General features: G+C 40.8%; 2 protein-coding genes across 4 annotated transcripts in view; both read right to left on the reverse strand.

The window, feature by feature from the left end:
* Window positions 1-15,281: 15,281 nt before the first annotated feature.
* LOC124868684 (neuronal acetylcholine receptor subunit beta-2-like) lies at window positions 15,282-37,089 on the reverse strand. Its single transcript, XM_047366187.1, has 8 exons — window positions 36,638-37,089; window positions 29,386-29,531; window positions 25,525-25,569; window positions 25,328-25,437; window positions 21,508-22,034; window positions 19,187-19,656; window positions 17,177-17,322; window positions 15,282-15,858 (listed from the first exon to the last, which is right to left on the reverse strand). The coding sequence occupies exons 1-8, from the start codon at window positions 36,681-36,683 to the stop codon at window positions 15,843-15,845; spliced, it is 1,506 nt and encodes a 501-aa protein (XP_047222143.1). The 5' UTR covers window positions 36,684-37,089; the 3' UTR covers window positions 15,282-15,842.
* Window positions 37,090-49,320: 12,231 nt separating this feature from the next.
* Window positions 49,321-72,089, reverse strand: part of LOC124868498 (E3 ubiquitin-protein ligase RNF38-like) — a 28,026-nt gene continuing 5,257 nt past the window's right edge. For all 3 annotated transcript variants that reach the window (XM_047365863.1, XM_047365862.1, XM_047365864.1), the window contains exons 3-13: window positions 61,073-61,134; window positions 55,616-55,818; window positions 53,791-54,190; window positions 53,544-53,708; window positions 53,120-53,281; window positions 52,444-52,620; window positions 52,253-52,356; window positions 52,076-52,160; window positions 51,875-51,996; window positions 51,658-51,757; window positions 49,321-51,499 (exon numbers count right to left, since the gene is read on the reverse strand). In XM_047365863.1, coding sequence (XP_047221819.1) covers window positions 51,437-51,499; window positions 51,658-51,757; window positions 51,875-51,996; window positions 52,076-52,160; window positions 52,253-52,356; window positions 52,444-52,620; window positions 53,120-53,281; window positions 53,544-53,708; window positions 53,791-54,190; window positions 55,616-55,818; window positions 61,073-61,134 — 1,643 coding nt within the window. In that variant the 3' untranslated portion in view covers window positions 49,321-51,436. The remainder of the gene's footprint in view (window positions 51,500-51,657; window positions 51,758-51,874; window positions 51,997-52,075; window positions 52,161-52,252; window positions 52,357-52,443; window positions 52,621-53,119; window positions 53,282-53,543; window positions 53,709-53,790; window positions 54,191-55,615; window positions 55,819-61,072; window positions 61,135-72,089) is intronic.

A 72,089-nucleotide genomic window follows, 5' to 3' on the forward strand; every position in this document is an offset into this window, starting at 1 on the left:
AACTTGAATACATGAAAAAATTCTTTGAGTATAAAAGTCAAAATTTATCGTGTATTTCCTATTGACACAAAGTCAATATTTTACATACAGGCTCATATTTGTACACACTTTCTTATAATATTTGGCTCCTTGAAATCAAATATCTTGCCTTTCCCAAAGCCCCAAGATTAACTTAATTCAAAATTTATTGACTATATTTATGGGCAGCTCTCTGTCAACCAGCACTCAGGATGTGCTAAGAATCTCAGGGTGGCTGAACTAGACGAAAACTAGGTGAGGCAATGGTAAGCAAGGATCCATGTTTCTGCAGATCTACAGGATATGTTTGTGGGTGGATAAGCAGCGGCATGAAGGTAGGTTGACCAGGCAAGTTCAGTTGGATTAGTGGTGAGCTATCAAGAAACATTTTTCAGGTGAGTATTGTTGGTGTGATGTAAACCGGGAATTGGCGTGAGGATTTGTAAGATATAAGTAAGATAGTTCAGCTTAACACTCAAGATGAGTACCAAGTGTAAACAACTTCTTGTCATTGGAACACTACAGGGGTTGGATTACTGCAGTATTCTGGCAATGTAGAAGAGTCCTGGTAGTCCTGGGAGATGATACTTTTACAACGATTCAAGGCAGCCCTCGCAGGGAAGGGAAGAGAAGACATCGACAACGCGCAACATCTCTCCGCAAGATCATCACAAAAAATCTTTAAAATGACAACAGGATTTCATATCCAAAAAATAATAATACAGAGAAAACATACAAGAAAACCAAGTAAAGACCATTAGAACAAAGAACTGGCAAAGACAAAGGGAGACTCAGGGACTATATACATACTGAGGGTCTAAATGATTGATACAATGCAAGTGTGATGATTAATAAATGAGGGTCAGATGTGAGAAGGAGCCAGGAAGCAGGACCAATTGAATCCAACCAGAAAGGATTCTTACTGAGTGAAAGAAAGCACAGTAGATGGTGAATGTTGAATGGTAAATGGACAGAACTTATATAATGTCTTTCCAGTAATACTGACTATTCAAATCTAGAGCCACATTTACCTAATCACACTCACAAATGTGTACGCATTCCTACACCAATACGCAGATCTGTAGGTAATAAACTAATAATATCTCATCAAAATCCACCCAAACATCTACAATCATCTGTAGACCATGGCATCCACATGCAGTTGTTGTTTGGAAAGACATCAAAAGTCAAACCTTTTACATTGATGGTAAAAAAAAAAAAGAATCTTAAATTTAAGAAATTGTTTCATTTAAGTTTAATAATGTTCAATATACAAAATGTCTAAGTTGTTGCTGCTGGTTATAAAGTAATTGCTAAAGGCCAGTTTTTGCCCCTTGTTGTGTCTTAAACTCACATCATTAGTTTAAGATTTTTATATTTTTTTACCTAAACTCTGTCAAAACAACTTCCCTGCATTTTTTATCAGAAGATGCAAGGAACGCCAAGTTAAAACAATCTTGCTCCTGAAGAGGATTATCAGCTTACTGCTCACACCTACACACAAATGCAAATGTTTGTTGTGATTTTGAATATGAATATATTATTTAATATTAATACTTTAATATTTTGTTAAATAATATTTCGGTCTGTTAAGGGTTGTCCTGTGAATACCAGCCTAAGGCGGTGGTATTAGGACAAAATTGAAAGGGATGAGCCAAGCTCTGACATTACTTGAACAGCACAACTCTGCACACACATGGAATGAATTCACACAATTTCTTAAAATACAAAAATTTATTGACAAAAATAATTCAACTCAAAGTCAAACATATTTCAATCAACAAACTCTTTACTATGCTAAAACAACCCAACTAAACTACCAAGCAGAATGAAAAGAATAAGGAAGACTAATGGGCTATGTACAATATAAACAAGTTGATCAAAGATGGTTGAAAACCGAAAGAGTGATGCAACATTACCATGCCATATTTATGTTTGAGAACCAAGGATTATCTTGAAGAATCTGGAAGTGAAGTTAAGTTAGTCTTGGAACCAACTTAGGAAATAATTGGTATACCTTTAAACAACCATTCACAATACAAGATCAGATAAAATATTATTTTAATAAAATAACATTTTAAAGAATGATTTGCTGAAGCAACCTTCTGCTTTTGTCTGTGTTTTTCTCAGAGCCTCACTTTACATATCTTCCAAATTTGCAACTTATGGATTTGGTCAGCTGGTCTCTCAACGCAATTGACCAAATTTTTCCCACGGGAAGACAGGGTAAAGGAGAACCCTCTTGCCCAGCCATTACATTCTTCTCTGGATATACAATGGATTCCTGGCAACAGTGGAAGATTGTGTGCTTGACTACAATGTCGGTTGAGAAAACGTTTATATATTTGGATTTTTGATAACAGGATTTCTGCTTTTTGGAGCCGGTGGTTACCTGACTTATCGAGTGAGTAGCAAAACGTGGACAGCAGTTCAAAGCATCCCAAAGCTGCCTGCGATGCTGGATGGAATCTGCAGAGCAATCAATGCTCAGACTGAATTGTTAAGAGAGCTAAGCCGCAAGCTGGATATGGTTCTTGAACAGAATCGTAGCCTGGAAGCGGCTTTTGGACTCAGAGGTGAAAGGATTTAATCATGGAGAAGGTTGTTTGCTCCAGAACTGCAGAAAAGTCCCAGTAATTTGGATATTTGGATTCGCAATTGAGAGATAACAGTAAAAACTCTTAAAGTGGTTGGAAATCCACACAACTGCTTGAACCACAACACTTATTGTTTCTCTAAATATGGTGCCCCAACGTGGCCTTGGCAACTTCTGCTAAGTGGCTGTCGACAAAATATCTCCTGGATGTTATGTAAACATGGCGCTATTTCCCAGCACCCCGAACAGCTGTGACTCAGATAAGACTTTGCGGCCGATTGAGAAAACTTCCATCTCTCTCCTCAAGGACAATGGCGCTCTATCTGTGTTGACAGTCTAATTCTTGCACACACACTCACAGTTATATATTCGCACCCCCAGGATTCCACCGCACCCTCGCAAAATCTTTTCTTCTTGTGTGTTGTTTAGCCCTGCACCTAATTGCCTGATTTCATTACTTTTTCATAGATTTTTAGATTTATCAGAAGGATTACCAGCAAAAACCAAACATTATTAGTAATAGAAAATTTGGACTATAGCTGCTCTTACACCAATGACCCGGCTTTCTTAGTTAGACTACAATGGACTGTTATTACTTAGTTCAACTTCAGTACCAGTGAAAGCAATATATTATTAGCACCTGAAAATGTGGATTAAAGCTGTTTTGTACCAGTGACTCAGCTTCCCTAGTTAGAATTCAGTGGAATGATGAGACTATCAATATTATCATCTTTTAGCATAAAATGCTTTATTATTAAGAGTGGCTTGGAACCAATTTCTACCAGTAAACCCAGAAGGATTATTAATTATTATTACTCCCAAGGATTATTAGTGTCATTTGATTTGTTTTTCTGTGTCTGTATCATTGTAATGTTTTTCCTCATGTACAGCGCTTTAAGTGCCTTGTTGCTGAAAAGCGCTATATAAATAAACTTGACTTGACTTGACTTCTGGATGACCAATTCTCAACGGTGTTTAATTAGCTGCCTTTATTTATTAAAATAATATTTAAAGAAATATTACTTAGGAAATAGAAAAATATTTAAGGAAATATTTTGAAAAAGAACCAAATCTTTCTGGAGAAATGGGGCTTAAAGGTGTTTACTTAGTTTTCAAGTTTAGTAAAACAATATTTAGGGAAATATTATTTTCTAGATTGAAAATTAACAATCTTTTTGGGTAAATGATCTAAGCAGGCAAGCACGTGTTCTTAGCTGTTAGTGGTTTAAGCTAACAAAAGAAAGTTATAGCTTATCATCAGAATCAAAACACATACATTTAAAATGCCAATAATAAAAGGGTTAAAATGCATAAGTGTGGACGGCGCGTTATGGCCAATCTTCTGTGTTTAAAAATCACCCTTTAAATAAAGTTTGTCTTAGCTTAAAAAGAAAAAAACACAAACTGACCACATGTGCTGAGCAGATAATCTGCTAGTACTGAGATGGCTGAGTTTTCAACATAAACAAAACCAAACGTCATAAAACGAAAAATGTTTAGATTATTTCATTCTAAACTACTTCTCTCTACCCAAAACACAACCTCTTACATGAACCGTGCTGAGGAAAAGTTGTCAGGGGCGACGAAGTTGAAGGAAGCATCCACAATGAACAAAGGGTTAACTGCAGCTAACCTCCGTAGCTGTGGGGTGGGGCGCCTCGTTCTGTCGGCCAGACAAACTGCACTTTACTGCTGTAGCCACGGTGATGCCGTCCTGTTGTCCTGACGGCTTTTTGACGTCTGTAGATTCTTCATATCGTATTTGGAGCTGGGTGACAGACTTGAACAAAGTTACTCAGCAATACTTTACATGTCAGAGGCATGCAAACAAAAAAAACGTGCAGAACCTTCATTAAATCTGAGAAAAATAATAAAGTGTACAATGCAAACAAAAACATGTATCACAAGCAAATATTAATAGAGTGATGACTCTGGGCTCTGGGCCACTGGGCCACTGGTCCAACTTGACTGTGTTGATCTAAAATAAGTCAAAAGTCTAAATTTTAACTTGCTTTTAACTGAATACAACATATCCATAGTATAAGGCTCATCAAATATCTGAATGGAGAAGAATTTAACATACTGAGGTTTTGCAGTAGAACAAAAAAATTGGTATTTGCTTTTCTTAGTGCTGTGTTTTTGTCCTTTCTGGTCATATCCATGCAGACATGAGGCTAAACTGATACACATACCCACACACACACAAGCTGACACAAACAAGATCAAATGCCACGTAGAGCTGGAAGGGGGTACATCCAGTGAGACAGACTGACTTAAGTCATCATGCTAAACTGGCAATATCTGCAGGGGCCACAAAGACAGAGAAAAGTCAACGGATAATTGTGCAAGCTCATCTAGGAGAGCCAGGAATCTCTCTCTAAAACTACAATGCACATATTGCACTTCTAATCGGAAATACCTCATTCTAACTGCCACATATTTTTCCATTTTCCCTATCTCTGCCATTATCAGTTTGCAGCTGAGAACTTTGCAGTTAGTTCACTGAACAGCACTGTGCACATCTGTATGCACACAAATGAGCAAGAGTTCGCATTTTGCACGCAGCTTGTCCCACGTTTTAGGAGTGTAGCGTGAAGAAGGACAAATAATTGGGTTTATCACAGGCATATTTTTAGTTCCCATTTCTTCACACACAATTTACTGAAGAACCTTAAGGAGCATGTTGAGACTGAAAAACAACGTAGAGAAAGAAAGGAGAAGAGGAAATAAATAAAAGAAGTTAGACCAGGGGGAGATAGAATTGACAATGGATCATAAAGATGGAATCTGGCACGTTTTCAGGTTTTGTGGAGAACGTGAAAAAAAATTATGCTTTCACCCTCAGGCAGTGTGTGGGTTGACAGAGCAGAACGTGCCCTCTGGTTTACCGCAGGGTGTCTGTGTGGAGGGGGGGGGGGGGGTTCCAGAACCTTGCTTAGTAAGGAGAGCAACCTAAGCAAAAGTGAGCAGCACAGGGAGCTAAATTACCCACCATGATTCAGACATCAGCTAATGCTGACAGGCAGTGAAAGACACTGCTGGTTGATGTGTGGGCAATGGTTCAGGGGTATCCATCCAACCATCCATCCATCCATCTATCCATCAATCAACCCTTTCCTTCCACATCACACTACCCAGTGGGTCTCTCTTATTCTGGGGGATCCCATGGTGTTACCAGGTCAGAAAGGATAAATAGTGCTTACAGCATCCTCTGCGTCTGACATCGAGTCTCCTTCCTAACCTCCAATGAGAGGCACCCAAAAAGCATTCTGATCAGATCCAATGACATTCAGTGGTTCCTACCATAGGTTTCCCAAAGATGATCACTGGCCTACATGGCCATCCAGAAGAAGATAATTTAGACTTTTATGTCTTAAACTTTAAGCACTAAAAATTTATTTCTGAATACTTATTTTCTGTGTTGGTACAATGCACTGTGGAGTAAAAATAAACAAATTCCTTTATTTTAAAATGGATCAATGATTGTATTATATATTTCTTGAAAACTTGGAGATCATTTGTCTATCCTTTGGAAATGTGTCTATTCCGAGTTACTGTTTTTGGAAGAACTAATTGTTTTCAACAACACGTTTTATCAAAACATTACATGACCTTTTTTTTCTTTTGGTGCGTGTGGCTACAAAAGCCAAGAAGAAGAAAATGTTTAATTATGGCCTTGGAAGAAGATATGTTTTTTTTCTTTTCAGTCTTTACTGAAGACACCAAATTGCCAGTCCATCACAGAGCAACATGCATTGACCCGTTAGCCCAGCTGGTATCTATTGGGACAATGTTGTTTTTCTCATCTTTCAGAGTTTAACTATTTGTTTTGTTTCATGCTTTTATGGCTTTTTTCAAAAATGAAGAAAAATTTGTCATAATCAGAAATACTTCAAATCAGAAAGGCTTAAATACAAAAGAAAAAATACAGTCTGATTTGGGATTATCAGATTTCATACATTACGAGGTTTGGGTTATTTTATGTGTGTTTACCTATCTTTCAGTTAAAAAAAAAATTCAACAAATGATTATGTTTCAGAAATAAAAAGAGAAAGCATTTTTCCATCAGATACATTTTAAGGTTGTGAGTTAATGATATTTTTTTATTAGGCTTAGCAAATGTTGGTGTGTTTGTTTGGTTTTCCACCTTGCTTTTCAGTGGTTCTGTAGGAGCCAGAATATAATTGAACTAAATAAAGCCCTCATGAAGAAAAAAATATCGAGGCACGTGACGTTGCCCGGTACGGCGGAGCCGGGGTCCCACCCTGGAGCCAGGCCTGGGGTCGGGACTCGTCGGAGAGCGCCTGGTGGCCGGGTTGCTCCTCGCGGGACCCGGCCGGGCCAAGCCCGAACGAGAGGGGGAACCGTGAGGGACCGGTGCAAAGAGGATTGGGTGGCGGACAAAGGTGGAGACCTCAGCGGCCCGATCCCCGGATGCTTAGGCTGGCTCTAGGGACGTGGAATGTCACCTCGCTGGGGGGGAAGGAGCCTGAGCTTGTGGTCGAGAGATATCGACTAGAAATAGTCGGGCTTGCCTCCACGCACAGCGTGGGCTCTGGAACCCATCTCCTTGAGAGGGGTTGGACTCTGTTCTACTCTGGGGTGGCCCACAGGGAGAGGCGGCGGGCTGGTGTGGGTTTGCTTGTTGCCCCCCAGCTCAGCCGTCTCGTGTTGGGGTTTACCCCAGTGGATGAGAGGGTCGTATCCCTGCGCCTTCGGGTTGGGGAGAGGTCTCTGACTATCATTTCAGCCTGCGGGCCTTCTTGGCGTCCCTGTCGGGGGTGCTGGACAGTGCCCCTCCCGGGGACTCCATTATTCTGCTGGGGGACTTCAACGCCCACGTGGGGAACGACAGTGACACCTGGAGAGGCGTGATCGGGAGGAATGGCTTCCCCGATCTGAATCCGAGTGGTGTTTTGTTATTGGACTTCTGTGCTAGTCACGGATTGTCCATAACAAACACCATGTTCAAACATAAGGGTGTCCATCAGTGGACTTGGCACCAGGACACCCTAGGCAGGAGGTCGATGATCGACTTTGTTGTCGTATCATCAGATCTTCGGCCACATGTTTTGGACACTCGGGTGAAGAGAGGGGCTGAGCTGTCCACTGATCATCACTTGGTGGTGAGTTGGATCCGCTGGAGGAGGAGGAAGCAAGTCAGACTTGGCAGGCCCAAGCGCATAGTGAGGGTCTGCTGGGAACGTCTGGCGGAGCCCTCGGCCAGGGATGTATTCAACTCCCACCTCCGGGAGAGCTTCGACCAGATCCCGGGGGATGTTGGAGACATAGAGTCCGAGTGGACCATGTTCTCCGCATCTATTGTCGATGCTGCTGCCCATAGCTGTGGCCGTAAGGTCTGCGGTGCCTGTCGCGGCGGCAATCCCAGAACCCAGTGGTGGACACCGGCAGTAAGGGATGCTGTTAAGCTGAAGAAGGAGTCCTATCGGCTGTGGTTGGCTTGTGGGACTCCTGAGGCATCTGACGGGTACCGTGAGGCCAAGCGTGCTGCGGCCCGGGATGTGGCAGAGGCAAAAACACGGGCCTGGGAGGAGTTCGGTGAGGCCATGGAGAAGGACTACCGGTTGGCCGCGAAGCAATTCTGGCAAACCGTTCGTCGCCTCGGGAGGGGGAAGTAGTGCTCCACCAACACTGTTTATAGTGGGGGCGGGAGACTGCTGACCTCGACTGAGGACATTATCGGGCGGTGGAAGGAGTACTTCGAGGATCTCCTCAATCCTGCCATCACGCATTCCGTGGTGGAAACAGAGGCTGGGGACTCGGGGTCGGACTCTTTCATCACCCAGGCTGAAGTCACCGAGGTGGTTAAAAAGCTCCGCGGTGGCAAGGCTTCGGGGGTGGATGAGATCCGCCCTGAGTACCTCAAGTCTCTGGATGTTGTAGGGCTGTCATGGTTGACACGTCTCTTCAACATTGCGTGGCGGTCGGGGACAGTGCCTCTGGACTGGCAGACTGGGGTGGTGGTCCCCCTTCATAAGAAGGGGGACCGGAGGGTGTGTTCCAACTACAGGGGGATCACACTCCTCAGCCTCCCTGGTAAGGCCTACGCCAGGGTATTGGAGAGGAGAGTCCGACCGATAGTCGAACCTTGGCTTCAGGAGGAGCAGTGTGGTTTTCGTCCCGGCCGTGGAACACTGGACCAGCTCTACACCCTCTACAGGGTGCTCGAGGGTTCATGGGAGTTTGCCCAACCGGTTCACATGTGTTTTGTGGACCTGGAGAAGGCATTCGACTGTGTCCCTCGTGATGCCCTGTGGGGGGTGCTCCAGGAGTATGGAATCGGGGGCCCTTTACTAGGGGCCATCCGGTCCCTGTACAAACGGAACAGGAGTTTGGTCCGCATTGCCGGCACTAAGTCGGACCTGTTCCCAGTGAATGTTGGACTCCAGCAGGGCTGCCCTTTGTCATCAGTCCTGTTCATAACTTTTATGGGCAGAATTTCTAGACGCAGCCAAGGGCCGGAGGGGGTCGGGTTTGGGGACCAGTGGATTTCGTCTCTTCTTTTTGCAGATGACGTGGTCCTGCTGGCCCCCTCTAGACAAGACCTACAGCATGCGCTGTGGCGGTTCGCAGCCGAGTGTGAAGCGGCTGGGATGAGGATCAGCTCCTCCAAGTCCGAGGCCATGGTACCCGACCGGAATAGGGTGGCTTGTCCTCTTCAGGTTGGAGGGGAGTTCCTGCCTCAAGTGGAGGAGTTTAAGTATCTCAGGGTCTTGTTCACGAGTGAGGGGAGAATGGAGTGGGAGATCGACAGACGGATCGGTGCGGCTGCCACAGTAATGGGGGCGCTGTGCCGGTCCGTTGTGGTGAAGAGAGAGCTGAGCCGAAAAGCAAAGCTCTCAATTTACTGGTCGGTCTACGTTCCTACCCTCACTTATGGCCATGAACTTTGGGTCATGACCGAAAGAACGAGATCCCGGATACAAGCGGCTGAAATGAGCTTCCTCCGTAGGGTGGCCGGGCACTCCCTTAGAGATAGGGTGAGGAGCTCGGCCATCCGGGAGGGGCTCGGAGTAGAGCCGCTGCTCCTCCACATCAAGAGGAGCCAGTTGAGGTGGCTCGGGCATCTATACTCCTCGGGAGGTGTTCCAGGCACGTCCTACCGGGAGGAGGCCCAGGGGACGGCCCAGGACACGCTGGAGGGATTATGTCTCCCGGCTGGCCTGGGAAAGCCTTGGGCTCCCCCTGGAGGAACTGGAGGAGGTGTCTGGAGAGAGGGATGTCTGGGCGTCTCTGCTGAGTCTGCTGCCCCCGCGACCCGGTCCTGGATAAGCGGAAGACGACGAGTACGAGTATAAAACTAGATTGAAAAAGGCCCAAAATACCATGTTCTTTTAAAAATGCAATTTTTCTTGTAAACTACATTTTCAAGACGACGAGTACGAGTACGAGTACGAGTAAATAAAGCCAATAAGGCAAAACACAAGATATGCTTCATTTAAACTCCCTGCCATAGAATGGCTCTTAGGGTAAATGTCAGAGACTTTCACATCTTCTCAGAATGATTGTCCTTTACTCTGCATTCAGGATAGGTCAAGATGGACTCTCAAGGCTGACGGAAAATTAAGAGTCAGCCTAACTCAAATAATTATTGTTTTTCTGAATCTGGCTCCCCTGCACGTCCTTGATGGCTGGCTATCTTCAACTTCTCCCGGAAGTTATGTAAACATGACGCCCTGCTCCCTCTGCCCCCTCCCTTCCCTGAGGACATCTGTAGACCTGCTCAGAACTTTGTGGCCAGTTGATGAACTTTCCAACGTACCATCAAGGACAATGGCCTCTCTGACAGTGCTTCATGGACCTTCTTGCACACACTCACTTGTACACACACACATGCTCAAGATAAATATATGCACCCCTCACACCACCTTCACCGTTCCCGGCATGATGTTGTTTTGTCAACTTGTTGCTTCTTTGTGCTGAGGTTTTTTGCAATCTCAAACTGTATCCTGCTAAGGATAAAGTGTGAAATATGATTTTTTTTCCCTCTACTTACCTAATGTGGCCTCTTTTCTCATCTAGCAAGGGCAGCGCCTGTGAGTGGGCAGCAAAGCCTCAGTGACCAGCTCCCCCTTGTCTTGTGTCATGATGTACGTTTGGATGGGTTGTACTGGAATTCTAATTTCCCCTCGGGGATCAATAACGTATCTATGAATTGAATTGAATTAGACAATTAACTATTACTATTATTTCTTTTGCAACATTTTTCCTGTAAATGTAGATATGTTTGGTTAATTCTTCTTGTTTTTTATGGACAAATTATACAAGCAAGAATTCACTCACTCAAACAGAATAATAATGTAATACAAACAACAATCTAGCACACCAGTGATCCAGCTAGTCTGAATCTGTCTTTACCCGACACACAGCAACAAAGATTTGTCAGTGTCCTTCCCTTGCCAGCCTTATGCTGATATCAAGCACACTCACACACACGATATATACGTACACACAACCCTAGAAGGAGCACAATAAATATGCGGTTGGTCGATAACTGTCCACCAGAGCAGAGACTCATAGTTTTTTGCTGATGTGCTGACTACAGGTCAGGAATCAGTGCTCCACTTCTGCTGAGATAAAGAATTTGGGCCCATTAAATCTTATCATGTTCCACTGTGTGTGTGAGTGTGTGTTCATTCATGCAGTAGTGCATTAAAGGTAACTGTCTGTCTTCAGGGGGTGCTTTGAGAAAGAGTGTCATTATTTTCAACATATAACACCTCCTGGTTAGCTGATTGGGTTCATGAATTGGAAAATGCAGGCTTGCAGACTCACAAAAGCCCTCGCTCTCAATGGAGCAAAGAGCATTTGTTGTTTTTGTCAATTCCATGAAAAACGTAAGTCCATGCATTAACACGGTTGCTGGCCCTCACCTAAAGACCGTGCAGGACAAATCCATTAAATACATAAATATCTGCAGTAAGATCACACGCATTCATAAGCCTTCACACACACACACACACACACACACACACACACACACACACACACACACACACACACACATCTAAAACACACTTGATAGTGCTGTTATTTTAATCAAAACCTGGGCAAAACAATTCAAATGAAGCCCACCTTATGTCCCATTTATGTCACTATATTCTATTTTCCCTTGTAAAAATATACTTTAGCTACTGTCTGCTAACCTTGTCAGTCCACCTGAGTGGTGAACACATCCTTTATTGTCACCTTGTCAGAACCCATCCTCACAAAGTCTATAAAATTACCTTTATGCTCTCTACAAAAGACATAATGTGCTCCGTATTTCTAACCTCCATGTGACAGCAGCTCTGCTACCTTTACTCTGTTGTCAATATTTAACCCCCAAGAAGTGGAGGCAGATATGAAACCCACTTTACGATGTAAAGATTAGAAAGACTGCATGTGTCACATGATGTGTGGATGGACTGTCGCTCACAAAGAGGGATTATTAATTAATCCTAACTCCTGTCTAAGGAAAATCTGTCATGTTTGTGTTTCAGTTTTTTTTTCTAGTATGAACAGAACCTCTCCAAGAATATAAAGTTGAAATCGTTTGGAATCACACCATTGCAGAGTTTTAACACAGCTTTTTATTTAACGTATTGTATTAGAATACAGTTAGTGTGAAAATCTTTTTAAACCCATTCATGTCATTTTACGTTTCATGTTGTATCAGGGTGTATATTTGCACAGTACAGTGGACCTAAAAAGTACTCATTTGGCTCCACAGATTTTCTCTCAGATTTAGCTCTGGCTCTGGCTTCACCATTGCAAAACTTTGTCAATTTGTTTGTTTTATGCTAAATATCCTTTCTTTATCCATAGGTTTCTGGTGGAAATCTGGAAGATCTGGATAAAACTTTACTTGATTGGAACAGTTTATAATTTCATCCACCTTGAGAAAATCCCAGTTCCATCTGAAGAAAAGTAATCCCAAATCATGATGCTGCTTCCACCATGTCTCACTGTAGATATGGTGTTCTTTAGCATCAGCTAAGAAACATTTTGGGTTTTGGACAAACACTGACGAAATATTAAATGTCACATGTAGAACACAGCCAGATATTCCTGCAGGTCCTTTAGTACAGCTATAGGTACCCAGGTAATAATAATACATCTTAATTATAATGATTTAAGTTTAAGGGCTGCATGGTGGCGCAGTTGGTAGCACTGTTGCCTTGCAGCACAAAGGTCCTGGGTTTGACTCCCAGCCGGGGGTCTTTCTACATGGAGTTTGCATGTTCTCCCCGTGCATGCATGGGTTCTCACTGGGTACTCTGGCTTCCTCCCACAGTCCAAAGACATGCCCATTAGATTAATTGGTCACTCTAAATTGCCCTTAGGTGTGTGAATGAGTGTGTGCATGGTTGTTTGTGTGTTGCCCTACAATGGACTGGCGACCTGTCCAGGGTGTACCCTGCCTCCCACCTGTAGACTGCTGGAGATTGGCACCAGATTCCCTGCGACCCACTATGGAATAAGCGGTAGAAAATGACTGACTGACAGACATTTAACTTTAGAATATTACGGATACAATATTATCAGAACAATAAAAATAAACATTTAATCTGACAAACAAGCCTCACCTGAACACATATACTAATTTACTGAATAGGACTGTGTTTATGATACACTGGATTTTTTTTTTTCTCCTGACCTTTGTACTGTGAGATTATTTCTATCCTGCATAGTCTTTTTGCAGATAATGCATTTAGCTAAATGAATCAAATGAGCAAATCCTAATAAAGATACTTTGAACCTTGAATCCTGATTCCTGTCTGCAGCCAGCTGAAGTTTATTTTTGGTTAATCAAATTTGCTATAACTGACCGGATGAACTTAGGAATACTTAATGGTGACATCAAAACAAAAAGTGCTTTAACAAAGTATTAATTTAAATGTGTGTTAATTTGTGCAGCTATGTTAATGGACCTCTGTTTTTTTTGTGGGGGGGGGGGAGTTTTTAACTGCCTTTTAATTTAATGTAACAGGAAATGTTTTCTCTAAGGTAAGTAAATGTTTCAAAATGGTCTAATGTTTTACATCACAAAAACCTGGTATTTAAACAGGGATTTGGACACTTGGGATTTGAAGCCACTGCTGCAAAAAATCACTCTTTCCCTTTCTTTACATCACTTTTTGTCATTTAGTCTTTTGAGGAAGTTTTCTTAGACTCTGTCTGAGTTTCTCTGACAGGCTTTTTGATGCGCAATGTCAGAAACTAACAGACAGACAAGAATAAGTAAGCAAAGGAGAGAAACCCAGAGACAGAAAGCAACAGAAGATCAAGCAACCTCCAAAGTAGGACAGTGCATTAGGTTTACAATGCTGTTTGGGAGATGGACGATGGAAATGAAGCACTATCCTCTGAAGCACAAAAAGAAACAAAGACATGGTACAATAATAATTTTCTGAAGAAGAAAAGGTGAACAAGACAAAATGTTCCATTTTTGTGACATTAAAACTTGGTTTGAATCAAGTGTGTGCAGGAGAAATTATTCACTACGTTGTATCACTGTGAACAAAAGGTATACAGAGGTTGGACAATGAAACTGAAACACCTGGTTTTAGACAACAATAATTTATTAGTATGGTGTAGGGCCTCCTTTTGCGGCCAATACAGCGTCACTTCGTCTTGGGAATGACATATACAAGTCCTGCACACTGGTCAGAGGGATTTTAAGCCATTCGTCTTGCAGGATAGTGGCCAGGTCACTACGTGATACTGGTGGAGGAAAACGTTTCCTGACTCACTCCTCCAAAACACCCCAAAGTGGCTCAATAATATTTAGATCTGGTGACTGTGCAGGCCATGGGAGATGTTCAACTTCACTTTCATGTTCATCAAACCAATCTTTCACCAGTCTTGCTGTGTGTATTGGTGCATTGTCATCCTGATACACGGCACCGCCTTCAGGATACAATGTTTGAACCACTGGATGCACATGGTCCTCAAGAATGGTTTGGTAGTCCTTGGCAGTGACGCGCCCATCTAGCACAAGTATTGGGCTCAGGGAATGCCATGATATGGCAGCCCAAACCATCACTGATCCACCCCCATGCTTCACTCTGGGCATGCAACAGTCTGGGTGGTACGCTTCTTTGGGGCTTCTCCACACCGTAACTCTACCAGATGTGGGGAAAACAGTAAAGGTGGACTCATCAGAGAACAATACATGTTTCACATTGTCCACAGCCCAAGATTTGTGCTCCTTGCACCATTGAAACCAACGTTTGGCATTGGCATGAGTGACCAAAGGTTTGGCTATAGCAGCCCGGCCGTGTATATTGACTCTGTGGAGCTCCTGACGGACAGTTCTGGTGGAAACAGGAGAGTTGAGGTGCATCTTTAATTCTGTCGTGATTTGGGCAGCCGTGGTTTTATGTTTTTTGGATACAATCCGGGTTAGCACCCAAACATCCCTTTCAAACAGCTTCCTCTTGCATCCACAGTTAATCCTGTTGGATGTGGTTCGTCTTTCTTGGTGGTATGCTGACATTACCCTGGATACCGTGGCTCTTGATACATCACAAAGACTTGCTGTCTTGGTCCTCTTTTGAACTCTGGTATGTCACCCATAACGTTGTGTGCATTTCAATATTTTGAGCAAAACTGTGCTCTTACCCTGCTAATTGAACCTTCACACTCTGCTCTTACTGGTGCAATGTGCAATCAATGAAGACTGGCTACCAGGCTGGTCCAGTTTAGCCATGAAACCTCCCACACTAAAATGACAGGTGTTTCAGTTTCATTGTCCAACCCATGTAGCTGTCCCTACAGTTTTTATATTAACAATGTAGCAGAGGAGAGATGACCTTGTAAGAGTCACAGCTTGAGTACATCAGTGTGTCATTGTTGCGCTGAGTCAGTTAAGCCTTGAACCCAGTCCAAAGTTTTACAGTGGTTCCAAAATATCAAAATATGTCCGTATGTAGTTGTTTTTCAGTATATCTGGTATCTTCATCCTTTTTGACAAAAAAAGAGTAGAAAATCTGTCATACCACTTAGATATAGAGGAGACTCAACCCATTCCGTAAATTGGTCCTCATTTAAAGTCCAATGTTGCAAATTCAACAAGTGTAGCTGGCTCCCCAGATTAGGCTGGATGTAGACCCGATTCGACCAGCAGCAACTGACCACTGCTGGACAAATGTTCAGCTTCCCAAACTTTAGAGGAAAAGATGCTTGTTCAACTGTTTGGTTTCTCTTCGGTGTCACAGAAATCCTAGAAATCTCCATGTCTACAGAAAGAAAAAAACAACATGATAAACACCTTTAATGTATTATGCAAACAACACCTAAAATGCAGGAACACAGTCAGATGTTCCTGGGAGAATTTGATATAAAGAAAGTAAATTTTGAATATTAATTATTATTTATATTTTTTATTATTCATTCATTAACAATTAAAGGTTCAAGCTTTTCTTCCTTCTGGTCAGCACAGTTTGTTTTTCCACATTATCTTACAAAAGTGTTCACATCCCTTTTTCATGTTGTGTTATAGAATTGTATATGAAAGACAGACAAAAAAAAAAATCTCATTATTGCAAATTGGAGAAAAATTGATACCTTACGTTATACCTTTTTACACATAACAATTATTACTGTTTACAACAACTCTTCACTTCATATACAGCTACAAGTTCTTTGGGATATGATTCTATCTTTGCACATCAATGAAGGTTTTGCCCATTCTTATTTACGAAAAAGAGCATTTTTTTAACATACATTATCAGGTCTAGTCATGGATTCTCAAGTGGATTTAGGTCATGACTTTGACTGGGCCATTCTTAGACATTAATATATTTTAATCTAACCCATTCCATTGTAGCTCTTTGGCTGTAAGTACATAGTTCACAGTTTTTGTCCTAATCTACTCTGTCCACGTTCTTCCAAGCAGAAGAAAGGCATGGCTTTTCCCCAACAAAGCATGATTCTGCCATCATCATATTTCACCATGGGCATGGTGTGCTCCAGGTGATGCAGTGTTAGCTGTCCTCCATATATAGTGTTTGGTATGAAGACCAAACAGTTAAATGTTCTTCTCATTTAAACAGCGCATTCTTCATGTTTGCTGCCTACACTCCATGGCTTGTGACAAAAATTAGATGGAACATATTTTGTGTTTCTTTTAATGACTTTCGTCTTGTCACTGTTACATTAAAAAATAATAAACAGATGTTTTATTAGCAAAACATTTTAAAACCACAATAATGTGCTATGTTGATTAATCACACCAAATGTCAATAAAATACCTTGAATTCTGTTTTTGGAACATGACAAAATGTGAAAAAGCTTAAGTGCAGCTTTGCAACTAATACAAATAATTTCCATTGCGTCATACCATTACCCACCATAAACATTATCTGAAGAAAGTAAAATTTGGGGATCAGTGGGAAACAAATACCAATTAAACGATCGACAAGTCTCATTTTACACAATAATGGAGCAGTAATCACTCGTACAGTGAAAATACTATGCTATTTTAATTCATTTTAACGGGAGCCTTTGCTGGGTAAAGATTATGTCAGAGATTATTTTAATGTGTGTCTGACTCACTCTGTGTCATCAAGTATGGGTGTGTTGTAGCTCTGGAAGAGTGGCTGCATGAAGAGTCCCAGAGTTCCCACCACACAAACCAGGATGAAAATCCAGAGAAAGAGGCGATCTATGACCATGGCCACATACTTCCAGTCCTCAATGATCTGGGAACCAAACCAGAAACTTACAAGTTGTGACAGGTTCCTTTTATGATAACTCATGTCTTTTAAACCAGTCTCCCTGACACCACAAAGTCTTGTTTTATTTTTGCACCAACAGTTTGTTTGTTTTCAAAGTGACTGGAAAATGTTTGCTCTAAATTACCAACTCTTTTCGGAGAATTTTACATGTTAGAAAGAACAGAGGAACCGGAACAGAGTTTCAGCAGGTGATGTTATGAAGGTTTTAACAATTATTTTTAACTGCGATACATATGACTGATACCAAGAGGCTAGATAAAAAAGAAATCTGTCATGAGCAATTATGACTGGAAAACAGAAAAGAACGTTTAAAAAGCCCATGGCCACAAATCATGGGTTAGTGTTAGCTCCAAGGCAAGTAAGCTTAGATGTGAGTGTGCCCAGATTTCTATTTTTATTCGTTACTTTAACTATTCTGACTGTTCTAAATTAAAGTAAATGATCAAAGACATACTGAAACTGTGAAATGAATAAATTAGAGTGCCTTTCAAAGGAATTGAACCCCCCTGAACTTTCCCACATTTTTCCATGTTACAAGTACCAGGTTCAAAGTACTTTAATTGAATTTTATAGAGTGAAACAACATAGTGCATATTTGTGAAGTGGAAAGTTACGCATGGGTTACAAAATGTTTAGAAATAAAACCCTGAAATGTACAGCATACATTTGTATATTCAGCCTTACTGAGTCGTTACATTGTAGAACCACTTTTTACTGCAGTTACAGCAGCAACATTTTGGGGGTTTGCATTACCAACATATACACACATACCAAAATTTTTGCCCTCTTTTTTTTGCAAAATAGCTCAAGCTCAGTCCGATTAGATGAAGAGCACCGGTAAACAGGCTATTTCTAATCTACAAAATTCAATTAAATTTAGGTCTGGGCTTTGACTAAGCCATTATGTATTTACTTTGATCTAAACCATTCATTATAACTAAGTGTGTATGATTATAGTCCTCCTGGACGTTAAACCTCCACCCTAGCCTTGTGCAGCCTCTAACTGATTTTATTCCAGCATTGCCCTACATTTTGCTCCATCCATCTTCCTACCAACTCTGACCAGCTTCTCTTTCCTTCCTGCAGGAAAACATTTCCACAGCATGATGCTGACATCACCATGTGTCACTGTGGGGATGATGTGTTATGGTCGATCTACAATGTTAGGTTTCCAACACAAATGTTGGCCAAAAAGTGTAATTGTGTCTCATCTGACCAGAGCCCCTTTGAACAGATTCTTCTACCTGAGCTACGGATTTCAGCAGCCCCTCAAGAGTTACTGCATGCTTCTAGGCTACTCTGTCCATTGCAGGACAATGGTTTGAACAGTGCAATGTGACATATTCAAAGCTTGAAATATTACTTTGTAACCTAACTCTGTTTTAAACTTCCCTACTACTTTATTCCTGATCTGTCTGCTGTGTTGGACAGCTGGATCTATACTGAGATTAAATTACACACAGCTGGAATCTACTAACTGATTTGGAGACTTCTTGCACCGGATTTCATTTAGGCTTGTCAAAGCAAAGGAAGCTAAATACAAATGCACTTAAAATTTTTTCAGATTTATATTTGAAAAGACACTTTAAAATCCGCGTACAATTTTCTTTCCACTTTACTGTTATCCACTACTTTTTATTGGGATAGCCCATATTGAACATTGAAGTTCATGTATTTCATCTATTAGATCTAATATATTTCCATAATCTGCTTTTCCTCTCTCTGTCAGCCCCCTCATGCATTAAAGTGTCATCTTCCAATTTAGTTTTGTATTATATCTCACTTTACCCATCAATTTATATCTATTTTCTAAACTTTATCTCCTCACCCCTTCATTGCCGTCTTCCATCTTCATGTGTTCGGCGATGTATTTCACTCCATCCACTGCTTCTTCCAGCTCTGCATCCAACTGCACTGCCGTAGGCCTCCCAAACTCTGGAGAATCCCGAGTGTTGCCCACTTTCCAGCAACAGTTGTATGCCGACTCCTCGTTAACATAGAAAGAGTTGCAGTCTGCTGGGATTCCACCAAGTCTGGCATCGGAGTGCTGCCTCCTGCCCGTGCTGCTGTGGAAATTGCTTTTTCTGCTGGGGTTCCTGCTGGTGAGCTTCCGGTTGAGTTTATTGGAAGAGCCTGGGCGTTTCATGAGGAGGAAGGTTGCAAGGCGAACCAAAAAGATGTGTTTGACCCAGTCTGGCATGTAGTGAGTAGACGGGGAGCGGTGGTGCACATTGAGAACACAGGCTGTGCTGACAGTGGAGAATGTAACCAGCACCATGGTGAACATCAAGTATTTACCTTGAAAATATTCAGAAAAAGACAAAGAAATGGTAAAACAAAGGCATATTAGTAAATCTACAATGTGCTATTTTTTTTTTCACCATGAACAATAAAGTTAGAGGATGGTCACAAGGGCTACGCTCCACAACCCACACTGCATCATTCCTGACTGGCAGAATTCAAAGAGTTTGAAACATACTGTACATTATATGTACATGATGACAAGGTAATTATTTCTAACAACATAAATCTTACATGTGCTATGCCTGTTTTCCACTGGTTCTATTTAACCCGGCTCCACTCCACTCGGCCCACTTTGCGAGCGTTTCCATAACTGTTTTATCCGTACTGGTACCTACTTTCTACTACCGGGCTCAGTCGGGACTACATGTGACGTGAACAAACCGCTGTTCACTGATTGGCCATGGAACCATGTGAAATGTGAAGGTTTTCGAAGAGGTACTGGAGGGAAAATTTAATAAAACTCAAGAGTGACTACAATAATATTAAAGACCACAATGGAAATCAAAATATAATTTTACTATTTACAAATTATAGACCATGCCTGAAGGCTGAAAGAAAAAAAAAAGGACACCATGTCAGCTCTCTGAATCACATGCAGGCGGGGCGCTGTAAATAACATCTTAAATCAGCTAATCATACATAAAATCAGCTGTTCAGATCCACATACATTTCCCCCAAAACACACAAAACAATGCCAACCTGAAACAGCATGTTTGGAAATGTATTAATGGTCCTTAAGCGAACCAGTGAAATGCAGGAGGAGGGAGCAGGCAGAGAGCAGCTGCTCGTAATCAGACTGTGTGCATTGGGTCAAACAGGAGGAAGACCCTGCTGGAGCATCAATATCCAACCTAAAACTAACTTCACTGTGGTCAAAAGTCAGTGGTTTTGCACTTTATAGTCCTTGTCCTCGTTTAAAGTTCTTGTCCTTAATTTATAAGTCGGTCATACCTTTCTGACAGCAAACACGCACAGAACCTTTTTTTGGAATAAGCATCTGACTAGAAATTAAATGCTTTACATTTCATTGTCTGGTATTTTTGTTGGATACTTATAATTTTCTAATTCATTCAATGCAACACAAACGAGAGACTGATGATTGGGGGATGATGCAACACAAAAGAGGGCAATGTCCATTCTTATAGTCAACATGAAGTTGACTCTGACTATCCTACAGTATTCAGGACATTTATGCTATCTAGTCCTACTTCAAATCCATTCAGATGCATGCCAGCCTCACATTTTTGATAAGTTGTCATGCTAGCCTACACCATACCCAGGATCCAGATATAAGCCATATCAATAATGAACAATCTTTTTCTTGCAGTATAAATTTTGCACTTGCTCAAAATAGTCAGGGAACTCTCACAGCTTGGAAATATACTGTACTTTTGATGCTCTCCGGAGGACCTCTTTAAGACTCTGCAAAGGCCATTAACTTTCTGGCTGATTTTTAATGTTGTGGTGCATTCTTATTCTGGTGTGAAGAGCTTCTAAAACCCTGCAAAATGTAAAGCTATCAGATGTAAAAAACATATTATGTTTTAACATATTAATTTTCCTGTCCAGGGTGTACCCCGCCTCTCGCCCATAGACTGCTGGAGATAGGCACCAGCTTCCCCGCGACCCACTATGGAATAAGCGGTAGAAAATGACTGACTGACTGACATATTAATTTTAACAGGGATTTTTTTATAAATTTCCAGATGATAATTTGTTGATTTGTTTGGAACATCTACACCTTTTCTAGCTTCAAGAATGTGTTTTGGCCTTAATGAATACCTTGTGGGGTTAGCATTCATAATTTTCATACATCTGCATAATACAAACAAAAACCTCACAAACCTATAAGTGGTACTGCCAGAGAGGTGGGTGGCACTATCTTTGAAATTAGCAGCAGGAACACGGTGAGTGCCAGTAGCACTGAGATACACAGCGTCATTTTCTCCCTGCAGTCCGAAGGCAAATAGAACACGAGGATGGCCAACGAAGTAATCAGGACGCATGGGATGATTAGATTAATGGTATAAAACAGTGGCTTCCTCTTGATGACAAAATCATAAGTGATGTCAAGGTAAGTGATGTCATTGGGGTCCTCATTTTTGCGTGCTGGGAGAGAAACGATGTCCCACTCCCCGCTTGGGGTAAAGTCGTCCCGGCTGGCGAAGTCGCTAGTAAGGATGAGGTCCACCTCTGTGTGGTCGTATGTCCAGGAGCGAAACTTGAGGGTGCAGTTCTGTTGGTCAAAAGGAAAGTTCTGCACCTCAATGGAGCAGGCAGACTTGTAGATAGCTGGGGGGAGCCAGAAGATGTCGCCCGTGTTGGAGACCACAGCGTTGCAGTAGAAGGAAACTTCATACACTCCATCAGCACTGTAATATGTTTAAAGATTAGTCATAAATATTCATCAAGAAATCTGTTGAAATGGTGAACAAACTGTTGGTTCAACAACATAGCCAAGGTTATCTAAGCACGAAGATACCAGTGAATACCAGACTGAATCTTTATTTGTGTAATTTGAAATTAAATGCATTGGTTTGAAAATGAATTTCACTAAACTGAAACTGAATACTATGGTTTAAAACTGCTTTGAAAACTGCTTTGCTTTGTATTGAAAAGTCCGTTTGATTACTTTCACTTTCAGGTCTGAAATTCAATTTCAGTTCCAAAATTCAGTTTTTTGTTTCACACATCCGGGTTCTTGAAGTCACAAATTAATCAAACACAAATTTACTAATTCACGGATGTCATTCACTATTGCTGTGTCCAAATTCAGGACTGCATCCTTTGAAGGACGCATTCGTAGGCCGATAACGTCCTGGATGAATGCTGTCCAATCTCCAAGGTTCCAACAAATGCGTCCTTCTTTTCCTCGAATTTAAAGGATGGGCCCGGTGTATCCTCTGTGTCCCACCCTATCCCATGATTCATTCATCGAAGTAGATTGTTCAAATGGAAGTAGGAAAGGCCGGAGGACAGAAAAAATCTGTGATTAAAATTGGATATAATGTGCATTCTGTGAAACAACTGAACTTTTACAATGTTTTTAGACGAGAATGTAGTTGTGTAAACCTAAAATATCTGATCAGTTTATTAAGATATCGCTTAATTACACAAATGCGCCGATGTGTTCTGTTGGAATAATTGAATAAAGATTTGTCTTATATTGTTCTTATTCTTTAACTTGACTATTTGATTAACTTGACTATTTCATAATGTTTGTGTGAGTAAAGGATGTGATGAGTTGTCTGCAGGCAAAGATCATAAATGGAGCTGAGTTTGCAGAGGAGGAAGCAGTCCAGTTGAGGAGGTCATAAAGATGAAGGCTGATTGCACTGAACAAAAGGCACAACTGATCCTGGGAAGATGGAGGAGATTGTGGAAATGTGTTGTTAAAGGATAAAGCTGTTTATGACCTGTTTGCGATGCAGCTGTTGTTTTCCCAACCTTTAGAGAATAATGTTTTTGTAAACTAGGGACCCCCAAAGACAATAAAAAGAGGAGTGCGGTCGGATAGGCTTCAGAGCGGTGCGAGATCTGTAACTGAGCACATCTTGACCGTTTCTCCTCGCAGCGAGTAAAATAACTAATTCTTTGTCCCTCTCTCTTCTTTTTGTGTTGTTATAAGTATTTTAGGTTGTTTAAACCTGACATGTTCGTCCGCTGCCCCAACAGCCGCTCGCCTCGCCAGCTGTCAGATGACCGGGTGGTAGAGGTGCGCTAAACCCCGAGAGAACAGCTGACTCCCGGCACAATGTTTTCAAAATCCCGCTGGGTTTCCCCAATGGGTGGAAGTTAAACAGATAAAATTCAGTCAGAGTCTCTTCTTTTTGCAGATGACGTAGTCATGCTGGCCCCCTGTAGCCAAGACCTACAGCATGCGCTGTGGCGGTTCGCAGCTGAGTGTGAAGCGGCTGGGATGAAGATCAGCTCCTCCAAGTCCGAGGCCATGGTTCTCGACTGGAAAAGGGTGGCTTGCCCTCTTCAGGTTGGAGGGGAGTTCCTGCCTCAAGTGGAGGAGTTTAAGTATCTCGGGGTCTTGTTCACAACTGAGGGAAGAATGGAGCGGGAGATCAACAGACGGATCGGTGCGGCTGCCGCAGTAATGGAGTCACTGTGCCGGTCCGTTGTGGTGAAAAGAGAGCTGAGCCGAAAAGCAAAGCTCTCGATTTACCGGTCGGTCTACGTTCCTACCCTCACCCATGGCCATTAACTATGGGTCATGACCGAAAGAACGAGATCCCAGATACAAGCGGCTGAAATGAGCTTCCTCCGTAGGGTGGCCGGGTACTCCCTTAGAGATAGGGTGAGGAGCTCGGCCATCCGGGAGGGGCTCGGAGTAGAGCCGCTGCTCCTCCACATCGAGAAGAGCCAGTTGAGGTGGCTCGGGCATCTATATCGGATGCCTCCTGGACGCCTTCCTCGGGAGGTGTTCCAGGCACGTCCCACCGGGAGGAGGCTCAGGGGACGGCCCAGGAAACGCTGGAGGGACTATGTCTCTCAGCTGGCTTGGGAACGCCTTGGGCTCCCCCTGGAGGAACTGGAGGAGGTGTCTGTGGAGAGGGACGTCTGGGTGTCTCTGCTGAGTCTGCTGCCCCCGCGACCCAGTCCCGGATAAAGCAGAATACAACGAGTACGAGATTAAATCTAATATTAATGTTTGGTTTATTTATTATAATAATAATTATTATTATTAGTAGTATTATTATTATGCTCTGCAAAAAGCTGATTTAAACTTTGCTCCTAAAGTTAATATGTTAGTGTTTAAGTTGTTGAAAGCTTTACAAATAAATTAAACAAATGGTATTTGTCATTAATGTATTTTATCTGGAGTTAAATTTTTATATCTATGAACACAAAAAATATTTTCAACATTTTAAATGGCTGAATAATGACCAAGATCATAAAACAATAACATTTTAAAACAAAACAGCATTATAAGCCATCACCAATATGTTAAAGGTTAAATAAAAATCGTGTAGTTATTCACAGTAGAGACAGCGGTATTAACCTTCAGGCTCCATTTGTTCGGCTTCACAGCTCTGCGCCTCACGCTAATACAATTGCTAGGCAACAGAAGTTACGCTGAGTTAAGGGCAAGAGAAATGCAGACCGACATAACACCGGCGGCACACTATGCTAATCTGGCATGTTTAGCTAATAGCTACAGGTAGCATAAGTGTTACTGTTTGACCATCATTTGTTTACATGACGCTTCTTATAGATGCTCATTTGACTTGGTGATGGACATCTGCCAAGCTCATGTATGCTGCACTGCTCCAGCTGAACATGCTGTGAAGGACGTTTAACCTGATGTGAAACGTAAATCGATAAATCTGTGTTTGATTAATATGTGGCTATCCTCAAGGACCCGGTTGTGTGACACAAAAGAAAAAAATGAATTTTGAAATTGAATTACAGACCTGAAAGTGAAAGTAGTCAAACTGAATTTTTAATACAACAAAATACATTTTAAAAGCAAATTAATTCAGTTTCAAACCATAAAATTCAGTTTCAGTTTAGCGAAATTAATTTTCAAATCAATGCATTTAATTTCAAATTACACAAATACAAATTCAGTCAGAGCAATTCAAATTCAGTTTCTGATGGCACAAGTTTCTTCCCATAGTTTACACTTTAAGTGGGATGCATTGTACCTACTCACTTATTATAGAGTACTATGTCAGGAAGCCAGATCAGTTTGGATGGTATGCGCAGTTTTTTGATGCCTTCATATTTGTCTGGGTCCCATCTCAGTCTGTAGTCGTTCCATTCCTATGGAAAGAGCAACTATGTTATAGTTATAGCAAACCAAAAATACATTTACAATATTACAGAGTGTTAGAGAAAACTGCAAAGTACCTGAAACAGCCACACATTGGTGGTCATTATCTGCTCCCGCTCATTCTGCAAAAACACAATCATTCATTTTAAACACTGATAAGGATTTCGACAATATTTTGATTTATTTGTACAACTTTAAGCGGTTTTTTGCAAAATACGTGAAAGTTCAACCCACCATAGTACAGTCTGTCAAATATTTTGATGCCAACAAACCATCTTTTTTAACAGTTCAAACACTGTGTAATTTAGAGTTATTTAACAATATGACTATAAGATTGTTTGCTGTCTTTCATGCCAGCTTTTTTCTAAATTTAGGTCAGAATCTGATAGTAGATAATTTGGGGTGTAAGCTGAAAACTACTGAAACTACTGGTTTGTGGTACCTTTGATCTCACATGGACGGACGGAGGGACTGATGTTTTGCTCCTTGCTAACCTCAGAGGTGAATTATGTTTGGACCCGTTTAGTTGCTTCATAAAACCATGAGGGTGTGCATTAAACTAACTATTAAATGAAATGTTTTTTGCCTTCTGATTTCTAAAATCAAAGATTCTGTCCAAAGCATTGTCAAAACTAAAGTCAAACGCTGTCTTTTTCATTGTGAGTCAATGGTAGTCGGCTAGAATATACTGCATATTGAACAACAATACATCTAAATGCAGCTAAACATCTTCTGAGCTAGATGTTGGAACATTATCAAATAAAAAAGGGACTGTTGTGAGTAAATATCAAGCCATCATTTATCACATCACTATTTATTTGACTGGCCTGAACAACAATTTAGATTTGAAGTTTTTGGCACTGTACTTATAGGGGACACAACAAATGTGAAGGAAGGTGCTTTGGTCAAATGAGACAAAAACTGAACTATTAGGCCTGCATGCATAACACTGCGTGTGTAGGAGGCGTTACACTGCACATCACCCAGACTTAAAACATGGTGGCAACATCATGTTGTCGGTATTCTTTTCTTCAGCAGGAACAAAACCGCTGGTCAGGGTTTATGGGACGATAAATTGAGCTAAATACAGGGCAATCCTGAAAGAAAACATGTTAGAAGCCTCAAAACACTTAAAGGTGGGGTGAAGGTTCATCTTTCAGCAAGACAACGAGCTAAAATTGCCTGCTTTTGTTCAAAGCTTATTAAAGATTTCGAAGACCAGACCCAAATCCAATTGAGAATCTGTGAAAAGACCTAATTTACAGATGCTCTCCATCCAATCTGACTGAGCTCTTTGCAAAAATTAACAGGCAGATGTTTCATTCTCTAGATGAGCAAAGTTGGTAGAAACCATTTTGAAATAAAATAAGAACCTTGTGTCACAGCCAAGATAGACTATCATTGTTTAATTCAGTTTTACAAAAACCTAGATATCCAAATGAAAAATATATATGTTTCTACAAATTCTGTATTACATTATCTAAAGTTCTTGTTCTGGCTTGAGTTTGCAGCCTATCCAAAAATCCAGCGGACTGTATGTTTGTCCTCAACAAGTCAGTCATGGATTAATGGGAAGACTCAAAGAGACGGGGAAGCAGACTCACCCTTGTTCCCAGCCAGTGGCAACTCCGAGCTGTCACTTCATCTAACCAGAAAGCCTTTTTACTGAGACATTACAATGCATAATTTGAATGTTTGCATAATCACATCACATGTCCATTTAATATATATATATATATATTGTATTATATTATATTATATTATATTATACATTGCTTTGAAAACAATTATGTGGAGAGCACACTTTTTTACAGAAATATCCAGTTAATGCAGTTTGACAGACGCTGCATTAACTGAATTACTGTCAGAAGGGGGGTTCGGGTGATGGGGGAGTGCATAGATTTTAGGCCACACAGCTGTTTAAATCAACTGGGTTTATTACAGAGAGAAAAAAAGTTATTTTTATATACTTTTATGAGAAAAGCGTTTATGCAACCTGATGCAAAAGCACTGTTGAGATGTTATAGAGGTTACCTGACCTCACCTGACCATGATAAGAGCACAGAGTCTGTTAATTAAGCTATATTTCATACTGAAGTTATTGTCTAAGTCAGCTTTGCATATTCACTCATCTCACAACATAGTTTTTATTGCTATACTTTTTGCTCTTTATAACACAATGGAATACAATGTGTTTCCTCTATACTGAACATAAATCTAACACCCATAGTGTAATGATGGAGTGGGAGGATGAATAATCATCTTAATATCCAATTATACTTATATAGTGGAATGTTTCATTTCACAAACAAGCAAACAACTTTCACTAAAGTTAAGAGTGGTGAAGGTCCTCACAAATGTGTAAAAGGTTCCTTTAAAATCTACTTTCACTTCTCTGTACAATAGCCATTTCTTTTAACAATGTTAAGTTCACATTTTAAGTAGTACAAACAATGTTGCAGTTTGTTCTAGTCTAACAGTTTGACACTAAGCAATCTCTCTGGGTCCAAATCGCTGGTGTTGTGGAAAATTCTTTTAGTGCTCTGAACTTTTCTTTACCTCTCTCCTCTCTGACCTCTGTGTTTTGGTTACTTAAGAGCAGATGGGCTTTAAATTCATTATCAGGAGTTTTATGGTTAACACTCCCTGAAGTGTTGTATCTAAAGGGATAGTAGATGGATGCTCTCATAAATAACCTGGTTACCTCTGACCCGGGATGGGGTCTAGGGGCCATATTTCTAAACTCTTTCAAGTTGAGAGAACACCCTCATTCTGGTATAAATACTGTTTGTGACTTCTGTTTGTTGCTCTGCTTCACTGACTAAACTCAGTGACAGAGTCTTCAAACGCTGAAATGCCTTTGAATAAACTTATAAAGACAAAGTCCGGTCTTTCTCTTCCTAATGAGTCGATTTCTCTCCCACTTTGATAAGAAAATCCATAATACTGGGTGGAAGATGCGCAGCTGATTTAAATTGCACAGCATCACAGACATTGGGAAGTTGTGTGCTCAGAGCCCAAAGGGTATTAAAAAAAGTAAAAACAGAACCCATTCTGTTACAATTCCTTCACCATGCTGCCTCTTTCAAAGGGTATAAAAGGATCAGCTGTCAAATCATCAAGCCCAATTTATGGGCTTGATGATTTGAGATGTGGGCCAAAAACTTCCATTTTGGTCTTACAGAGCAGAGCAACGTCTTTAACATGTTTGCTATTTTCCCTCATGGGTTTTAGCACACTGTAGAGGGGACTTCTTTTAGCTCCCTTTCAATGATTCAACAAGTCTACCACTTTTTAATTAAAAACAAGATTTGTGGATCATCCCACCTGAGCTGTGGATCTCTGAAGCTCATCCAGAGTTACCACGGGCCTGTTGGTGTCTGCTCTAATTTAAGGTCTTGTCAACAAGTTTGCCACTTTAGATGAACAGCGATGTGGTGGTATAGTTTTGCAGAATAACAATTGAACTGTGCCCCTTGAGCTGCCCAAAGCGTGGGATATTATTTTATGACCTAAACATGTTTATACTTATCCACAACTTTATCCCTGACATGTCTGGTGTGTTCGTAAGTCTTTATGATGCTGCATGTTGTTGGTTACACCAGATTCTATTTAGGTGTATCAGGATAAAATGGCTGAATAAAAATGCCACACCACACTTTTTAGATTTTCATTTTTAAAAAACTTTGAAAATCTTATTGTTTTTAAATTTCAAATTTTTGCATGTAAAAATACATTTACATTTGTGATTTTTAAGTTACAAATTGTGTAATTGTGGAAAAGTTTAAGTTTATAAATACTTTTGCAAAAGCAGTGTATTAAAAATTTTTATATTTTATTTGGTTTTCAGCATAACATTGAAACCTATAAAGAAATTGAACCACAAAAACCACAAAAAAAAATTGTGGCTATTATTTCTGATCTTATGCTGCACCCACCACGCTGATGAGCTGCGACAGGGAGACCTGTATGGAGATGGTGACCTGTTGGCTCTTATTCACCGCAGGTCTGATCAGCTTGTTGTAGCGCTCTGGTCCCAGCAGGTAGTTCACCAGCCGCTCCTCTGCATTCTCTGCTCCGCTGTCTACAGACAGAAAAACACAAGCAACAAATATACTCTGGGTGTGTATAATTTTCTATGGCTGCAAGCTAAATCACCCATTAGAAAAAACAGACACAAGCTTATGCGCAAACATTACATTAGTCAGTCATAGCAAAATAATGAATAAATGCCATGTGCCCTACGGTAAACCACAACTTCAGTGTTTTTTGACAAAGAAAACAAAGGACAATGATCTTACTGCTTGTGTGTGTATGTTGAGATACAAGTTGTCTGTGAACAGTAAAGGTATTAAGGCTACAATACATATTCTCTTTGCTTTGTGAGTGTGATTGGCTGTGCATTTTGCAGACTCTCAGAGAAAGAAGAACAAACAGAAATTCAGTCATGCATCCTGTGAGACTACTTCTCGAAGCTTTGTGTTTGCACAGCTATAAATGATTGGTTATGTAAAGCAGAGCCGAGAATAAACCAGAGGCAAAATGTTTGGTTTTTTTTGTCTCATGACATTTGCCGTCATTGTGCCTCCATTGTCAAGCAAACTTACAAAAGCAAAGTGGGCATTAAATATCTAGATGGCTTGCTTTATTGCGCCACATGAACTGTCCCACTTTTTTCTGTTGACTGCATTCAGAGAGCGCAGATGTTCTTGTCACAAATGCACCCTGCCGTTTTAACTTTTATGTCAGAGTGCGTGTCATTTGTTTTAGTTCAAATGGGGCAAATGAATGCATAAAAACTAAATGAAACAAGTAGTCTACAATTTATTTCAACCGAAAATTACAAATTGTATGCTATTAGTGCTGCTTGCATGAGAGGAAAATCTGTGTTAAACTAAAGGATGACTTAAGTAATCATTTTGACTTTAACCTAACATGGCTATAATGCTGGTGGAAAAACTGTGAGTTATCCCCCATTTCTTTATAGTTTGTTTGCAAGGAGAGAGACTTCCTTGCAACCTTTAAAAGTTTCTTGTGCAACATTAGTTGTCCCCATTGCTTTAATTAATGTATGAAAAATAAAGCAGTTTCCCAACAACAGTATGATTCTTATGAAGGTTTATAGCTGACAAACTAGCATACATTTGTTCAAAAGAATATGATGCTTTTCTAAGTTCTTCCAGGCTTTCTGTGTTGTATAAGTAAGAACATGAAAACTTGATGTAAAGTAAAGACACATGACCAGATCCGATTTGCCATTACAAAATATTTCCTTAATGACACAGCAGTATCCTCCTTTTCTGTGTTGTGGATGAGAAAAGAAGGTTGAACATTATTTCTCATTATATATAATTCTAATGGGGTTGTAGACCACAAATTCACATGATATGTCAGTAACAACCTAAGTAATGGACATATACAAAGAAACCAAATTAAGTAAATAGATTAAGTTTTGTCTAACAAAGTGAAATGACAAAGGCAAAAACTATATAACACAATAAAATATTGAAGCAATCCCAATCCTAAACACTGCAAAGTATTATCAGTTAATTTGGTCCTAATCTATGACCTATAAAAGATTTAACATAAATCAAGTTATTGAACAAAAGGAACCGTATTATTGGTAAAAGCAAAGAACTCCCTCAAAACCTTCCCTACTGAGCACCGTCGGGGTCATCATGCAGAGGAAGATAGAACATCCTTGTACCAGAAACCAGCCATGCCCAGGTGTTCTATGCAAGATTTATGATTGAAGAGTCACAAACGATTATAATCAGAATCGTTGTCCAACAACCAAGCACCCACTGCAGAAAGCTAAAGGATTCTGCAATTAGAAGGTACAGTTTTTCAATTAAAATAACTGCCATGTGCACTCACTGCATTGCATTGCCTGCAAGCATGTTAAGGTACAGTATGCTGACAATTTGGTGCAAAACATCAGAATAAGCTAATGAAATACTGGAAAATATATTTTAGTCTGGTCAGATGTGACCAAAATATAACTCTCTGGATTCCATCATAACAACGATGTTTGGAAGAGAAATGGCGCTGCACATCACCCCAGAAACACCCTACTAAGAGTAGCGATTGGAGGTGGGAGCATCATGGTGGGAAATGTTTTCCAGCATCTGGTGCTGGCAATCTTTTTAAAATTACAGGCAGAATAAATGGAACTATTCACATAGACGTCCTTCATCTGAAAGTAAAAGAAGGACCGATTCTTTAGGAAGGGGATGATCCCAAAGAGAGCCAAAGCTGCTAGGATGGCCTAGTTGATAACCTGACTTGAATCCTTTTTAAATTATATGGAAAGATCTATGATCAGAGTGTACAGAATAGACCCTAAAAACCTCCCAGATTTAAAGACTGTCTATGGAGACTGGGTCAAATAACATCTGAGCATGTGATCTGTTTTGAAGATCTCATCAGCAAAAAAGTATTGAATCCAATTAAAATAAGTGCGTTCATACTTATTCTCTGTGCCATTTCACTTTATGACACACAATTTATGGTCTCCTTTGTTTTGATTTCATTGTATCTGGAGGTTACCTTGGCTGTTACAGGCATCTGCTGTGAATTCAATTCAATTCAATTCAATTCAAAGATACTTTATTGATCCCCGAGGGGAAATTAGAATTCCAGTACAACCCATCCAAACATACATCATGACACAAGACAAGGGGGGGACGGGTCACCGAGGCTTTGCTGCCCACTCACAGGCGCTGCCCTTGCTAGATGAGAAAAGAGGCCACATTAGGTAAGTAGAGGAATAAAAATCATATTTCACACTTTATCCTTAGCAGGATACAGTTTGAGATTGCAACAAATCTCAGCACAAAGAAGCAACAAGTTGACAAAACAACATCATGCCGGGAACGGTGAAGGTGGTGTGAGGGGGTGCATATGTTTATCTTGAGCATGTGTGTGTGTGCAAGTGAGTGTGTGCAAGTAAGTCCATGAAGCACAGAGGCTATTGTCCTTGATGGTACGATGGAAAGTTCATCAACCGGCCACAAAGTTCTGAGCAGGTCCACAGATGTCCTCAGGGAAGGGAGGGGGCAGCGGGAGCAGAGCGTCATGTTTACATAACTTCCAGGAGAAGTTGAAGATAGCCAGCCATCAAGGCCATGCAGGGGAGCCAGATTCAAAAAAACAATAATTATTTGGGTTAGGCTGATTCTTAATTTTCCGTCAGCCTTGAGAGTCTTGCTGGTGCTTCTCAAAGGCGAATCCAAACAGCCAAATTCCTGGTCTTTCGCCAGATCCGAGCGAACAACTTTCTCCAAGATTTATCCCATTTCACCCCTGAGTCCAGGAATCGCAACCTGCCTGTGATCCTAAGGATCACATCCAGTCTGCGATTCAGCTCACGTAACATCTCAGTCTGAGTGTTGATCGCCCTGAAGATCCCATCACACGTGCCAGGCAGCCTTACAATGGCCAGAACAGCTGCTGACATTCTCCGAATTTCTCGATATGTCAGGTAACCGCTGACTCCAAAAAGCAGAAATCCTGATATCAAACATCCAATTATATACATATCTTCCACATCCTCGACTGACATTATCGACAAACACACAATCCTCCACTTCTGCTAGGAGTCCATTGTCTATCCAGAGAAAAACGTCCAGTCCGGACAAGTTGGGCTCTCCCGAACCCTGTCTTCTGCTCAAGAAAAATTGATCAATTGCATTGAGAGACAAGCTGACCAAATCCATAACTAAGAATTTGGAAGATATGCAAGAAGAGGCTCCAAAAAGAAGACAAGACACAGAGCTGAAGCAGGGCAGATATGGGAGGGGTGCAGGAGACAGAGAAAAAGCATCCTCCTCCACCGAGAGCAGAAAGAAAAGAAAAATTGAATGTCAAAAGGATGTTTGAAATATACTTATAGAGCAAAATGTTGACCTGTTCAGTACTTATTGGCCTGCTGTGCATTCAAGCGTCTGAAAGCAATATGGAAGGACAGAATCAGTCTAGTTGCACAGCTACTGTGGTGGTTTTTACCTGTGCATTTCCCCATAGATGCTGTGAAAACACTTCCACTTTGAATGAGCACTGGTGCCAAATATATTTACATAACACTAATCTAGCACAAATATTCTGGCCTTTAAGGGAAAAGTACTGTCTCCCCTTAAGTTGTATTGTATGTTTTAAATCATTCCAAACCTTGTATGAAGAAACGTTTTGCCCTAATAGGTCCAGTAGAATGATGCTTACCCATGTTTTCGGTCATCAACTGATGTGGGCGTTCTATTTTATTAATTTCTGCTGTTAAAAAGTTATTTATGTTTAATTCAGGCTTGGAAGCCAGAGCTAAATGTGTAGTTTACTGGTAAAAGAAGCAAAACCCAACTCTCAACATAAAAGGAATCAAGGGCAGATTAATAGTCAGAGACTCTTCTTTTGAAACAGAGACTCATTCAAGTGTGTTCTCTTAGAGAAAAGACGTGAGGTTCTCTTGGATACAGGAACAAAAGTAGCCCTCAGTAAATTATTCACACAGCCCATCTGCTTTTGCTTTTGAATATTTTTAGAGTATGAACACAACAAATGTAAAATATTCCAGGTAGATGGAAGAAAATATTTCCATGCAAGAGTGAGACAGATTTTACACAACCTTCAATATCGATAAATAAATTCAGTGGGTTAAGAAATTTTTTTTTACAATATCATTGTTAATACTTTGCTGTTAAAACTTTGAACAAACCTTTTTTGCCAAGAAAACAACAATTAGCCTTTTCTTGTAACATTTCACAAAGTTGGAGCACAACAAGACACCAAAGTCCCGGCTCCTCAGCTCCCCACACAAGTTTTTTGAGGATTTAGGTCTGTGCGGCCATGGAAGAGTTTCTTTTTCAGAATCAGAATCAGAATCAGCTTTATTGCCAAGTTCGTACATACAAACAAGGAATTTGACTCCGGTACACTTTGCTCTTTGGTTTTGTTTTTGCATTACAGAATATACATATTTACAATGTACAATATACACATATATAATAAAAAGGTGCATTTGCAACATCTGTATGCTGTTGTTCTGTACTCTATTGAATGTTCATCAGAGAAACAGCCTGGGGGAAGAAACTGTCTCTGTGGCGGCTGGTTTTAGTGAACAGTGCTCTGTAGCGGCGGCCTGAAGGTAAAACTCTAAACAGTTTATGTGCAGGGTGTGTGGGGTCTACAGAGATTTTAGCAGCTCTTTTCCTGATCCTAGACCTGTATAAGTCCTGGATGGAGGGAAGGTCAGCCCTGATTATTCTCTCTGCATTCCTGATTATTCGTTGCAGTCTGGACCTGTCCTGTTTTGTGAATGAGCCAAACCACACTGAGATGGATGAAGACAGGACAGATTGAATGATGGCAGTGTAGAAGATGACCAGCAGCTCCTGTGGAAGGTTGAACGTCTTGAGTTGCCTCAGGAAGTACAGTCTCTGCTGGGCCTTCTTTCGAACAGTGTCTATGTGTGAAGACCATCTCAGGTCCTCACACATAGACACTGTGGATCATTAACACTTTTGGATCATTAACCTGTTGAAAGACCTAATTACACCCTATTTTTCTATTTATTGTCGAGTCCCTCACATCTTTATAAAAAATCTCCTATTACTTAAGAGTCTAGGATGCCATGCCCTATAAAAGGGAAGAGAAACATGCCCACAGCATCACAGATCCTCCACCATACTTAATAGTAGACATAAGGTGTTTTTCCACATTTTCATTCCTAGTTTTACACCAAGTAAAAACTAAAGTGTTTCTAGCTGAAAAGTACAATCTTACTCTCAACCACATAACTTCAGTTAAAGTTCCAGTATAGGTTAGCAAACTCCACATGTTTACCATTGATTTGACATCACTCTCATTCAACCACTTGGCATATAGATAGCATTCAACGCTGTTTATGGAGGCATGGTGATCCCAAGATAACAGTCTTTGTTATTTGCAGTGTATTACATTTAACTCTGGAGATTTCCTTTACCTCCTGCTCACTATGCATGGTGGCATATGGGTGCTCGTCCAGCCAAGAGGCGAAAAGAAATGGGCTTCTGTGTCATTTCATATTTATACCCCACAGAACGAGAAAGCCATTGGTTATTAGTGAAACATTCCTACCCACTGTAATCAACTTAAAAAAGTAACTTTATAAATAAAACAATGCCTTGGTTTACAGTTATTTCAAACCACTTGTGATTTTGATCAAATCAATTGTTTCTTAAATAAATTGATTCAAATTAAAGGCTACAGTTTGTTAAATATTTCACTGTACAATTAGGCTACTGCAATAATAGATTAATTGAAATTAAGACTTTCGAAACATATTTACCAGGGTTGCCACCATATTTGTCTGTAAAGAGGCTTTTAAAGGGTTTTAGTTTAAAGCCTGTGTACTTGAAGTTGGTGGATGAAAACATTAATTTGGCCAAAAGGATGAAGGAAAGTGAATAAATGTAAGTGGAAAAAATAAAGAATAAATGAATAATGAAGAAGGAGAAAGAAAGGCAAAACTGAACAGCTGGATGCTTACAAGAATGTCCCACAAAGTGAGGGCCTTGGTTTATTTCTTTATTTCCATCCAATCAAACTACTAAATGTTCAAAAGGAAATCATTTGATTGGACAAAACACTAAATATGTCAGATTTGTATTTGCCTCTTAAGATTTACACAGCAACTATAGCAATTTTGGTAACTTTCCATGATCGTGAATATGAAGTGAACTTTTTTTTACTGTGATATAACAATTAAATTAATTAAGGGTGCTTCAGGTGAGGATTTTGAGGGCACCAGCTTATGTTTCTTTTTTTGGGATAGGGAGCTCTTTTAGGGACCAAAATCAGACTAAAAACTCATTAAAAGTTTGTAGTAGTAGTGTGTGTGTGTGTGTGTGTGTGTGTGTGTGTGTGTGTGTGTGTGTGTGTGTGTGTGTGTGTGTGTGTGTGTGTGTGTGTGTGTGTGTGTGTGTGTGTGTGTGCGGGGGAAATACTCGTCGATCACATAAGTAGTCCAGAGATTTGGGCTCTTGTATTGACATCAGAACCATGGATAGCGTCTATTACTTCCCTCAGACCATGAAACTGAGCAAAAGCCAAAGACTGAATGAATTCTCCGTTAAAACACTGTTAGTCAAAAGGCACATGAATCTAACTCCTGATGAAATGAATGAAATGCGATGCGAGGAATGGGAAATAACTCACTTGTAAGAGACAGAATGAGGAACAGGAATAAAGGATTGGGTGTCATCTTCTCGCTTCCTTGCCAAACTTGTTACTTTCCCGTGTTGCTTTTGATAGAAAGAAACGTAAGTCCCTTTAATCAATATTTAATCGGTGTACTCCATCGTGATGAGATCTTTTCTTTCATGCTGTTTCAGAGCAACTGGTCCGTTTTCATACGCTGGAATTTTGTCGAAGATTAAAAAAAAAAAAAAAACGCTCAAAAACGAACGGTCAAAAACCACTTTGCGGTCCGCAGCCTCCACAACAGAACCAGTCGTTGTCACAATGTCGATCCAGATCAGTCGGAGGCGAGATCCAAACTTCTTTCTCTGTGAGCTGAACCACCTTCACTCCGAGGAAGTTTGCAGACCTCCTCTAATGAAGCTTCTGAAGCGCTCCAGCTGGAACAGTGGCGCGCACCATGAACGCGCTTCTGCGATCACTGGTGATTCATTTGTTACCGCTTGGAGCCAAACTCACCGAGACTCACTACTGAGAGGTCTGAACTCACTGAAGAGGCCAGGGACACGCTGCATAGGACACGCTGCGGTGCCCGGATGACAAGTCAGAGTGAGCGGAGTCGCCATATTTGGGTTTATGCTTTTTGTGTTCTTAAGACCTTTGAAATGCCAGGGGACAATAATGAATGTTTTATGTAAAGAAAGTTAAATTTACATCGAAAACAGCTTTCTGCGTAGTTTTTAGATTTGTTTACATCGGCGTTTGAAGAAGGTTTTAAATGGGGGGGTCGTGCCCACTTAAAAGGGCCGTTCCAGTACTGGAGGACATTTTCTGTCCCTCCAAAGAAATTTCAAATACACAAAACACTGAAACATGCACTTGTTATGTAAACTACAATTGTCCTGAGATAAAACTTAATTAGCTGTAAGAAAAGTGATTCCTAAATAGTATTTAAAATGCCAAATAGCTCTTGAGCACTCTCAAAATGTTTTTTTTTTTTCGTGTTTCTCCCTCTTGATGACCATCTTACATAAAATTTGTTTTAGCTCAGATTTTTTTCTATATTGATCTTCCTTGTAATTGTTAAAACATTTTGTTTTATCATAGACATTTTATATAGTAGTAATTATGCCCTGAAGTTGGCTCTGTTACTAAAACCTTTTTTGTGGAGAAAGAATATAAAGTCAGCTACAAGACTCAGCAGAAATGGCATCATCAGACTAATTGCTCTGACAATGGCTAGATTTAAGGTCCATCCTCTCTTCTGTTTTTCATATTTTTTCAATATTTTCAGCCATAATGGAGTGTGTCAGTCAACCCAACGCAGCCCTTTTACACATATTATCAGAAAAAAGACATATTCCAATCAATTGTTTTTAATAATATAGCTAAATTTGTTCTTAACCAGCCGTTAACACAGCTAGAATGTGCTCTTGAGCAAAAATCTTGTTACTTGCATCCCAGCTACTGCAATCAGAGTAACGGGGTTTCATCTCCTTCAGAAAGGACAAGCTATTATCTATGATAGAGTAAAATGTCTATGTTTCTCTGTTTTGTCACTGTAACAACATGTGTGTGTGTGTGTGTGTGTGTGTGTGTGTGTGTGTGTGTGTGTGTGTGTGTGTGTGTGTGTGTGTGTTACATTCGAGTTCAGTTCAGGCGGAACTCCAACACTTTAGCCCATTGTGAATGGCCATCTTCGTAAGAGACAGGAGATTCATGTTAGCATACACTCTGTTGCACAGAGTTGCAGAGAGGAATAATGCAGAAAAGACAAGAACATACTGCACCTCCTTCAGACCTTTCTGCATGTGTGGCTAATGAATAAAACATCACAGATTCAAAAGCACCAAAGTACAGACTTGTCTTGACCACAGGGTGGTTGAGGTCACTTTCTCATATATTTATTTGTTTCATTGATTCTAATGGAAACAGGTGATTCACACATGCAGATTAGGAAACAGATGATTTACTTGAGTGACTTTATTGACATAGGTTGCATGTGCATATATCCATCGAGGCTGAGGCCATATAACCAGTCTTTACACGGCCCAGTGGAGATTTCAATCTGCTTTAATGGAAAAGCGTGTCTGCTTCAGTCAAGTTAATTGGCACAAGGTTGCTACATTTTACAGCAGTTTGTAACACACTCACTCACTCTCCTCCATCATCACTTTCCACTCATCCGTGTAGATTTCTGGGTGAAAAATAAAAGAGCAGAGATGGTACAAGCCATATTTGTCAATTTACACTTAGGACACAACGCATTTGCTCAGAATCAATACATGACACAGGTGAGTAGCTACAACAGTAAAGATCCATGTTTTTGAACTGTTTAATCTTTATTTGTCCAGATGGTCTGCTCTGTCTGAGGACTTGCTCCGACATGTGAATTTGTGAGAAATACTTTTACTTTTAGTTTGTCCTTTTTTTTTTTCCTTTATTAAACATGACAATACTTATAAATTAATATACATATCAATATAGGTGAATCTCAGTAATGTAGGATATCATAGAAAAAGTATTTTGTTTCAGTAATTTTATTCAAAACGTTTTGTGTAGATTCATTGCACACATTTTAAGCATATTTTTAATTTTGATGAACTTGCCTTACAGCTAACAAAAACAAATTTTAGTTTCTCAGAAAATTTCAATATTACATAAGACCAACAACGGCTGAAGTTTGTTATGGCTTACACAATCATGGCGGGAAACTGGTGACAGCTTTGCAGGATACAGTCACTGACATCTTCCATGAGGAGGGTAATCCACAAGAGGATGTAATGGAAAATTGATTGGAAGGAAAAAGTGTGGTTGAAAAAAGGTCCACAAGTAATAGGCTTAACAGCAACCTTGAGGAATGTGAAGCAAAGTTTGTGTCATCTGCTGCTGTTGGTTCATGGTTTATTTTATCAACTTCGAGTCAGTGCGACTGTCTACCATGAAGTTATGGAGCAATTCATGCCATTGCTGGCTGGCCAGCAAACTTACCTGAACTAAACCCTACAGAGAATTTATGGATAATATCAAGAGAAAGGTGAGAAACACAAGAGCCAATGATGCAGATAAGCTGAAGGCTGCGATTAAAGCAATCCAGGTTTGGAGCAGATCCGCGGGTCTTTTCTTTCTTCCATAATTTATTTTGTTTCTTTTATTTCTTTCTAGCTCATGGTCACAGGAAGAAGTCACCATGAGCTCAAAAGCAATGATACAAAGGTTTGGTGCTGGTCAGTCTGCTGATTGTTTAGAGATAATCTCAGGTTTACATAAATAAACCTGGTTTGACATTTATCGCCTCAACTTGAGGGTTGGAAGGTGCAGGAGCAATTTGGATTTGAGTTTCACAGATGTGCTGACAGGTGTGGGATGTTTTTGTAAACTGAACTGGAGAAGCAGATGAATTTTATCACTAAGAAGAATTAAGCATTTTCCCCCACCTACCTGATAAGGGTACCCATACAGATCCACCATCCATCATCAGTAAATTAGGTTCTAGCTTTCATGTTGTTTTTCACTATATTTCTTATTTGTGTTGGGGGCTGATTGGCAGCTTTGCCAATTTCTGAATGTGAGGCAGAGGTGCCAAACCTCTGCTGCGAGTTTGCATTTTAAATTTTTTGCATTTCAAATAAAAAAAAATTATAAACATTTATGGTATTCTAGAAACTTTGAAAAATAAATGCTTGAACAGGATACAGATTAAGTAGCAGCAGATTTTTACAGTTGAAAATGCCATTTATAGTGCAGTAGTCCCTAGCATCAACAAGCAGACATTAGCAGATGGGATTTATTTGAAATATAATACCAATGAATAATCAAGAGTTTGAAATGCAAACAGCTGTATCAGCAAAAGAGTAGTGAATTCATTCATGGACGTTCATAAGAAACTAATTAAAGACAATAAAAACACAGAAACATAAATGGAATTCATCAGGTAAGGAGTCAGGTGAAGTCAGGTGAAGAGGCAGCTGGAGAGACTGAACCAGAATAAGGCTGTAGGTCCAGACTTTGCTAGCCCTAGAGTCCTGAAGGTTAATGTCAGTGTTCATGATTCAGTAAGAAAGAAAAAATTCTAAAGGAGAGCATCTGACCATGGAGGCAACTACTTTTTCAGGCTTTGGACAGGCTTTTTTTCCTTGATGAATAAAACTCCTCATCGGAAAACTGCATCTTACATTTAATCAGGTCATCTTTGTCTGATTTTAAAGTTTGATTGATAATCTGAAAGATTTAAGTGTACCTAAGAAAGCACAAAAAAATCCGCAATTTTCTCACAGCATTTTAAGAGTGCAAAGGTGACTTTTTCAAATTAGCGTTTTTCTTCTGTGGTTGCAACTGTAATTCTCACTAGTAAACGCCAGATGGCACCGAGCGCCCGTCTGCGGTGGGAAAAAAAATCCTGTTGCAATTGCAATTTCACCCAATGCCCACCAGATGGAGGTGTTGCTGCCTCCCTGACTTGGAGAGTAGTTACCCCCAACGGACACCAAAGACAGATACGATGCGTCCTGCTGTTGCCGGAATACGGTTGCTATGTTGAGACTGATTGATTGCTCTGCAGCCGCTGCTACTAACGCAAAGGGCATAGTTATGATCAGCTGTAAACTTAAGCTGAATGTCACACCATAAAATACACCATACCGCAACTTAGCATTCACAAAACACCTAAGAAAGATTACTCCTCTGCAGTAGAATTGAGCAAATGTTGTCAAGGCATATCCCATGGCTTACCCACTTTAACAAAACTCAGGGAATCTCACAATAGGTTCAGAAGTTTCAGGATGTCACCACTGTGTTAGTTTGTGCAATAGTGATTAACTGTCATGCTAAGGCCCATCAAAGAGACATTATGTAAGAGTTTATAATTATTGATTATAAATATTTATCATAATTATAATTGAAAATCATAATTCAAAAGTAATATATTCAAACAAAAAAATCATTTCTTACAAATAGTGATCAGAAATACACTCTGGTGGTGTGATAATGGGGCTCACAGCACTTAATAATTTCAATTAGCTAATTGTCATTAATAATTGATCACTATTAACAAAACCACGTTAAAGGTCACCGTGTTATAAACCGTTTTACCGAATGGTGGGGAACACTAACTTTTTAAGATAATCACTCTTACACAAAATAAACACAAATGTTGTCTCTTTATAGTGGAGAGAACAAGTATTTGATACACTGCTGATTTTTCAGGTTTTCTAACTTGCAAAGCATGTAGAAGTCTTTAATTTTTATCATACGTACTCTTCTGTGAGTAACTGTGAGTGACGGGGCTAAAAAAGAAATCCAGAAAATCACATTGTGATTTTTAAAATGTATTATTTGGTAAAAAAAAAAAAAAAAACCTTTGTTTGTAATTAAAGGTATCAAACGTTTCCTGTAGTTCTTGATGAGGTTTGCACATACTGCAGCAGGGATTTTGGCCCACTTAACCATACAGATCTTCTCCAGATCCTTCAGGTCTCAGGGCTGTCGCTGGGTGAATGGACTTTCAGCTCTTTCCAAACATTTTCGACCCAGCCACGACCCATCTTCATTGCCCTTACTGATGGAAGGAGGTTGTTGGCTAAGATCACCCGATACATGGCCCCATCCATCCTCCCCTCAATAAGGTGCAGTCGTCCTGTCCCCTTTGCAGAAAAGCATCCCCAAAGAATGATGTTTCCATCTCCATGCTTCACGGTAGGGATGGTGTTCTTAGGGTTGTACTTATCCTTCTTCCTCCAAAAACAGTAAGTGGAGTTTAGACAAAAAGCTCTATTTTTGTCTCATCAGACCACATGACCTTCTCACATCCCTCTTCTGGATTTATCCAGATGGTCACAGGCAAACTTCAGATGGGCCTGGACAAACCAGCACAAATCTGTCTTCAAAGATAATGGTGTGCCATCATGCATGGCTAACATGTTTATATCCAACAGCTGAAGACAGAAGACATACTTCTTCAAACTCAGTTTATTTATTCCAGAGCAGATGTGCACATAAACATTTCACTCTTCACAGAAATTTCATTTTCACTCCCCTCTGATCTGATCTTATGGCCCTTTCAGTGTTATTGTTTGCTTTGCTTGGGTTCAAACTGAGGCCAAAACCAGAACAAACATCTTGTTTCAATTTCTATAAACCAGAGCCATTCATGGGTGTCTTATGTCACAACTAAACCCATAATGTAAAAATCAGTAGCAGATAACAGTTGGATGAGATGATGTCTGTTAACTAAGTACATGTTATGAATAAATAAATCCCTATAAAAAATAACTTAGTTGGTCCACAGCTAATATCCCACCTATAAGCATGGACTTGACATTGTGGTTATGACAAAATATTGTTAACACTTCATGAAATCTGCTCATACTTCTCTTTTAAAGTGCGACAGCCATCCATTGTCTATGCCCACCTCTTTGTATAGGGTATCTATCTTCATTGGTCATTGGGTGATAGGAGGGCTACGCCCTTGACATGTTACCGGTCTTTTACAGTGCAACACATTTGGCAGCAATATAAATATAAATAGAATAGAAATTATCTCAACTGTAACTTTTCTGAAGCTTACAAGCTGCAGTTTTAAGTGATTACAGGGTTAAGTAGGATAATGCTGAAAGTAGTAGTAGTAGTAATGCTGTGAATTGACAATACAGTAAATGTATCCTAAATCATCTGATGAATTAAAAAAAAAAAAAAAACAGCTACAATAACTTGAATACTTGTCAGACATTTTGGGGCATTTTTAGCTGTTCAATAGCTCTCTGGTGGACCTGATCTATATATGTGTTTATATACAGGTCCTTCTCAAAATATTAGCATATTGTGATAAAGTTCATTATTTTCCATAATGTCATGATGAAAATTTAACATTCATATATTTTAGATTCATTGCACACTAACTGAAATATTTCAGGTCTTTTATTGTCTTAATACGGATGATTTTGGCATACAGCTCATGAAAACCCAAAATTCCTATCTCACAAAATTAGCATATCATTAAAAGGGTCTCTAAACGAGCTATGAACCTAATCATCTGAATCAACGAGTTAACTCTAAACACCTGCAAAAGATTCCTGAGGCCTTTAAAACTCCCAGCCTGGTTCATCACTCAAAACCCCAATCATGGGTAAGACTGCCGACCTGACTGCTGTCCAGAAGGCCACTATTGACACCCTCAAGCAAGAGGGTAAGACACAGAAAGAAATTTCTGAACAAATAGGCTGTTCCCAGAGTGCTGTATCAAGGCACCTCAGTGGGAAGTCTGTGGGAAGGAAAAAGTGTGGCAGAAAACGCTGCACAACGAGAAGAGGTGTCCGGACCCTGAGGAAGATTGTGGAGAAGGGCCGATTCCAGACCTTGGGGGACCTGCGGAAGCAGTGGACTGAGTCTGGAGTAGAAACTTCCAGAGCCACCGTGCACAGGTGTGTGCAGGAAATGGGCTACAGGTGCCGCATTCCCCAGACCTGGGCTACAAAGAAGCAGCACTGGACTGTTGCTCAGTGGTCCAAAGTACTTTTTTCGGATGAAAGCAAATTTTGCATGTCATTCGGAAATCAAGGTGCCAGAGTCTGGAGGAAGACTGGGGAGAAGGAAATGCCAAAATGCCAGAAGTCCAGTGTCAAGTACCCACAGTCAGTGATGGTCTGGGGTGCCGTGTCAGCTGCTGGTGTTGGTCCACTGTGTTTTATCAAGGGCAGGGTCAATGCAGCTAGCTATCAGGAGATTTTGGAGCACTTCATGCTTCCATCTGCTGAAGAGCTTTATGGAGATGAAGATTTCATTTTTCAGCACGACCTGGCACCTGCTCACAGTGCCAAAACCACTGGTAAATGGTTTACTGACCATGGTATCACTGTGCTCAATTGGCCGGCCAACTCTCCTGACCTGAACCCCATAGAGAATCTGTGGGATATTGTGAAGAGAACGTTGAGAGACTCAAGACCCAACACTCTGGATGAGCTAAAGGCCGCTATCGAAGCATCCTGGGCCTCCATAAGACCTCAGCAGTGCCACAGGATGATTGCCTCCATGCCACGCCGCATTGAAGCAGTCATTTCTGCCAAAGGATTCCCGACCAAGTATTGAGTGCATAACTGTACATAATTATTTGAAGGTTGACGTTTTTTGTATTAAAAACACTTTTCTTTTATTGGTCGGATGAAATATGCTAATTTTGTGAGATAGGAATTTTGGGTTTTCATGAGCTGTATGCCAAAATCATCCGTATTAAGACAATAAAAGACCTGAAATATTTCAGTTAGTGTGCAATGAATCTAAAATATATGAATGTTAAATTTTCATCATGACATTATGGAAAATAATGAACTTTATCACAATATGCTAATATTTTGAGAAGGACCTGTATATAGATATATATGTACAGTACAGACCAAAAGTTTGGACACACCTTCTCATTCAAAGAGTTGTCTTTATTTTCATGACTATGAATATTGTAGCTTCACACTGAAGGCATCAAATGTATGAATTAACATGTGGAATTATATACTGAACAAAAAAAGTGTGAAACAACTGAAAATATGTCTTATATTCTAGGTCCTTCAAAGTAGCCACCTTTTGCTTTGATTACTGCTCCGCACACTCTTGGCATTCTGTTGATGAGCTTCAAGAGGTAGTCACCTGAAATGGTTTTCACTTCACATGTGTGCCCTGTCAGGTTTAATGAGTGGGATTTCAAGCCTTATAAATGGGGTTGGGACCATCAGTTGTGTTGTGCAGGAGGTGGATACAGTACACAGCTGATGGTCCTACTGAATAGACTGTTAGAATTTGTATTATGGCAAGAAAAAAGCAGCTAAGTAAAGAAAAACGAGTGGCCATCATTACTTTAAGAAATGAAGGTCAGTCAGTCCGAACAATTGGGAAAACTTTGAAAGTGTCAACCAAGTGCAGTCGCAAAAACCATCAAGGGCTACAAAGAAACTGGCTCACATGAGGACCGCCCCAGGAAAGGAAGGGCAAGAGTCACCTCTGCTGTGGACGATAAGTTCATCCGAGTCACCAGCCTCAGAAATCGCAGGTTAACAGCAGCTCAGATTAGAGAACAGGTCAATGCCACACAGAGTTCTAGCAGCAGACACATCTCTAGAACAACTGTTAAGAGTAAACTGTGTGAATCAGGCCTTCATGGTAAAATAGCTGGTAGGAAACCACTGCTGAGGACAGGAAACAAGCAGAAGAGACTTGTTTGGGCTAAAGAACAAAAGGAATGGACATTAGACCAGTAGAAATCTGTGCTTTGGTCTGATGAGTCCAAGTTTGAGATCTTTGGTTCCAACCACCGTGTCCTTGTGCGGCGCAGAAGAGGTGAACGGATGGACTCTACATCCCTGGTTCCCACCGTGAAGCATGGAGGAGGAGGTGTGATGGTGTGGGGGTGCTTTGCTGGTGACACTGTTGGGGATTTATTCAAAATTGAAGGCATACTGAACCAGCATGGCTACCACAGCATCTTGCAGCGACATGCTATTCCATCCGGTTTGCGTTTAGTTGGACCATCATTTATTTTTCAACAAGACAATGACCCCAAACACACCTTCAGGCTGTGTAAGGGCTATTTGACCAAGAAGGAGAGTGATGGGGTGCTGCACCAGATGACCTGGCCTCCACAGTCACCAGACCTGAGCCCAATCGAGATGGTTTAGCGTGAGCTGGACCGCAGAGTGAAGGCAAAAGGGCCAATAAGTGCTAAGCATCTCTGGGAACTCCTTCAAGACTGTTGGAAAACCATTTCAGGTGACTACCTCTTGAAGCTCATCAACAGAATGCCAAGAGTGTGTGGAGCAGTAATCAAAGCAAAAGGTGGCTACTTTGAAAAACCTAGAATACAAGACATATTTTCAGTTGTTTCACACTTTTTTGTTCAGTATATAATTCCACATGGTTGGACAATGAAACTGAAACACCTGGATTTAGACCACAATAATTTATTAGTATGATGTATGGCCTCCTTTTGCGGCCAATACAGCGTCAATTCGTCTTGGGAATGACATATACAAGTCCTGCACAGTGGTCAGAGGGATTTTAAGCCATTCTTCTTGCAGGATAGTTGCCAGGTCACTACGTGACACTGGTGGAGGAAAACATTTCCTGACTCGCTCCTCCAAAACACCCCAAAGTGGCTCAATAATATTTAGATCTGGTGACTGTGCAGGCCATGGGAGATGTTCAACTTCACTTTCATGTTCATCAAACCAATCTTTCCCCAGTCTTGCTGTGTGTATTGGTGCATTGTCATCCTGATACACGGCACCACCTTCAGGATACAATGTTTGAACCATTGGATGCACATGGTCCTCAAGAATGGTTCGGTAGTCCTTGGCAGTGACGTGCACATCTAGCACAAGTATTGGGCCAAGGGAATGCCATGATATGGAAGCCCAAACCATCACTGATCCACCCCCATGCTTCACACTCTGGGCATCCAACAGTCTGGGTGGTACGCTTCTTTGGGTCTTCTCCACACCGTAACTCTCCCGGATGTGGGGAAAACAGTAAAGGTGGACTCATCAGAGAACAATACGTGTTTCACATTGTCCACAGCCCAAGATTTGCGCTCCTTGCACCATTGAAACCGACGTTTGGCATTGGCATGAGTGACCAAAGGTTTGGCTATAGCAGCCCGACCGTGTATATTGACCCTGTGGAGCTCCTGATGGACAGTTCTGGTGGAAACAGGAGAGTTGAGATGCACATTTAATTCTGCCGTGATTTGGGTAGCCGTGGTTTTATGTTTTTTGGATACAATCCAGGTTAGCACCTGAACATCCCTTTCAGACAGCTTCCTCTTGCGTCCACAGTTAATCCTGTTGGATGTGGTTCATCCTTCTTGGTGGTATGCTGACATTACCCTGGATACCGTGGCTCTTGATACATCACAAAGACTTGCTGTCTTGGTCACAGATGTGCCAGCAAGACGTGCACCAACAATTTGTCCTCTTTTGAACTCTGGTATGTCACCCATAATGTATTGTGCTGTTAGGGTTTGAAAACTTTTGTATTGTTTATCACTCATGTCTGCTCTAAGTGCTTTTCCCTCCTACATGCCACAGAAAGGTATGTCTCTGGTATGTCATCCATAATGTTGTGTGCATTTCAATATTTTGAGCAAAACTGTGCTCTTACCCTGTTAATTGAACCTTCACACTCTGCTCTTACTGGTGCAATGTGCAATTAATGAATACTGGCGACCAGGCTGACTGTAGGTTTACTGGTGGTTTGTAGAGCTTCTAAATGTAGACTGGGATGCAGATCTTCTAGTTATCAGGCTCCTCTGTTGGGGAATCAGCTCCCTGGTTTAGTACATGAGGCAGACACCTAGTCTACTTTCAAGACTAGGCCTAAGGCTAGTCTTGAAGGTAGCTAGTCTCTAAAGTCATGCTGGTATACAGTTGTGTTAAATATACAGTAATAGCAGTCCAACTATACCAAACAGATCAATCATTGTGTGAAGAAACGGTTGTCAATCAGGCCCTTTTTTAAGGATAAAGCAAGCAGGTGTTGTACATACATTTCTCTCTGAAAACCAGACAAAAAATGGTTTGTTCCAGGCAGTTTTCAAAAGAACAGCGTACTTTGATTAGGACGCTGATTGGAGAAGGGAGAAAGTATTTAGTCCAGAAAATGATTCGGCTTGGGTATAATGATGTCCACTGCTTTAAAATGGAGAGCAAAACCAGAGAGATGTGGAAGAAAATAAAAGACCCCATTAAATTGATTGAAGAAAAGCCAGAATGGCAAAAAACTCACGCCAATGATCAGCTCCAGGGTGATCAAAAAAGGTCTGTACAGTGAGTACTGAACCAGATGCTAATCTATTGGCAGGAAGCCCCCGCAAAGTCCCACTGTTAAAAAAAAAAATGTGCTAAAGCAGATACAATTTGCCAAAGAACAGTTTGCAGATATCTAAATACTTAAGGAGGTCATGTTGCCTAATGATGAAGAGAAAATGCCTTTGAACAAGACATCAACTCCAAACACACCAGCAAGCAAGCAACATCTTGGTTCCAGACCAACAAAATTAAAGTTATGTTCCGGCCAGCCAAACCCCCGGCCTTTAATCAGATTAAAAACTTGTAGGGCGACATCAAAAATGCTGTTTCTGAAGCAAAACCAAGAAATGCAGAGGAATTGAGGAGTGCTGTCCAGCCATCCTGGGCTGGAATACCATTAACTTTATCTCCATCTTTCCCTTAAAAGCTTTACATCAGTCCGGACGTTTCAGTTTACCTGCGACACCTTAAGGTTCTCTTTCCGTAGATCAAACACCTGTCAGTCTTTCTGTGTTTAATTTTCTTTCTCTCCTAGACAAAGCAATTGAATCAGCAATTGCTGAAAGTAACTTTCATGCATCATCTTTCATCCTTTAGATTCTAAAACGTTTGAGCTTTTTCTTCTTATATCATAAGAAAATTGTGAATTTTGTGTATCTGCTGTGTTTTCAATGCTGACACCACCCACTTGAAATATATTTTGTATATTGAAGCAATTTGAATTGAACTTATTGAACTGAATTAGTGAATACATGTAAGTTTGTTTTTAACTTTTTGAGAGGTACCTATAAGTAGCCTTCCAGGATGATAGAACTACACTGCCACCAAGAGCTCTGTCGTGAAATTACTTACATTACTACAACTATTATTGATGATCGAATGTCTAAAAGACAAAACAATCAGCAAGAACAAACGTAAGAAGAGGATGTTATACATTTATTATTGAACCAGCTTTTGAAATCCAAAAGATGGGGTAAGGGATTAAAAAAATCATTGCACTACTTAAAGTATTACCATAAGTAACTCTCATACAAAATGTACAAATGTTTGTTAAAAATTTCATCACAAGCCTTCAAATGATTTTGGTTACAGATATAATACATAATAAAACTACTATGACACCATTTGAATAATACAGCTTCATTGAGTTTTTAAGAGAAAGTTGTCATACAACACAGCGATCTGCATGAAAAAGATTAGCAGAATGAAAGCACAAATCATACCGTTTGCGCCATATTCTCAGAAGATATAAATAGTGGGACTGAGGTAATTGCTAGTGTACCAGAAAACAAAACAATGCAATCCTACAACACAAAATGGATGCATACAATCACAAATATGACCTCTAAAAAAAAGATGACGGATGCAGTTTTTACAGATTGCGATGATTTTCACTGACGATGAAGAACAGCGTATTTAAGTAACAACCTACTCGGACATTACCGCAGTTTGCACTTGGTGGAAAGCAAAAATGCGGTTTGAACAAACAAGTTGGCTTTCGTATTGATCCCGTAACGTGAGGTGGACCTGGAGAAGATGCAGATGAATAAAAAGGTATCAGAATCACACATAAGCTACTGAAGATGGCTCAATGAACTCTCCAGAGCACTTCGTGCAGTTTCTGCTCTAAATGTTTTCCAATGAGATGAAACAAGCAGTGAATACAATCAAACAGCGGTAGCTTTAATAGGACTGGATCTTTCTGGATCATTATGACGAACCAACATAAGGATAAAAGGACACAAGGGAATTTACCCCCAAAAAAATAAAAAATATGCAGTCTTCTGTGATCTTGTGGGTATTCTAAATCCAGGCTCCTCAAGTTGAATCAGCAGCCGAGAAGATGTGCAGAGAGAGCAGTTCTCTGAACAATTTAGTGCTTTTTTGTTAGTTTTTCAACATTTTGCGTCAAACCTATTATGACATGTTACTAATACCAACAAAGGATGGAGCGGGATCTTCCTTTTCACCTCATGTAGACAGAGCTTTAAATCCCCTTGCCTGTACCTCTAACAGATAATGTCTAAAAACAACTACACAGACCAAAAAGTCTTATAAGAATGTGAAAACTTGGGCCTATTACGTTACTGTGGATGACCGAACTTAAAACTGGTTTGTTCAGAATGCAAAGAAAGCGATGTAGTTATTAAATCACTGTAAAGTGCTGCAGCGTAAAATCTGCCAGTGAAACGAAGTAGAGCTAGTTAAGACCTGAACAGTGTGTCGAAGTTGTTCTTGGTAGGTGGTGAAAAATGAATTGGAACACAACACAATAATTTATGAAAATGACTCGTACCAACCATATAGATCAAGAATAGATTCAGATTTTTTCAGAGCAATGATAGTTTCACTGATTTAAATCAGTTGCATTCAAATATTTATGAAGATGTGTCCACACAAAATCTTCCAAACGTTGACGAAAGTAAAGATGTAGGTTCACTTCAGATGAACAGGTGAAATTTGTTTTCCACCAAACAGGCTGACTTGACTCAGGAAAAACAAGAATAGGGAGTAATAAAACTCACCATTTTGTTTTCTATAAACTTGATTTCAGTTCAACTCGATTACAAAAAGCAGAAACGAAAAAAAAAAAAAAGCTTCTTCACAACAAGATATGAATGCTGGATCACAATGATAACGGAAATGTTGTCATAATCTTTAGAAAGCCGACTTTCAACAAAAACTCTGAATACAATTCCACATAGGTCCTCTATCCATAAACTGGCCACTCAAATTGTGAAGTATTCATGATGGCATTCAAAAAAGATCTGCAGCTGGTTGTGTCTAAAAGGTCATTCATAGCAACCATCAGAAGATGGCAGACTAGAAGAAGTCTTAAAATCAAAAAACGAAGGCTTAAGAAGTCCAGTTATAAAGTAAGCAAGACTGAGCGGACGTTTTTGACACCTCTACGCTGTTTGAAGAGTGAAGGATTTATGTGCAGTGGTCCCAGTCATGTGAAAGCATAATCGAGTTCATTTATGTGTTGGTGCATCCAAAAAACAGAATTGGGGATTGTATTTATTAGAGGTCACTCAGAGTCCCGCTGGACCTCAGAGGCATCGGCTCGACAGATAGGGCAGGTGCGGTTTGCCTGGAAAAAAACAAGGACATTTAAACAATGAGAAATCAAAATGTAAGTTTGTACGAGAGCATTAAACAAAGTTGCGTTTAAACCTTATTATGCAGTTTCATTAGAAGTGGAGCAATTAAAAAGAAAATACTCAGCAAATACCTGGGAGTTTGACTTACCTTAAGCCACTTGTCAACGCACTTTGCGTGGAACTCATGATTACAGGGGAGTACTCTGAGGAGCTGGCGGGACTCGAAGTCGCACATACACACGACACATCTGGAATAAAAAAGGTTAATGTTAACAATGCCACCTTAAAGGGTAAAAAAGGATATAAATCTGCCATAAATGACCACGGCTATCAGTAAAAGCAATCCAGAAAAGAAAGCTCCTCACAGTGTTTGCTCAGACTGATGGTTGTTGGGATTAAACCTGTATGATGGAAGCTGTTCTATATCTGCCTTGGTGAGACCCCTGGGTTTGGCCTCCCCTAGACGCTCGGCGAGGTTCAACAGGGCCTGAAAGTTTTATACTTTTAGTAAATATTTATCCTGTGCAATAATAGTACCAGAACTCTGTGTTGGCAGGTTGACCTACCTCGTAGTTTTCCACCTCTCCATCATCCACATCCAGCTCTAGGCTGATGGCAGGAGCCACATTTGGGGGAACAGGAAGCATTGATCTGTAAGTTAAAGACAAAGATCATCACAAGGAAGTGTTCTCAAATGCCCCAAAAAGGTCTGAGCTAAAACCGAGGAGGGGGAAGACACTCACAAGAAGTAAGGAAGGAAGCTGGGATGGTAGGGAGACGGCGGCACAGTCTGCTGCGAGCGGTAACGGCGACTTGCAAATCTCCGAGGCATAAAGTGGGGATATGGCTATTAAAAAAAAAAAAAAAGAGCAAAAACTGTTATCATACCACCTGTTCTGATTCAAACTGATGTGCAATTTAATAATCCCCCTACCACTGTGAAAAGCTCTTGTGACAGGGGGTCATGGTGTGAGAGGAACTGGAGCGGCGTAGAAGGTGGCAGGGCGGAGGGAGGCTGATGGTGGTGATGATGGTGGGCGTAGCTGAAGTTTCCTCCAACAGGGATCTGGTCTCCCACAATATCGACCTCGTTTTCAATCCTCTGTAAGGGCTGAGAAAAACATAAAAGCAAAAAATAGGCAATTAATACGGATCAAACTGCTATTAGAAAGTTCTTTAATTTGTGGCAAATTTAGGAGTGACATTTATTTGATGGCTTTAATCTACAAAGTTTTTACACCTTAAACTTTCCCACATATTGGCACAAACCACAAACTAAAATGGTATTTTATTAGGATTATATTTTATAAATATTTCTCTCTAAAACTGTCATGATATGTTAATGATGCCGAACTTATAGCCAGAAAATACAAAGTAAAGAGAAAAAAAACTAGATCTATAAAATCCTAAATCTAAGAATTGTATCATGTCTTTTAGACGCAAGAAACGGTTTACATTTTTATTAAAGTGCATCCAGCTACAACAGCCAAGCTTCCTGTAATCTCCCTGTGTATCCCATAATGTTTGCATGGCTTTTTAAGCAGCCTTAAAACTATACAAATCAATGAAATGTAAGGAGTAGACATCAGTAGCAAGGAGTGTTCACATACCGATCGTGGCTGAGTCTGGAAAGGCAGGAACTGTGTGGGCAGGTGGGTCGGATGGTGGGAGAGATGAGGTGGAGGGGAAATCAGGAACTGAGGGTCACTAGACAGTAGCGAGGGAAAAGCGTAGGAAACCGGCAAATGATGCATTGAACATGCTTGTAACATCTGGGGAAAAACAGGGGAACAAAGAAAAACAGAAATCAGTCAAAATAAATAAGTTTTTTTTTTTTTTTTAGATTAACTGTAATGTGCAAACTTTGCCAGAAGATGGCAGCTGTGACTTAGTAAACCAACTTCCTCCTGAAAACTGGAAAGTACAACACACTTGAAGCTACTTCCTTCATATCTCAGAACCATGGAAACTGCAAAGTGTACAAACAACGCCACATGCTCAAAACTAAGTTGCAGACTGAGGCGTTTTTTTTACCGGATGGTAGTGTTGTCCAGTGCTGAAGACCACACTGCAGGCGGGGACCTGCTGTTGAGAGGAGCAGGAAGGGGGAATATGCTGACCGCTACACAAAGGCGCTGCCAGACCATGTGGAGGGATAGGGGTCACCGTGTAGGAGACGGGTACGTTGCCCTGCTGCAGCTGAGGAAAAATAAAAATAGCTTACATAAAAATACATATACACAAACAAATTTCTCCATCACTGTGATTGATGCAAACTAACCCGATCGTGCAGGTCCAAGACCATGGCACCTTGCTGCTGTTGGGTTGCATGATGCTGTTGCTGCTGCTGCTGCTGATGATGATGATGCTGCTGGTGATGATGGGGGTGGTGATGGGTAGCTGGGTGCAACAGTTGCGATGATAATGTAGGGGGGTGGAAGGCTCGAGGCTCTTCTGAACCTCTGCCTCCGCCGCCGGCTGTGGGAGGCTGAGAATAGGTGCTTGGAGTGTGTACCGTGTACATCTGATGCGGCGAGGGAAGGGGGTTGTGGTGGTAGTTTTCATCCTGAAGCTCAGATGGTGACAGGCGAGGTGTAGGTCCTTGAGCAGAGAGATGGTGATGAAGAGGCAGGTGGCGGGAGGGTCTGGAGGGACGGCCGCGCTGACGCCTTGCTGGCGGGCTGCAGAAGGGGAAAAGACACCGTTCCGTACAAAGTCTTGCAAAGACATTAACACAGCTTGAACTGTTTCAGTGTAGTGCATATTTGTGTAGAGGGAGAAAAATGATATATAAGCTTCCAAACATTTGGTTTATTTTCACAAAAATCTGAAAGGTGTGGCTTGCACATGTATTCAGCTGACCTGAGTAAATGCATTGCAGAACAATTTTTTATTGATTTTGCAGCAGCAAATCTTTTAGTGTATGTCTCTACTAGCTTCACACTTCTAGAGGCTGATATTACTGCAGACTTCTTCCTGGAAAATATCTCAAGCTCATTTAGATTGGATGGAGACCACCTGCAAACAGTAATTTTATAGTACTACCCCAGATCCTCGCTTGGATGTAGATCTGAACTTTGACTGGGCCAATCTAATATATCAGTATGCTTTGATCAAACCATTCGGTTGTACTGACTGTATGTTTAGGCTTGTTGTCGTGTTGAAGGATGAACATCCATATACAGCATGATGTTGCCACCACCATGTGTCCTTGAGGGCACGGTGTGTTCAGCGTGATGTTTAGTGTTAGTGTTCGGTCATACATGGTGTTTTCTAAGTAGATCAGATGTTCTATTTCTGTCTCAACTGACGAGAGCAGCTTCTCCCACATGTTTGTACCCCCTATATAGTTAGTGGCAAACTGCAACATGAACTTTTTGTGGCCATCTTTAAACAATGGTGTGATTATAGGCACTCCTTTATAAAAGCCAGATTTTTGGAGGGTAGCATTAATAGTTCCCTGTCAGGTTCTCTCACCTGAGCGGTTGATCTGTGCAGCTCCTCCTATGACTAATTTTCTTCCTGCCCAGCACGTCGGGTAGGTGGACGACCATGTCTTCATAGGTTTGCAAGCGCACCATACTCTAGTTTTAGATGGACTGAACAATGCTTCATGATGTTCAAAGCTAGGGATTTTGTTCTATATCTCAACCTGTTTTAAACTTTTATCTCTATTGGGTTCCTTTGTCTTTGTGATGCTGTATGTTCACTAATGTTTCCTGACAAAGCTCCGAAGGCTTCACAGAACAGCTGTATTTATAATGAGCTTAAATTACACATACGTGAATTTACTCATTAGTTGATTACTGGGTTTTATTTTTTTCAAAAGGACAATGGAGAAAAGGGGGGCTGAATACAAATGCCCGCTGCATCAGATTTAAATTTGTAAAACTATTTGAGAACCATGTATCATTTGCCTTCCACCTCCTGATTATGCTATGTGTTGCTGTATCAAATAAAACCCCAATAAAATACATTCATGTTTGTGGTTTTAAATGTAGAAAGATGGGAAAAAAGTTTAAGGGGTGTGAATAGTTTTGCAGGGCACTGTACCCAGGTCGGAGGAGACTGTCATAGAGAAGCCTTACAAACAAAAAGGATTTTACCTGCGCCTGAGCCGTGGCGGAGTGAGGCACCTCTCCTGGTGGTAGAGGGTGTGAGGGTGAGGCTGCCGTCGACTTGGAGGTCCCGACTCCCACGGGCGGATGGGGGGAGAAGGCGTAGATGGCAGGGGCGCAGATGAGGTCAGCTGTTCTAAAACGGACTGACTGGAAAGCCGCTGGCGCTTTGGACTGGGACTTTCCTCACTCTACACAAGGGAGGGGTGAGAAGAGACAAGTGATGTGTTTAGTGACCTAGAGCACTCATATCACATACATCTCTTTTACCAGTCCTTCTAGTCCCTCTGGAGTAGAATCCATATTGTTACACAGACTCTAAAATCCTTTGTGACTTACCTGTCTGGTCCACAGCATGTGTGTTTGTCTGGGCTTATAAGACTGTATGTAAGTAGGGGAGCTTTTTAAACCACAAGCACACAGAGGCCCAGAGGGTTCAGAGTCACTTCCCCTCAGCCTGAGGAAATACAATGTGGCAATCACAGGAACAGGAACACGCCTCAGCTGGTTAGCCTGACATGTACTTTATGGTATAGCCATAGAAAAAAAAAAAAAGAAGCAGTAATGTAACCTAAACACAGAAAAAAGTCATTCACTTTGCACTGACTAAAACGTTTTATAGCGTTTCAATCATTCCGACTCATCTGTGAGTCACGTCACTTACAGTCAGCCAATGACTCTCCCACTTGGCACATGGTGAGGCAAGAACACACACAGACATGCCCATGTTTCACTTGTTAGTCATTCTCCCTTACGGCGAGCTTTGCTGTACTCAGAAGGACAGCCAGGTTTTCACACACACTCACACACGATTTCAACAGTCACCATCTCTGCTTTTCCCTCATGTTGCCTAACTGAAGCCTGCTTCTACCAACCCTCCACCATACAGTAGAAAAGTCATATCAATGACTTGTTGAAAAAAAAGGTGACTCAGCAAGTAACTTTTCTTTCCACCGGTAGGATCACATGTCCAGCTCAGCAGCCTTGAGAGCAGAACGATAGGTAACAGGAAACAGCTGGAGAGCAGACTGCAGAAACACACGCAGTTATGGAAACGCCCGCAGACATGCGCAAATTCACACATGAGCAGCTGCTACTGTTTCTGCAGCCCATAAACACGACCTTCTGAAGATCTGCAGAGGCAAAAAAAAAAAAAGAAATGTGTTTGAACTCTAGGGCCATGAAGAGTTTACACTAATAGTTTAGTCGTAGCACTGTGGTTTTATGAGAGCCTGAAGACTTCATTGGATATTTTAAAGCAATTTCCTTGAGTTGGCGCCAGAAGGCAGGATGTAAGAAAGTATCGAAATATAAAGATGGAATGAGTAAAAGAAAACCGAGGTAGGGGTTAGGGATGCACTGATCACATCCAAAATATTTTTTCTAGCCTTCCAGCTGTAAGCAGTCATTAAATATGTATGTCAAGAGGAGAGGCGATGGCACAATGTGTGTAAGAGTAGTGGCTGTTAAAGAGGGTTTCACTGTTTTTAAACAAAGACAAAATGATCAAGCAGTAAACATCTGACTCTGAAGAAAACTCCAGGACAATGTACCCATTCCAATTTAAAAAAACAACACCAACGTGGTTGCAAAATGGCATTCCCCGGCATGGCTATTTTTAGGACCTGAAAATGTCCGGCTCAAAGCAAACAAAAAAACTCCCAAAACACAATATGGCAAGGGAGCAAAATGAGAAGCACCAGAAATGTATCTTTATTGTAGCGCCAGCCGACATGCCTCTGAAGAGTGGCGTGGTCAGCGCAACCTGGCACCACTAAGGTATGATGAGTTTACTGACCAGAAAAAGACAAAATTCTGAGTTTCTGACCCACCGGTCACCTGTCAGGGTGGGTGAGGTGACTTGGTGCAGCTCTATTAAAAAGGTGAAGCTTGTGCTCACAAAACCTCCACAGTAGAAGAAAGTAAGAACAGTAACTGGGTCACAGAAGAATAAGGACTTTTTTTTTAAAGGACAGATAACAGCTTTTTATTACAATCAACATCTACTGTACTCCATTAAAGCATCGAGTAGCAACCCCCTCCAATCTTCTTCACAAATGGCTCCTCTTATCCAACCCAACACCCCACAACCTCTTTACCAGCCTCGCACACAACCCCAAAACCCTTGGGACATGTACTGTGCCCATATTCATATCTGAGCCAGACTCTTCCACCACCGTTTTCTCCCCACCCTGCTCAACCATCTCCTCCCATCCCCCCCTTTGCCTTCTATCAGATAAGCTAAACCCATCTTCACCCCCCTCCCTTATCCTTTTGCTCCCTCGTTTTTGTTTTTTTCCTTGTGTCCATCTGACCTGTCTCACACCCGGATTTGAAATCTGAGGGGACAAGTGAGGTCGGGAAGAAGGTCAAATATGTATATTCACTCCTAAAACATGCAGACTATTGCCCATTAGTATGAAAGTTTGATGGGCCTGTCCGCCCCTGTTAGAGAGAGGGTAGCATCGTCAGACAAAGGACTGTGTGTGTCCTCAAGCAATATGCTGTAATTTAGCCTGATATTCCAACTGTGGGATTGTTTGTTGTGCTTGAACTAGTTTTCATAAGGCTGAAAAAAAAAAAAAAAAAAACACGGGACGAAAAGCTAAAAGCTGGTGATAAACCCAGAGAAGCAGACCCAGAGAGTAGCCTGGACAAACTAAACTGCTCTCTGAGTGATATTAAAGCACGTCTTTGAGACTGTGCACACATTCTCCAGTCTTTTCTCTGCATTCAGTGCATGTCCAAACCAGGCGGGACAGATATCCTGACACACCCTTCCTCATTCTATTTCACAACATCCCCACTTGGTGTATATGCATGCATCTGCTCCCGCAGACAGCGACTCTTGCCTACAGCTGTTGTGGCTTCGCCGTCATTGCTTGGAACCAAAATAAAGACGGGCCTGCAGAAAAGCAAGCAGAACAAAAACACAACTCAGTCTGTTTCTTCAAGGAAGACGTTTTTTCTTTCATGAAAGCGCACACTGAGCAAATATGGTCGCTTTCTGTGTGAGATTCATTAATATTTACAGACATGCTTCCACTAACACTAATCAAGATGATTTCAAAGCTCATTTTTGGCTCACCCACCACTGTCCCTCCCTTCCTTCTCCTGCTTTTGCTTCTCCCACTCCACACAAGTTCCACAGCTGGAGGTTGAAATCATTAGCCATACCCCTCCCCTTTCTTCCCTTCAAGCTTTCTGCAACACTAATGTCCAGCCCCTCTTCTTTCTATGCCTTCTTGTTTTTTTTTTTTGGTAATATATGCATGCTTAAAAAAACAAAAAAGTGTTCATTTGGGGTAATGACGGTCATTTACTCAGTTCTACTTGAACTCCTTCAAGCACACGTTGCAAGTTTTTTGAAACAAAAAAAACACTTTAGGTCAAACGTGCATAGTTTCTTTCAAAACTCTTAAAAATAAACATATCTGAATTCCTACTGGTATAGAATAACTCAGCTGCAGAGTGCTGTGATTTTACAGGATCTCACAAAAGTAAGTAAACCCCTCACATTTGTATAAATATATCTTATTAAATCTTTTCATGGGAGTACACTGAATATATGACACTTTGGTACAATGTAGTTAGTGTACATCTTGTTTAACAGCGTAAATTTGCTGCTCCTCAAAACAACTCAAAACAGTCAATGTCTAAAGCACAGGCAACAAAAGTGAGTACACCCCTAAGTGAAAATGTCCAAATTGTTCCCAATGTGTAGATATTGTGTGGCCTCCATCATTTTCCAGCACTGCCTCTCTTGGACATTGAGTTCACTAGAGCTTTACAAGTTGCCACTGGAATCTTCTTCCATTTCTTCACAATGATGTCACAGAGCTGGTGGGTGTTAGAGACCTTGTGCTCCTCTACCTTCGGTTTGAGGATGCCCCACAGATGCTCAATATGGTTTAGGTCTGGAGACATGCCTGGCCAGTGTGTTTGGGGTCGTTACCATGCTGGAATGTTGCCCTGTGACCCTGTTTCTGAAGGGAGGGGATCATGCTCTGCTTCAGTACAGGTTCCCTTAATGTACGGTAGCTTCCCACAGCCGGCAGCACTCATGCAGCCCCAAACCATGACGCTCCCACCACCGTGCTCGTCTTTCTACTCCTCACCTGGTTGGCACCACACAAGCTTAACACCATCTGAACCAAATAAGTTTATCTTGGTCTCATCAGACTACAGGACATGGTTCCAGTAATCCATATCCTTAGTCTGCTGGTCTTAAGCAAACTGTTTGCGGGCTTTCTTGTGCATCATCTCTAAAAGAGGCTTCCTTCTGGGACCACAGCCATGCAGACCAGTTTGATGACCAGATTTATTTGCCTATGGGGCCAGGTTGAACTTCTAGTGACCAGTATGAGAAAGTGTGAGAGCAATGACACCAAATTTAACACACCTCCTCCCCACTCACACCTGAGAACTTGTAACACCAATGGGTCGCATGACACCACGGAGGGAAAATGGATAATTGGGCACTATTTGGACATTTTCACTTAGGGTGTACTCACTTTTTCCCCAGCGGTTTAAACATGCATTGCTGTGTGTTGAGTTATTTTGAGGGGACATCCAACACTTACACTGTTATAGTTGTACCCTGACTACTTATCAGTTTGTCAAAGTGTCATATTTTTGGTGTTGTCCCATGAAAAGTTTTAATAAAATATTTTTAAAAATGAGAGGGGTGTACTTACTTTTATGACCTACTGTATAGGTGGCAAGCTGGTTAGTGAGATATAATCCACATGCAGTTGTTGGCGAAGCAAAATCTGATCTAAGGCCCATCACAATGGTAATTTCATTTTCAACCAGTTACGACAACCAGCATGTCGATGTTTAATTATAAGAGATTTAAATATGTTCCACAGTGAACAAACTCTTATAGAAACAAGCCCCAATTAGTACTGTGCAAACTACATTAGCAATACAAACTATGGAACTTGACAGCAACTCAACATGCTGAATGTATAAAGTTATTGGCGGCATGTGACGCATGTTAAAATGATGTCTCTATTTTTTCCCCCACAGCAGATTCGTGTCCATGACACGGTGCCAAGCAGTCCTTCACATTTTTCCTCTTATTTTCAGGCATCACTGCTATTTAGGGGACTGCCCACAGCTAAAGTCCATTGATCTGTTCTGTCCTTCAGTGCAACGTATCCAATGTTTGGTAATGATGAAAATTGACCTGTGTGAAATTGGGCACTGAGGCAGTTCTGGTCCATTTTGGCCTATAGCTATCCTGAGTTTCTGTCAAAGATTTGTGTTACAGATTTTCATGCATCTACTTTCCATGCTCTGCTTTCAGCTTGTAGGCAGACACCATAGACGATATCGTTCCCACAAAGTCTGGTAATGCACCAATGATATACAGTTAAGCCCAGAATTATTGATACCTCCTGCAGATTTAGAGAGTTAGAGTCCTGACTTGAGGGGACTTACCTTATCCCTCTCCTCTCCATATCCATGGTCAGGGTGGCAATGATATGCTCCACCAGAAGCTCCTGCACAAGATAAAAACAAAACAGGCCATGTGCCATGGTTAATATGGAGTTACACATGCTAAAGTAGTTCACTGATTGTTCACAAAGGCCTCCACAGCGGACTGGGAGCATTATTCTTAGGATCATTATAATAACCCTTCAAACACACTGAACGTCAGATCTTTGTTTAACACCTTTTTCCTCAATCTCTGCAGGATTGTAAACTTTTAAGAATAAGCCATAACATCAGCTATTACAGGGAAAAATACAGAAAATGTAACCGCTTCCAACATTTTGTTGGATCTGATAGAGCTGCATACCAGTTATGGTGTAGTGGGATCTGTTTTATCTCCAGTTCACTTAATGCTTTTGTTGTTATTTTCCTAATGCCACCTGAATTTCATACACAACAGGAAAACAACGACAACATGTTTATGAGAAAGGCTGCTGACCATGTATGCAGCGTCAAAGTCACTGAAACACATATGGTGTTCTCTTGGCTCAGTACATATACACACACACACACACACACACACACACACACACATAAACACACACCAAACACAGTAATCCAGGATTAGAGGAGCTTTCAGATGATACTGCTGCTTGCATCACCACTAAGACTTTTACTCTTTTGTTTTACCACAATCCTTTCATCTCTTTATTGTCTTTGTCTATTTACTCTGACTTTTGTTTTTCCCTTTGTAGTGGCCAAGTCACTGGTTGGGTACGTCCTGATCACAGATGGTGGCACCGGTATGCACTCCAAGGGTAAGCGCTCCCAAGGGTATGCGAGGCGAAGCAACCTTTACAATAGAAATGACGAGAGCTAACCTAGAAGGGAAAGGATGCAAGGCACCTCTTTACAAGAGCGCTTCACACCTATCGGCTGGTTGTTTGTGGAATTTATTTCCTGCTTCTAGTCTCCCGCTTTGATAAAAAAAAAAAAAAAAAAAAAAAAGCCCTGACTGACAACAAAATAGTGAATGTAGAGGAAATAAAAGAAGGCAGACCGAGTGAAGGTTTTTCACAAACTCTCAGTTCTTAAAAAAACATTTCTTCTCATTCCTTAATCTGGATGGGAAGTAACAAATAAAAGTAAAGCCTTTTTTAAGGAGGTGACAAAAATAATAGTAGAAGTCCAATTTCAGTGACATAATTTGGCGAAGTGTTCATGGGACTCGCTGGCTGCATAGCTCTCCTCTATGCACCACTCATTCACTGGTCACAATGGGCCAAAAACCAGGTTCCTCCCTGGATATGGGCTCACTCACACATTGTCAGAATCCTGTAAATTGAGTCGGAGGCGAGTCATTCAGTTAGATTCACTCTATAGAGCACAACACTGAGGCAACAGAACATGATTGAATGACATCATACCCAATGTTGGACTAACAAACGGCACACTATTTAGTTCTGCAGTCTGGGCCATGAGGAGAGGTGAATAATAGGACTGCAGTATCAATTATAACAAGGGGGAAGACAGTCAATTCTTTCACTGAATCTAAGAAATTTATATCAATATGCTGAACAAGAAAGGAAGCAGAAAACACAGACTTGGCACCAAACTGGAGTTTCTTGAATCATCTGTCCTGTGCTGAGAGTAGATTGTTGAGATCAATAATATAAATAGTCATGTTTGTATAGTTTTCATGAGTATTCATGAGTAATCAGTAGAAAAAGTCCTTAAAAAAACAACAACAAAAACAGAAAGACTAAAAGAAAACACAAAGAAGGAACATGTCCATGTGATCACAATACAAATTCTGACAACTTCAGCATGTCTGGAATGGACCGCCCAGTGTTTCAGAATATAGGGTTCCTACAAAATGCCCACTTTAAAATGCAATACTCAATTTTCCAGTCTCAGTTGTCCAGATTTTCCTTTCAGTTCATATGACATTACGGGCACAGAAACAAATTTACCTGGTTGGGGTTTCTTTCTTTTTAACCGGGTTTATTTTTCACAAATCAATAAACAATACAGCCCGCCCATGAGGTAAAGGATTGTTTTTTGTGTATCTACAGGTCCTTCTCAAAATATTAGCATATTGTGAAAAAGTTCATTATTTTCCATAATGTCATGATGAAAATTTAACATTCATATATTTTAGATTCATTGCACACTAACTGAAATATTTCAGGTCTTTTATTGTCTTAATACGGATGATTTTGGCATACAGCTCATGAAAATCCCAAAATTCCTATCTCACAAAATTAGCATATCATTAAAAGGGTCTCTAAACGAGCTATGAACCTAATCATCTGAATCAACGAGTTAACTCTAAACACCTGCAAACGATTCCTGAGGCCTTTAAAACTCCCAGCCTGGTTCATCACTCAAAACCCCAATCATGGGTAAGACTGCCGACCTGACTGCTGTCCAGAAGGCCACTATTGACACCCTCAAGCAAGAGGGTAAGACACAGAAATAAATTTCTGAACAAATAGGCTGTTCCCAGAGTGCTGTATCAAGGCACCTCAGTGGGAAGTCTGTGGGAAGGAAAAAGTGTGGCAGAAAACGCTGCACAACGAGAAGAGGTGACCGGACCCTGAGGAAGATTGTGGAGAAGGGCCGATTCCAGACTTTGGGGGACCTGCGGAAGCAGTGGACTGAGCCTGGAGTAGAAACATCCAGAGCCACCGTGCACAGGCGTGTGCAGGAAATGGGCTACAGGTGCCGCATTCCCCAGGTCAAGCCACTGTTGAACCAGAAACAGCGGCAGAAGTGCCTGACCTGGGCTACAGAGAAGCAACACTGGACTGTTGCTCAGTGGTCCAAAGTACTTTTTTCCGATGAAAGCAAATTCTGCATGTCATTCGGAAATCAAGGTGCCAGAGTCTGGAGGAAGACTGGGGAGAAGGAAATGCCAAATGCCAGAAGTCCAGTGTCAAGTACCCACAGTCAGTGATGGTCTGGGGTGCCGTGTCAGCTGCTGTTGTTGGTCCACTGTGTTTTATCAAGGGCAGGGTCAATGCAGCTAGCTATCAGGAGATTTTGGAGCACTTCATGCTTCCATCTGCTGAAAAGCTTTATGGAGATGAAGATTTCATTTTTCAGCACGACCTGGCACCTGCTCACAGTGCCAAAACCACTGGTAAATGGTTTACTGACCATGGTATCACTGTGCTCAATTGGCCTGCCAACTCTCCTGACCTGAACCCCATAGAGAATCTGTAGGGATATTGTGAAGAGAACGTTGAGAGACTCAAGACCCAACACTCTGGATGAGCTAAAGGCCGCTATCGAAGCATCCTGGGCCTCCATAAGACCTCAGCAGTGCCACAGGCTGATTGCCTCCATGCCACGCCGCATTGAAGCAGTCATTTCTGCCAAAGGATTCCCGACCAAGTATTGAGTGCATAACTGTACATAATTATTTGAAGGTTGACGTTTATTGTATTAAAAACACTTTTCTTTTATTGGTCGGATGAAATATGCTAATTTTGTGAGATAGGAATTTTGGGTTTTCATGAGCTGTATGCCAAAATCATCCGTATTAAGACAATAAAAGACCTGAAATATTTCAGTTAGTGTGCAATGAATCTAAAATATATGAATGTTAAATTTTCATCATGACATTATGGAAAATAATGAACTTTATCACAATATGCTAATATTTTGAGAAGGACCTGTAGATTATTTTCAATCTGATCCTTAAAAATCACAGTTTCTAATCAGTAATAGCTTGATTTTATGAAATGATTATTTGTTTTGCTTTGTTTGGTCTGATTTAAGCCGCAGAAGTAAAAGGATCTAGAGAGTTTGTGTTCTATCTATCTATCTATCTGTCTGTCTATCTATCAGAAAGCAAACCCAGCCAACTGAAGATGTGACTTTTTTCACTTTTACCGACCCCTGGAACGGACCAGCAGTGTAAATGCACCCTTGTCCGATTAACTTGTGTATCTGCTGTACCCCTTTAATTCACAAAATTACACCTGAAATACTAAATGGGACTTTCAACACCATTTCTCATATAAAACGAACATAGTGCAAGACATCTGGGTCAAGTTTAAAACAAGTAAAATGATCTAGTTTAATGAATTTGCATTTTTTGAAAGTTTTTAACATGTGATCCAGCATGAAATTATGATTTTTATGTTTTAGCAACTCAAAAAGCATATTGATAAGTTAGTTGGACAAAGACTCAAGTTGTGATGTGTCGAACCAGAAATAGTCATTACAATCTAAATACAAATCAATGTAAAAAGTACTTTAATTTGTTTTACAAATTAGCCTGAAAATGATTTTATTTTTTTTTTCATACATGGATTTTATTTTTCCACACATATCCAGTCTTGGAAAATGATAATAATCAAACTCCATACTTTCAAGACTGCACAGGAACCCTGTTGCAAAACTACAAGTTTATGCCGGAGGGTATATCTTTTATAAAGTCGGTAAATCACTTGTTGAAAGGGGTGATGAAAGAGAAAACTATGAAAACAATACCCACTGTAGTCCAAAGTCATTAAACATTTTACAGTGACCTTATACAACTGTGCATAGATTTTTCTTCTTAGATTTATGTTTAAGTTTGGTACAAATTACAGACAGGAAATAGTTGTGTTCTTGAGAGCGATATGAACAAGTGATAAACATGAAAAATTAAAACTTTGTCTCAGTTTTCTAAATTCACCTTAACGACAGCTGCTTAAAACTGTCACTGACATCATTCTGCAACAGGGCATGTAGAGCGACTGTGGAGGAAGGAAAATGCTGATGACAGGAAGAGGGCAAAAAGAAGGTAGAGAAGAGGACATGGATGTAAAAGCACATTTAAAAAGTGTGAGAGCTCTGAGGAAACTTTGACAGGAAAGGGCATAGAGTGGAGGAACAAACATGAGGAAAACGACTGGAGGAAAAGGAGATGTGGAGGGTGAGGGAGCAGCCAGAGAGAGCAGAGTGGGGGTTGTGGCTTCTGCTCTTGACTGCTATCGATTTTCTGTAAGACTTGGAGTGCATCAGCTATTTCTATCCATTTCCTCCACCTCTCCCCTCCCTTTCTCATCCCTCCCCCTTGCACTGGCTAAGGTACCCTCCTCCTTCATACTCCTCCTTACACTTTCCATCCCTTCATTGCATCCCTCCCTGCCAGCGAGCCATTTCTCTATCTGCCTCCCATATATTCCAGCCGCTTTATCGCACAGCATCCACGTTTCCCGTCCTTGCCCTATCGCACCATCTCTGTCCATGATCCCCATCACCCCCTTTGAGGTAAACTACCTTTTCCCCTTCCGGACGACAAAAACACTGGAGAGAGCAGGTGGTTTGAAGGATAAGGAGAGAGATAAGTAAGAGGTGTGCTGTAAGAGCCAACAACCCAAGGGACAGAACACTGACTAAAGCAGAGCTTGCTAAAGAAAAACTGAACATATGTGATACACAAACCCACACATATATACACGCACTTCTCACATCACGCCGCCTTCTGAACACATGCCACTGCACACTTCACACTCCAGCAGAACGCTGTCACAGAACATGTTGGTTATGGTTGCCCAGATAACGTTGTTTTTTTTTATTTGTAATGGTACAAGTGTGTGCATATCCATTTAGAAGCAGACATAATTCTCTAAGTTTTACATTTTCCTGTCTATTTACATATCTGTCCTCATTATGTTCATTTCCTTCCTTCTCATGGCTGTCACATTAAAGCTGATCCTTCATCTTCAGTTCTTGCAGGTAAAATAAAAAACACCCAGCAAACCGGTTGTGTGCAGAAGTTTGTACACAACATATGGAATCGTTGAAGTGCACAGGAAGCAGCTTTAGGTTAAAGCACAACAAATTCATACATTTATCTGCCACACAGAAGCCCCTTCTGTGCACATAGACACAAAAGGTATTTATACATCAGAAATAAGTTAGCAGAGATGCACAGATCGGTTATGTGTTCACACTATTTTAAGAATATGAAGATAAAGAAAATGATCATAAAGTTGACATTTAAACCATCTTTAGCATCTTATATTGATGATTAGCGCAGTTAGCATGGCTAGCATTACTACAACACCAATCGTGTGCATTTTCTGAAGAACATAGATATTTATCTAAACTCTGAGATTTCCAAAAGGCTGCCAACACTTCCAAATCCAGCATGGCAGACAGGTTCGAAGCTCAAAAGGATAACATGGATCATATTTGCTGTGTTCCACGCAGCCTTCCGATTATCTGCTTTATTCTCACCCTTCTGCAGCCTGAATGAACCGCCCTCCTGTCTCAGTGTGTCGAAAAATAGCAGCCGATTTTTCTGAGCACTTCTAGTTAACAGAAGCTGATTTAATTCTCATCATTTTTTTAAATGTGCATCAATGCCATGCTACACACCAGTGGGATTTCCTTTCAGTAAATGGGGACATTACCCTGCAATTATCTAAAATTTGAGCGTGAACAGGCTTGATTTTATGACCAAGCAAAAAGAATCCCCATCTAAGATTTTAATTGAGAAAGCACCTCTAACAGTAACTCCAAAAACCCCTAGCCTCAACGCCGAAGCCCTGCTAACGTGCATGACAAGGCCCATCGAGTTTTACAGAGGAGACTCCATGATAGCATTTCCACCAAATATTTCTTTGAACTTAAGTGGTCATGCCTTTCTTGACATCTTTTCAAAGCTCTGCCATTATGACCATTTCAACAGCAAAGCCAAGCAATCTGCATGCATACGTTTCTGACAGTCCCCAACAGTGCCAGACAGTTAGGACATTTGTGATGCATAACACACACTTGGCTAAACACTCCTTCACACTGTATGATGATATTTCTCACTCTTCTTTCTACATTCACAGCCAGAAATCGTCCACCTCTGTCCCGAGATACACAGATGCTAATAGGCTGCAAGTGCTCCAAATTCACTTAAAACTATATTGTTAAAACATAATTTGAATTTGTGTTATACTCATTTTGTATCTTTATGGACTACAGTGCAATTTATGTGCTTAAGACTGAGTACGGAAGAAATCAGTTAATTATGCAGAACATTTTTATAAAAACAATTAATAGATTCTGTTACTTATTCTTAGGTTCTGCGAGCCAAGTTATTTCTTTATACATTCAACATAATACAATTTCAGTTTTTTTTTTTTTTTTATATTACATTTTTTTAGAGTACGGATTTCCTCTGAGTGTTTGAGCACTGCTTGGAAACCTGGATTTAATTTCATTTAAACAGGACAATTCAAGTCTTATCAGAGCATTTATTTTAAAATGGTCAACTTCAGGGTTTGCCGCACTTTTTTAACCACTTCCACAAAAGTACTTTGTGCAGCATGAGTTGTTGGAAACACGCCATATAAATACAAGTGACCTTTGACGAAAACATTCAGAGTAACAGATGCTGGAATGAAGCACAGAGTAATTAGAAAATGAATGGATAGATGTACAAGTGGCGCAGATGTACAAATTAATAATAGTACTTACTCCTAGTGATTAAGCGAAGGTTTCCTAGCATTCCTGCAGCATATTGTGCCATACGGACAGTATGTTCCGCTGTCCTTTTTTGGCCGTAATACATCCACACAAATATCCATATTTTTAACGATTGAAACATATTTTGCCATGTGTTCAAAATAATGACTGGAATAAACCATATGTACCTTGGCTGTATGTAGATGGATTATAATACATGAGTGGCTTGGAAGGGGAAAGGTATGTCATACTTAACGCTCTAACTTAACCTTCCAAAGCACCCTACTTAACGGGTTTGAGTAGTAAAGTGCCTTTCTTAAGTATTCATACCCCTTGAACTTTCTCACAGTATGTCAATTTATAACTAGAAACTGATGTGACAGACCAAAACAAATGAACAAATAATTCTGAGTTGGAGGGAAAATGATGCAAATAAAAATCTCTTTCCTTATAGGATTCCTATTATAGAAACTGTAAGATTAGTCTCCAGGAGGTCATAAAACCAAGAGAAGATTTTAAAGAACATCTTTAGACAACCCTGCGGTTCTGGTCATTCTGAACTAAGCCAATACAACAGATTAGCTCGCATGACAGAACCAGGCCTCATCTCATGAACAACTGGCCTGCTTAAATCAACAGAGACAGCCGGTCAACATGCAAACAGTCGGAGCAAACGACACATCCTGCCCATCCTTCTTCTTCCTTTGCGCAACAATCAGTCAGGGCTTGCTCTACAGGTTGAAAGCTGAGAGGTTGTTTGCAAGGCGGGCTTCCTCTCCGTTTTGCTTACAGTGGTGCCGATGATATGCGCCTCCCGCCAGCTCGAGTTTATGAGATTTGCTCACATGCTTCCTTTGCTAATACTCCCAGGCCTCCATATAATTAGCTCTCCCATTCCCTCCTCAACCTCTTTCTGCACCCAACCCTTCCTTTAAAACAAAAAAATTGATAAAAATGCCAGTTGCGCTTCCTTTCTACTCTAGTAAACCTGCCAGATCCCACACATGACTTCTTTTTAAACAAACGCTACTCTTTTCTGGAGCATTTTCACCCTCTTACTGGCCTTTCTCTTCTTTCATATTGACATTTCTTAAGGCTTTAACTGACCTAAGGCATTCTCTCCCTCTTTGAAATACTTTCTCCTGACCACAATAAAGCCAGTCTCTTAGATTTTTGGCCAAATTTAAGGTCACTGGTCAACTATTCCAAGAAATCTCTCCTCCCGACAGAAGTGACTTCTTTGTTGTTTATTTGAAGTGAAAAAGTATCACAAAACACCTGCTACTTGGTCAATCAGGGTGAAAGGGTTCTCTTCACCATGGAGGGGGTTGCCCTGATGCCAAGACAAAAGCAAAGTTTAAACAGAAAAACTCAAACAATGTCCATGTTTCCACTTCTGTAAGAGACAGAGGGATCGCTAGGGTAGGAGTAGAGAGGTAGAGATGTAGAGTGGCTGTAGTGTCTGCCTCTCTGCTGCTTTGGGCAATCCATTAAAACGATCCCTCCATTAGACAAATGTGAGGGAGGAGGCCAAAGAAAATGGATCAGAGGGGTACAGAAAGGGTTGAACGACCCAGAGGGGAGGGAGAGGGGAATGTGGCTAAAAGAGGAAAGGCTGTGACAGAGGTGGGACAGAATCGGGACAGGATATATGATGCTACAGACGATGTTTTTATCTGCTCAGGCCAATCTGGCACCGCTTTTGGACATTTTGTGAACACTTTAGTCTCAATAGACATTATGATTCAGAAACCAGGTGGGCACAGTCACGTGCACAGCAAACAAGATGGTCTGTCAAAGAAAACAGGAGCACTCAAGATGATAAACAAGAATGAAAAAAAATTAGGTGGAGAGGACAAAAAAGGGACCAAAAGAATTACTGCAGACTACAATGGGAAGAGAGGAGAGAGGGAGAGGGGCGGGGACTGAAGAGTTACAGGACAGCATTATCTTTCATGTCCAATGCAGGTGACTAGCATGGGAAGGATGGATTAAGTATCTCTCCTTTTCTTTCTCACTCAGCCAATAAGCAAGGCTCATTGTGGGAATGGAGAGAGGGTCTAATAAAGGGTGTTGTGCTGGGAATGGTCTGGACAGCCAGCTGCTTTACTCTGCTAGAAGAATATTCAACTCCTAATTACTCTGAAACATTTATTTGGCTAAATGAGTGATGTGAATATTACTCAACAATGATAAATTCCATATCTGTACAACCAATTTGAGAAGCTACAACTACTAAGTGAAAAATTGTATTATTAAGGTTTGTAATGTCCCCCTTTTTTAGAGACTTCAGAAAAATGTGTTGACAAATCAGTCAGGACCTTTATCTGCAGCTGATGCTTCTATGCAAGCTCTTACCCCCTCCTATGCAGAGATGTGAGACAAGGGTGCAGGGAGCTAGGACATGATGGGGAAACTAGGGTTTAGAAATACCCGGTTTTTTTTTTTTTTTTTACATTGTACAACACCTGCACAAACTGGCCAATTTTCAGGTTGAACGGTTCTGGCTGGTGACTGGATGTGAGGAGCTCAAAATAGTCAGTATATGAGGTGTTTAACTCAAAGGCAGCACAGAGATGTAAGAAGCTATTTAAAAAGGAAACTATATTTTCTACTACATCAACACATCTATGGTTCATCAGTCAGCAGGAGAGAGCAAGATCTTTAGATGACAGGACGGTTGAATGGAATACAGCAAAGTTGCTCTATTTTTATCAGTTTTTAAGTCCATTTTGGAAAATGGTAAATTTGGAAATGTTTGCAGTCTTTTGGAAATCGCAGAATTCTACTTTAACTAAGAAATATAAATGAAGACTGCCTATCTTATAATTATAGCTCATAATCGCCAAGATGCCAAAGACAGTTTAAAGAGTGAACTGAAACATTTTGCCTTCGATTTAAAATGTCAAAACACTGTTTTACAGTAGATTCTCTCTCACACATACAGGGGTTGGACAATGAAACTGAAACACCTGGTTTTAGACCACAATAATTTATTAGTTTGGTGTAGGGCCTCCTATTGCGGCCAATACAGCGTCAATTCGTCTTGGGAATGATATATACAAGTCCTGCACATTGGTCAGAGGGATTTTAAGCCATTCTTCTTGCAGGATAGTGGCCAGGTCACTACGTGATACTGGTGGAGGAAAACGTTTCCTGACTCGCTCCTCCAAAACACCCCAAAGTGGCTCAATAATATTTAGATCTGGTGACTGTGCAGGCCATGGGAGATGTTCAGCTTCACTTTCATGTTCATCAAACCAATCTTTCACCAGTCTTGCTGTGTGTATTGGTGCATTGTCATCCTGATACACGGCACCGCCTTCAGGACACAATGTTTGAACCATTGGATGCACATGGTCCTCAGGAATGGTTTGGTAGTCCTTGGCAGTGCGCCCATCTAGCACAAGTATTGGGCCAAAGGAATGCCATGATATGGCAGCCCAAACCATCACTGATTCACCCCCATGCTTCACTCTGGGCATCCAACAATCTGGGTGGTACGCTTCTTTGGGGCTTCTCCACACCGTAACTCTCCCGGATGTGGGGAAAACAGTAAAGG

The sequence above is a fragment of the Girardinichthys multiradiatus genome, chromosome 5 (assembly GCF_021462225.1).
Source record: "Girardinichthys multiradiatus isolate DD_20200921_A chromosome 5, DD_fGirMul_XY1, whole genome shotgun sequence".
NCBI classification, from domain to species: Eukaryota; Metazoa; Chordata; class Actinopteri; order Cyprinodontiformes; family Goodeidae; genus Girardinichthys; species Girardinichthys multiradiatus.

Coding starts and splice junctions, on each gene's coding strand:
- LOC124868684 (XM_047366187.1), bottom strand. CDS start 36,683: ATGACACCCAATCCTTTATTCCTGTTCCTCATTCTGTCTCTTACAA. Junction 25,438..25,524: donor CCAATGTGTGGCTGTTTCAG/GTACTTTGCAGT, acceptor CTCTTTCCATAG/GAATGGAACGACTACAGACT. Junction 22,035..25,327: donor GACATAGTACTCTATAATAA/GTGAGTAGGTAC, acceptor AACATATTACAG/TGCTGATGGAGTGTATGAAG.